This window comes from Aricia agestis, chromosome Z (genome assembly GCF_905147365.1).
Source record: "Aricia agestis chromosome Z, ilAriAges1.1, whole genome shotgun sequence".
In the NCBI taxonomy this organism is placed as follows: domain Eukaryota; kingdom Metazoa; phylum Arthropoda; class Insecta; order Lepidoptera; family Lycaenidae; genus Aricia; species Aricia agestis.
This window is the reverse complement of record NC_056428.1, coordinates 31,016,366-31,088,454: the sequence shown is the minus strand read 5'-3', so window position 1 is coordinate 31,088,454 and position 72,089 is coordinate 31,016,366. Positions and strand designations below refer to the sequence as shown.

At 34.9% G+C, this 72,089-nt stretch overlaps 3 protein-coding genes and 2 long non-coding RNA genes across 7 annotated transcripts; 3 read left to right on the top strand and 2 right to left on the bottom strand.

The window, feature by feature from the left end:
* The first annotated feature begins 13,764 nt into the window (after nt 1–13,764).
* On the top strand, nt 13,765–26,325 carry LOC121738953. The gene is made up of 3 exons (XR_006037370.1): nt 13,765–13,903; nt 17,727–17,730; nt 26,314–26,325. It is a non-coding gene; the product is annotated as an uncharacterized LOC121738953 (long non-coding RNA).
* LOC121738950 (UDP-sugar transporter UST74c) lies at nt 21,363–22,964 on the bottom strand. Its single transcript, XM_042131235.1, has one exon. The coding sequence runs from the start codon at nt 22,508–22,510 to the stop codon at nt 21,518–21,520; it is 993 nt and encodes a 330-aa protein (XP_041987169.1). The 5' UTR covers nt 22,511–22,964; the 3' UTR covers nt 21,363–21,517.
* Nucleotides 26,326–30,996: 4,671 nt separating the features above from the next.
* LOC121738949 (protein tramtrack, beta isoform-like) lies at nt 30,997–43,974 on the top strand. Of its 3 annotated transcripts, none has more exons than XM_042131233.1 (9): nt 30,997–31,221; nt 31,334–31,525; nt 32,487–32,660; nt 34,371–34,558; nt 35,017–35,130; nt 36,176–36,249; nt 36,854–37,088; nt 38,693–38,758; nt 40,585–43,974. In XM_042131233.1, exons 2-9 carry the CDS (start codon nt 31,340–31,342, stop codon nt 40,694–40,696), a joined length of 1,149 nt encoding a protein of 382 aa, XP_041987167.1. In that variant the 5' UTR covers nt 30,997–31,221; nt 31,334–31,339; the 3' UTR covers nt 40,697–43,974. The 3 variants fall into 3 exon arrangements, with proteins under 3 accessions (XP_041987167.1, XP_041987166.1, XP_041987168.1); XM_042131232.1 differs by having other exon boundaries at nt 36,854–37,094; XM_042131234.1 differs by lacking the exon at nt 38,693–38,758 and having other exon boundaries at nt 36,854–37,094.
* A 10,505-nt stretch (nt 43,975–54,479) lies between these two features.
* LOC121738889 lies at nt 54,480–59,270 on the bottom strand. The gene is made up of 3 exons (XR_006037355.1): nt 59,259–59,270; nt 57,740–57,746; nt 54,480–54,571 (listed from the first exon to the last, which is right to left on the bottom strand). It is a non-coding gene; the product is annotated as an uncharacterized LOC121738889 (long non-coding RNA).
* On the top strand, nt 54,902–56,328 carry LOC121738888 (cytochrome b-c1 complex subunit 1, mitochondrial-like). Its single transcript, XM_042131153.1, has one exon. It carries the CDS (start codon nt 54,943–54,945, stop codon nt 56,326–56,328), a length of 1,386 nt encoding a protein of 461 aa, XP_041987087.1. The 5' UTR covers nt 54,902–54,942.
* Nucleotides 59,271–72,089: the final 12,819 nt, after the last annotated feature.

The following is a 72,089-nucleotide window of genomic DNA, read 5'->3' as shown; positions in this document are numbered from 1 at the left end:
TTTTTTTTTTTTTTTTTTTTTTTTATGAAATAAGGGGGCAAACGAGCAAACGGGTCACCTGATGGAAAGCAACTTCCGTCGCCCATGGACACTCGCAGCATCAGAAGAGCTGCAAGTGCGTTGCCGACCTTTTAAGAGGGAATAGGGTAATAGGGGAGGGTAGGGAGGGGAAGGGAAGGGAATAGTTGAGGATAGGGAAGGGAATAGGGTAGGGGTTAGGGGATTGGGCCTCCGGTAAACTCACTCACTCGGCGAAACACAGCGCAAGCGCTGTTTCACGCCGGTTTTCTGTGAGAACGTGGTATTTATCCGGTCGAGCCGGCCCATTTGTGCCGAAGCATGGCTCTCCCACGTATAAAAGCTTTTGACACCAATTTTGTTGACATCGCGCGCTATAAACTGAAGTCCACGCGGACGAAGTCGCGGGCAACAGCTAGTAATATTATAAATCGGAGTTTGATTGTTTGTTTGAACGCGCTAATCCCAGGAACTACTGGTCCGATTTAAAAAATTCTTTCAGTGTTAGATAGCCTATTTATCGAGGAAGGCTATATTTTATCACGCTAAGACTAATAGGAGCGAAGAAAAAATATGTGGCCGCCGGTGCGAACGCTATGACCATCATTTTCCTTTTTGCCTTTACGTAATTAACCCTTGAAGAACTCTGGTACTAATGACCAAGAAGAGTGTGTCACCATCTCTCGGTCTATTATCTCTTTATCTTTGCATCCATCAAATATATAGTTAGCCGTTAGCGGCTTAAGTTTAAAGAAGAATATAATAGGTATGCATAAAGTTAATATACCTGCTAGGTATATTAACTTTGTTAAGTAGGTATGTGATCGAGATTTTTATGTAGTGCAGAATGTTTATCTAGGTATTAAAATACTTATCTACCGTATAATGTTTTGTATATATTGACTGACTTTAAATGCATTTTTTTTAAATGCGCTTTGGGTGTATTTGTGTCACCTAGAAGCTGCTAAGCAAAGTTCAGTGTAAAAATAGCAGCGCAGAAAGAGTTACTTTTGACTTCGTTTAAATGAAAAAATATGCCCCTTCTTTCTTCATTTATATTACTTATCACATAATTTGACCTTTTTTATAAGAAAGTTCACCCAGATTTTCAAAACGTATGTATGTGCATTTTCTTCAAAGTTCAAAAATGGAAGGCGTAAAATTCATCCCCTTGTGAGGGTGCCCCCACGTGTAAAGTGGAACTGTTTTTTTGCTCGACTATGGAGTAGGCCGAAGGGTGTTGCTCGGTTGTGAAAAAAGGAATTTGTGACATCGTTCGAGTTTCAAGTCTCGAATATAGTACCGTAGGTACTATCATAGAAGTTGATTCATAGGCAGTTGACGGACCTTTGGACGGATCTATCTAATTTGGTCGTGTTCTGTCAAAGCCAGCCGACGCGGGACGCCCGACAGATCATGAATCACGATTCACGATCATAATTCATTGCATTGACATAATTCGACCAACTGACGTAGGTCCGTCAACATACATACTGTAGAGTGTAGAGTGCAGTGTAGAAATATAAATCTATACTATCTATACTTATAATATTATAATTGGAAAGAGTTTGTTTGTTTGTGTGTTTGTTTGAACGCGCTAATCTCAGGAACTACTGGTCCGATTTGAAAAATTATTTCAGTGTTAGATAGCCTATTTATCGAGGAAGGCTATAGGCTATACATATTTTATCACGCTAATACTAATAGGAGCGAAGAAATAGAGGAAAGTGTGGAAAAAACGGGCGGAAATTATTTGAAAGGGCTTATTTGAACGCGCTAATCTTAGGAACAGCTAATGGTCCGATTTGAAAAAATATTTCAGTGTTAGATAGCCTAATTATTGACGAAGGTTATAGGCTATACTTTATCGCGCTAAGAATAATAGGAGCGAAGAAATATAGGAAAGTGCGGAAAAAACGGGAGAAATTATTTGAAATGGCTTATTTAAACGCGCTAATCTCAGGAACTACTCGTCCGATTTAAAAAAAATATTTCAGTGTTAGATAGCCCATTTATCCAGAAAGGCTAAAGGCTATATTTTATCACGCTAAGACTAATGGGAGCGAAGAAATAGAGGAAAATGTGGAAAAAACGGGGGAAATTATTTGAAAGGGTTTATCTCACGAACTACTGGAGCAATTTTTCTGTTATTTGGCACAGATAAGAAGTAGAGCCCGTGAAGGATCATAGGCTTTTTTTTGTGGACTAATTTGTCTGTGAAATATCTAATTTACGCGGGCAAAAGCTACGCGAAACGTTATAATATTTGGCCTGGTCACGACATCACGCGTAAACGGCTGGACCTATTTTGCTAAAATTTGGTATAAAGATACTTTGAGTCCCGAAAAAGAACATAGGATACATTTTGTCCCGGAAAAATGTACGGTTACTGCACAATATACTTTTATGATTTGCGCGTAAACTATTCAATCTGTTTTGATGGAATTTGGTATGGAGATACTTTGAGTCTCGGGAACGGACAAGGAATACTAATTTTGTCCCGGAAAATGTACAGTTCCCGCACAAACAATATATGATTATCGCCTAAACTATTCAATCTATTTTGATGAAATTTGGTATGGCAATACTTTCAGTCTCGGGAAAGCCCAAGGGGTACTTTTTATCCCGGAAAATATACGGTTCCCGCACAATAAACTTTTATGATTCTCGCCTAAACTACATATTTAAGTAATTTTTTTTGATGAAATTTGGCATGGAGATTAAATATTATTATTAATTATTAAAGTACCTACACCTGATACACATACTTATAGTGCTTACCTGTTGCCATTATTGATATCGAGCAAAAAAGGCCAAAAAATCACGTTTGTTGTAACTTGTATGGGTACCCTTAAATATTAAGTAATATTATTTTGTTTTTATTATTTGATGTTATAGCGGCAACAGATATAAGTACACAATCCGTGAAAATTTCAGAAGTCTAGCTATAGCGGTTCTTGACTTACAGCCTGGCGACAGACAGACGGACAGACAAGATAGTCTTAGTAATGGGGTACCGTTCTTACCCTTTCGGTACGGAATCTAAAGTCAATATTTCGACAATAGAATTTGAATTGAAATTTTAAACTTACTTATAAGTAATTTAATTTTTTATTTGAAGTCGAATTTCGACCATTGGGCGATATCTAGTTATAAAGAAAGACACCTACAGGCGACAAAAATCTGAATATAAAATTAATTATACATGGTTATTATACGTGGGAGAGCCATGCTTCGGCACGAATGGGCCGGCTCGACCGGATAAATACCACGTTCTCACAGAAAACCGGCGTGAAACAGCGCTTGCGCTGTGTTTCGCCGAGTGAGTGAGTTTACCGGAGGCCCAATCCCCTAACCCCTACCCTATTTCCTTCCCTACCCTCAACTATTCCCTTCCCTTCTCTTCCCTACCCTCCCCTATTACCCTATTCCCTTTTAAAAGGCCGGCAACGCACTTGTAGCTCTTCTGATGCTGCGGGTGTCCATGGGCGACGGAAGTTGCTTTCCATCAGGTGACCCGTTTGCTCGTTTGCCCCCTTATTTCATAAAAAAAAATCTCCCAACACACAGATGTCTTTTATTTCGTAGAAAGAACTGTCGATAAATTTAATCATCCACAGGATATGAGTCACAAAATGTAATGTCCTTTAGAGGACGGTACCTGGGTGTCGTTTCGCCCAAGTAATTTACGAGTTATCTTGAAGCAATAATTTATGATTTCATGTTTAGGTATTCGTTAATCTGGGCATATCGAATTTAATAACATAATTACATACAAACAGGCAGACTTACGAAAAGAGGTCTCAATAGTTTTTTTTTGTAAAAAATTCATTTGCTCAATAATACTTCAATTAAAAATTTTGTACGTGTATCAATAATAATAATAAGTTATACTTACTATTACTTACTAGATGACGCCCGCTACTCCGCTGCGCCAAAATTAGTTTATCGCCGGAAACTGAAAATTTTCCCGGGATAAAAAGTACGGTACTTATCCTATGTCCTTTCCCGGGACTCAAAGTATCTCCATACTATTGCAAAAAACGGATTTTTAAACAAAATCCGGATTTTCGGTTTTTTTCATCCTCAAATCCGGATTATCCGGATTTTTTGTAATTTTTAGAATATTTTTGATAAACAGCTTTAAATGTGAGTTATTTTCTTATTATTTCTTTACTTAACATTCATTTTAAAAGTGCAAAATAAAAAACGTCTTAAAAAATTATCATTTTTCATAATTTAGCGATTTTCACATGGGTGTTAAAAAGGAAGAGAAACAGTATCTGGTACTTAAAATATTATTACCAACTTAATTAAATACCTTGATTTTTTTAACTATGTATTTAAAAATGTTAAATTTTAGTTAACAAGAAAATCCTAAGCAACCTCCGCTTTATCCATGACTTCGTAATTTTTGCGCCTACATCCGTCAGCCGCACATCATCAAATTATGCTCCAAGATCTGCAAGCCTAGAGGTGGAACTTACAAAAAATAGGTCAAAGACACAAACAATGATCTACAGTACGAGACGTAGGGTCGAGGTAGACGAGCAAGGAATTCACTATGTCAACGAGTACCTGTACTTGGGCCAATTATAGCTCTACGAGGATCTGATAGCAAAAAGTGAGAATTGGAATTGACTCTAGTAATTGGAATAAAACATTTTGATCCTTTTTTTAACCCCCGACAAAAAAGAGGGGTGTTATAAGTTTGACGTGTCTGTCTGTCGGTCTGTCTGTCTGTCTGTCGTAGCATCCAAACGGGTGGACCGATTTTGATCTAGTTTTTTTTGTTTGAAAGCTGACTTAATTGAGAGTGTTCTTAGCTATAGTTCATCATGATCAGCCTGCTCCGTGCTGAAAAATCGCGGTTCATCTGGTTCGTGAAGGGCCGATTAGCAACTTGCAGTCGTTTGGTGGGCTTTATTGCATTCTGGTTCGTGACGTTTATGAATATTTACACATTAATGGAAAGTTGACCTGGTGCTGCAGCATCACCTGGTAATCAATAGGATACCCAACTCCTCACCAACTTAGAGCAATGATTTCGTGTTTGGGCTCATTTTAATTGCGACAACTAGTAAGACGTAGATAACCAATAAATTTTTGCATGCTGCTGCTGCAGCATCACCGGAGGTTTCATGTTTGGACTCATATTAACGGCCTCATCCAAAAGGACATTCCTAGATGGTATTCATTGGGATATAATATGATCCTGTTGATAGGAATTATTCTGCACTATAACCAACACAAGTTTAAAAAGCATGAAATAAAATAAAATTAAGAAATTAAAAAAACCCCCGCCAAACAACTTTAAAAGTAATGAATTAATTTATTTTACTGGCTTTAAGTTTAAATAATTCCTGAGTGTAAAGTGATATTTTAGTCCATAATTGTTGTCAAGGTGTGTCGGGGGACCGCTAATGTTTGATTTCACATAACATTATAGTTTAAGGGTCAGTTTTCAGCAAACCAAATCGAGACAATCAGTGACATGGCGATACGAAAGGCAGAAGACACTGTTGGCGGTCCCTCGACACACCGTGGACCGCCAACAGTGTCTTCTGCCTTTCGTATCGCTGGCATACGAAAGGTAGAAGACACGAATCAACATTTCGTTATATTATAAACTTACTATATTCCTTTATTTAATTAGACATAATCACAAATCAGCATTGGTTACGTAAACAATGATAATTTATAATATGTCCTTATTTCTTTTAAATAAAATGAAAAACGTAAAGAAATGTAATTACAACCACACAATGGAATATTAGACATACGAAATTCCGACTTTAGTAGGTACGTGTAGACAACGCAAAGTTGTGATAGCGCCTTTAAACAAATGTGAATTTGTATGTCAGATATTACACGACACATTTAATTTAATTTTATATTAAGTAAAAGCTTCTATTTCATAATTTTATCTACTATTCGAAAAAACCGAAAATCAGGATTGTGAAATCGAATCCGAATTAAAAATTCGGATTTTGCAAAGACCCAAAAAATCCGGATATTCCGGATTTCAAAGTATCCGGATTGCAATCCCTACGCCATACCCAGCAAAATCATGGTGTCGGCAAAAAAAATTTAATTATTTTTTCAATTTTTTTTTTACGTACTTCCGGCTTTGCAAATCCACGCAAACCGAGCGTTTCGTGTAGCTATAGTTCTAAACTATCTATTTTCATCAAAAAATTTCATCCACACTATGAAGGCACTTTTGAGATTGACAGCTCCCGGGCCAATAGAGCTATATGCGGTATCTATCTTGATCTATGTCTGTGTTATCTACCAAAAATCGTTATTGTGCGTTTGTTTGTATTAAGTAATACTAGCTATTCGACCGAGCTTTGCTCGGTATTCGATGAAAATGACATTTTCTAAGAATGATTCCTAGCTAGATCGATCTATCGCCCCCGAAACCCCCTATATACTAAATTTCATGAAAATCGTTGGAGCCGATTCCGAGATTAGTATATAGGGGGTTTAGTATATATATATATTTATATATATATATATATATATATATATATATATATATATATATATATATATATATATATATATATATATATATATATATATATATATATATATATATATATATATATATATATATATATATATATTATATATATATATATATATATATATAATGCGAAAGTATCTCTGTCTGTCTGTCTGTCTGTCTGTCTGTCTGTCTGTCTCGCTTTCACGCCAAAACTACTGAACCGATTGCAATGAAATTTTGTACACAGTTATTCTAGAGTCTGAGAAAGGACATAGGCTACATTTTGATGTGGGAAAATATCTTATTTCCATGAAAATATCGATGAAAATTACTTCGCATTGCGCGTGGCCAGCGCTCATCCCGGGGGTCCTGGGTTCGAGTCCCGCAGGCGGAACAAAAAGTTTTCAATGTTCCTGGGTCTTGGATGTGTATTAAAATAATATTTCAAAAATCTTAAATATATTTTATGTATAATATTATAAAAAATCCAGAAATATATCGACGCGATGCAATGAACATTTTAGTTCTAATACGATTCAACAGATGGCGCTTTTTTTTTACTTCGTTGTAACATAGAACTAATCATACTTATTAGTTATTATGTTTTTGTTTATAGTTTTTAATACGTTAGAATATTATGTTTAATAATATTATCACTTGCTATAATAATAATCAATCTATCTTATCTTATAGAAATCCTACTGCATTTCTAAGGAGTTCGAGTGTGTTGTGTTGGCCTATATTCCATCCAGAAAATATTTTTACATTTTAATTCTAATATATGAAAACAGATGGCGCTTTATTTTTTACTTCATTATTATAACAGAACTAATCATACCTACTTTATTATATATTATTGTTTTTATTCATAACTAGCTGTTGCCCGCGACTTCGTCCGCGTGGACTTTAGTTTATAGCGCGCGGTGTCAACAAAATGTGTGTCAAATTTAAAAACTTTTAAAAACCCTGGTAAGTGGTACCCCTCTTAGGGCCGCGCTACACCGGAATGGCAGCGCTGAAAGTGCTCGCCTCGCCGCTGCCATTCCGGTGTAGCGCGGCCCTTAATTAATCAAAATACCCAAAAACAGCTGTGCAGTGTGCACATAATCTGTACTAATATTATGAATGCGAAAGTATCTCTGTCTGTCTGTCTGTCTGTCAGTCTCGCTTTCACGCCAAACGCCAAAACTACCGAACCGATTGTAATGAAATTTTGTATACTGATAGTCTAAAGCCTGAGAAAGGACATAGGCTACTTTTTTACTGGAAAAAAGGGTTGTAAGGGTCGTAAATTTGTTCAAAAAATTCATAATAGATGGCGCCGTGCGTCTTCTACATCGCGCTGACGCTTGCTCAAAAGTCTTTCTATAAGAGGTGGTATCATCTTACAAGTCTCGATTTTTTTCGATTGTTATATCTATTCTACGGTATTAAATAACTCAGTACTTTATCTGTGCAGGCAGTGACGTAACCTTAAGACCAAATTTCACCAACGACTGTTAAAGTTAATGCTCGAATTAGTATCACGTTAGCTGTTTCGTTTTTCATATGAATGAAAGAGAAGACAGGATATTTTAACAAGCTGTTAACACTAACAGACGTTGGTGAAATTGGGGCTAAACCTATCAATGATAAATAGTTTATGGGTAAAGTTGTGTAATTGGGGGGCTAAATAAGCTTTAAAATTTGGCATAATATATAAAGTTTAACATACAAAAATGAAGTACTTATTGTTTGCACACTGCACAGCTGTATTGATTTAAGGGGTACCAGGGTTTTTTTATAAAAGCTTTTGACACCAATTTTGTTGACATCGCGCGCTATAAACTGAAGTCCACGCGGACGAAGTCGCGGGCAACAGCTAGTATATATATCTTAATATATATATTTCTTGTGTGCGTGTGTATGTGACTGAACTCCTCCTAAACGACTGGACCAATTTTGATGAAATTTTTTGTGTGTGTTCGTGGAGATTCGAGAATGGTTTAGATTTACAGTTTGGTCTACTGGAAAATGTTTTTTCAATTAATTTCTTATTTATAAGGAGTTGTTGATTTTGGAATGTTTTACATTAGATCCGGCGGACGGCGCTATCATCGCATTCAATATTATTCTATTTCAATTTTAGTTTGTCCTGACAGATGGTGCTACGATTAATTTGAAAAAAATTTTGTTAGTCAATTCATGTGCTGATTAAAATATTAAATAAATAACACATAGGCTACAATTTTAACCGACTTTCAAAATGGGGGAGGTGTTATGTTCGTTTTCTTATATTCAACGATTACTCCGCCGTTTGTTAACCGATTTTCAAAAATTTTCTTTTGGTATATAGGGTATCATCCCAATTTGGTATTATATTCAGAAAAGTGGTGATCTGATGAAGGATCCATAAGTAATCGAGGGAACTCCTCAAAACTTATAGGGAAACATATGGTGACTTCGGTTTCGTGAGAAGTATTCTAAGCATATGCTACCAACAAGTAAGATTTTGCACCGAGATATACCTGGTATACCGTGGTTCGGAAGGTGCTGAGAGAATTCCTGATTCTTTATAGATACAAGTTTGGGAGTTTCGGCGTTGTTTTAAGAACAGAAAGCATATGCTACTATGCAAATTACATTCTTCATCATCATCATCATCATCATCATCACTACCATATTATACCATTTCATAGTCTTTTAGATCGAGACTCGAGTTTGTCAAGCGATAATTAAAAAAAATCTATATCTACCTAATATTATAAACCTGAAGAGTATGTTTGCTTGAACGCGTCAATCTCAGAAACTACAGGTCCGATTTAAAAACTTATCTCAGTGTTAGATAGATCATTTATCGAGTAAGACTCATCATTTATCGAGAAGGTTATATTATATTATTACTCTAAGACTAATACGACAGAAGAAACTCAGGAAAATGTGGGAAAAACGGGGGAAATATTTTTTATGGGAAAATGTAGCTACGGATTCTGTAAAATTTCTAATTTACGCGGGCGAAGCCGCGCGGGACATCTAGTATATATATATATATATATATATATATATATATATATATATATATATATATATATATATATATATATATATATATATATATATATATATATATATATATATATATATATATATATATATATATATATATATATATATTTTTTTTTTTTTTTATTTGCATCGTAGTACCATGCAAATAAAAATAAAAATATATAGTCCACAGCTTACAACCACGCTTACAACACTCTCACAAGTCACATGTATCAAAGGATGCGCTGTCAATGGAACCCAGCTACGAATTAAACAAAAATAATTACTGGATTCGGGTGAAGCCCAATTAGTTTACTGAGAGACTCTCACCCATTAGGGAGATCGCAGACGACATACTTTTTGTGCGATCGAGTCTGCGGCGCCCATACAATCGGCATGGCCGCGCCCGGCCCGCGCCATGCCGATTGTATGGGCGCCGCAGACTCGATCGCACAAAAAGTATGTCGTCTGCGATCTTCCTTAACCATGGGGTAGGAGGTTTTACTGAACTAGACATTTAATTCGCAATATTTACGCAACTTAAACTAGTATTACATGTCATATTGTGATACCAGTTTAAAAGTAAAAACCATGAACAGACAACGTGTGTTCATGGTTTTTTTGGCATTTTCAATTAAAATATTAGTTGCCTATTTTAAAGTTTAATATTTTGGGTCTCACTCTCAAGTAGTTTGGGAAAATAGTCCACTTAAAAAAGACGGTGTAGAGTGCGTGAGCTGCAACCTAAGCAATTTCTTTAGAAATGTGTTCAGGATGGCCAGAAGGTATGTTTATACTAAAAGTCCCCGCTCCTAGGGGTGGAGCCGGAGTGGGGGGAGGGGGTTAAAGTTCCCATTTTTTTGGTTTTTGCTCATATTTTTAAAACGGTGCGTTGTAGAGAATTATTATTTTTAACAAAAAATTAAAACCGACTTCCAAGGTAAAAACAATAATAATATGAACTAAAAGGTATTAAATAACTCTTACTCTATAATAGTGCCTTTTTCAGAATACGTCTAAATCTCAACTATTTCTGTACATACTACAGTCTTCATTACTTTGAAGTCGGTACCAGCTAATTTTATCGTGAGTTAGTCAATGTCAGAATATCTGAAGCTTTTGGGACTGGTACCGACTTCAAAGTAATGAAGACTTTAGTATGTACTTAAGTACAGAAATAGTTGAGATTTAGACGAATTCTGAAAAAGGCACTATTATAGATATATTTCACTCTTTTTATTTAGTTATTTACAAGATAAGGCTTTATGCGTAAATAACCACTACGAATGTTAACTTCACATTCACATTATGTTACTGTAAGCGAAATTGTGGTAAATGTTTGCAGTTATCTTAGCGATGCTGCAATTTAAAAACTTTTATCTTTAACGGTTCAGGAGTTCTGTTCAGTGCCTTTGGACCAAGAGACACCTTCGTATGAACTATCTCTTATTCGTAACATATGTTTAAGTTACTAGAAACAACATTTTAACCACTATGAGTCTTTTGATAAATTTCAAGGATTTCCCTCGATTGCTCATAGATCCCATCGTCAGCTCACCACTTTCGTAATTATTATACAAAATCAAGATTATACCCTATACAACAACACAAGAATTTTGAAAATCGGTCCACAAACAGCGAAATAATCAACAAAAACATCTGCTTCGATGCAAAATATCACGAAAAGCATCAATAATTGGGTTATAATATGATGACCCATGGCATAATTATGATTTTGATAATGATGATCAAATAAATTTATGTGTTGGCTTATGCTTTCAGAGGTTTAAACAACGCCGAAATCCCCGAACCTGTATCTATAAGGATTCAAAAGTTCTGTTGGGTACCTTCGGATCCAGGGTCTAACCTGGTGCGAAATCTTACTTTTTGGTAGCATTTACCTTGAATGCTTCAGAAAAAATTGAAATCACTATATGGTTCCATACAAATTTCAAGGAGTCCCCTCGATTCCTCCAGGATCCTATCATCAGATCACCACTTTTGTGAACATGGTACCAAATTCGAGTTAAACCCTATACAATACAAAAGAATTTTGAAAATCGGATCACAAAAGGCTGAGTTATCGTTGAACATACAAAAAAAAAAGATACATACAGCCGAACGTATAACCTCCTCCTTTTTGGAAGTCGGTAAAAAGTGTCTTCTACACAATAAAAGCTGATAAAATTTCCTACAACTTTTGTTTTAAATACTTTTTTGAAATTCTTATAGGTTTCCGAGTATCGCGCATGAAATTGAGAAAATGAACGGTTTTCGGCATAACCCGTAATATGAAGTTGAAAACTATAAATTACATATTTTATTGATAGCATAAGCTCGGAGTACCTCCAAGTGGTAAAGGCGGTAACAGTGTGAGATCGCGTTTTCGGCCAAAAGCGGGTAATGGAGCGAAGGTGGCTCATCACTTTTCTTTCCATATCGCCGATGCCCAAAGTCACAGAAAACGCGATCTTGCTGGCTGAAACTCCCATTCTCACTATCATCTATGCCTTCGGGATGATGTTATCATCGTCTCTTATCTCATTTTAAACTTTGGAAGAAGCCTACCCGGTAACACAGGGGAGCAGCCAACAGGTCGAAACGAATACGAATTGCAATGAGTTATAATAAGTGTCCTATGTGTGAGGAAGACGTCGTTATAGGGAGTTTGAAATCCCTATTGATTCACACAAATTGTCCTAAAAATTACACCCGACTCCCGAGCTTAAACAATAATTTATAGGGATGTAAGGAATGCACATTGCACCCACACCTTGAGAAGAAGCAGGGCCGTCTCAGCTTAGGTCTTCAGCTCCCTAATTCGATTTCAAGAGTAATTGTTTTTTATGTGCGCAATATATAATACAAGAGGAAACCAAAATACCTTGTAGCAAAATGAGAATAGTACATAAAGCAGAAACCCTTACTCTTCAATATAGTATCAGGCGTGTTCTATGAGGAAGGATTCCTGGGGTGACGCTGTCCTTTGTCGCTTGTCTTCGATTAACGATCTTGTGGACGAAGGAACAGTATACCATAAAGACTTCTACTATACCTTTGTAAGGCCTAACAATTTCCCAAGATCAAAAGCTGAGAACCCTAGAAACAGCCATATCACAGAGGCTATGGAAGAGATTTTTGACTACATTGAAAGTAGCATCGATTGTCAGTTCTCTCAAGACGAGATATTGGGTATTGTAATAAGCGTTAAGCCTCAATGGCGATAACCATCAAGGCTGAGTTGGAAAGGAAATATGGGGATGGAGTATTATTCACTCCGGGTCAACAGATTTAAATCAGCCGTGATTTGTTTTAGAGGTATCGGGTATAGGCTGGTTTTATAGTTAAGCGTTTCGACAGCGCCGTTGGAGCGCCGCGCGTTCGAAGATGTATGGGGGTAGTAGTTGCGTTTCTAAGTCGCGCGCTTGAGCAGCGCCGTTCGCCCGTATGTTCGTTACATCTTAGAACGCGCGCGCTCCAACGGCGCTGCCGAAACGCTTAACTATAAAACCAGCCTTAGAATTATCCATGCATCCATAACCAAGCATGGTATGAAAACAAGGCCAAAAAGGAAGATGAGGAGAGGATGAGGATTAGTGCCAAAGCTTTGAAAATTATACGGTGGTTATGGTAAAAATATTGTTAGAAAACGACTAATTTAGTATTTTGTATTTATTTTTTAAAGATAAAAAAATAGGCGAAACAATAATGGCGCTAAAAACAAAAAATAATTTATTCTCAAAGTGGGCAGTAGATAAAATAAGTTTGGGAACCCCTGTTTGAGATAATAGTATACCTGAACTTCAGCCGCTATTGGCAGAATATATTCGAGAGCGCGGTTCGAGAATCGAGACATGTTCATTTTATGATACATCCATTAATTATGGTAACGATGAATGGATGTATGGATGCAAAGGTAAATCAGATTCTGAATTAACCAAGCAGGCGATTTTTATCCCAAAATAACACGATTGAAGTAGCAGGCAATAGGTAATGTTTGATAAGTCGGTATTTTTCGAAAACCCCACTTTTCCGGAATCTGTTCTTCAAAAATAGTAAAGAATTCGAAAAGGTGTATTAGACAAAAAATGTAGGTAGCATCTTTTATTATGTAGATTGTAGAACACACTTTTTGTCTACGACGCACCGTTTTAAAAATATGAGCAAAAAACTCAAAACTGGGAACTTTGAACCCCTCCCCCCACTCCGGCTCCACCTCTAGGAGCGGAGACTTTTAGTATGTTTACCTTCTGGTCATCCTGAACACATTTCTGAAGAAATTGCTTAGGTTGCAGCTCACGCACTCTACACCTTCATTTTGACTATTCTTTGGGCGGACTAAAAATAGTAACACAATGTAAGTGAACACTTTTAATTATAAATATTATTATATAACTACATTCTTAATAGGTATTCACAAAGAATTAAATACATTCGCAACTTATAATAAATCGAATATTATTGCAAATTTTATACAGCATAACCTCTCGTGCGAGTTGCGACGTAATATGGCATCTCTTTAATTATAATGACATTTTACTTTATACATAAATTAGTATTGAACTAGTTTTGAAGGTCAGCCAGCTAAAAACTTCATAGAACCGAATTTTGGAAATACATTTTATATAAACAAAACACCTCTTTTGTTCAGCGACATTTAAAGTTATGGTACTTGTACTACCGTACTTAGCCCCAATTTCACCAACGACTGTTAAAGTTAACGCCGGAATTAGTATGACGTTACCTCTTTCGATTTTCATATGAATGAAAGAGAAGACATTACATTTAACAAGCTGTTAACACTAACAGACGTTGGTGAAATTGGGGCTTAATCTATGTATTCTGTGGTTATGGGCAAAAGCTGGGGCTGCCAACTCAAACTCAAAATTTTTTATTCAGTATAAATTTTTTCAAATATTCTCTGAACGTCGGGGCTACACATCTGCCTACCACCAGTTCGGGAACTAACTCTCGAAAGGACCAACCCGGGAGAATTGTAGGGGGTGGGGGTGGTGGGGGGGGGGGGGGGGGGATATGTACTAGATTGATATACGTTGTTTTAGATTTATTTATGAAAGCCAGCGATAAAAGCTATGGAATAGCTTAAAAATATTATAATAATTCTGTTTTAGGGTTCTGTAATCAACAAAACTTGGTTGACTACTGCACCCTAAAACGGAACATTAACCAGCAGATTTTTTGGATATTTGTAAGTTAATAGTTATTTAAATTTAAGAGTAACATTGTCCTACAAATAGAACATCCATATTTTAGGACCATCAAATCAAAGTATGAAATCCTTTCTATCTCTGTTAGCTACCACTTTCAAGATTTTTCGCAAATAAAAAGTTGTTTGTCTTATCAAAATGAAGCTACTCACAAAAAATTTGCTTGTTAGTAATAAAATAAAATTATTCTAGATTTCCTTCGAACAGATAATATTTAGTATCATCAGTCTTCATCTTACAATTTTTCATTAAGTCAATATAATATTATGCAATCATTATTAGTTTTCGAAAAACCGGAGAAATTATCGCTCTCCGGGTGGACGGGAGGTTAAGCATTATTACCGGAGTCTCCCGGGCAATCCGGGAGGGTTGGGAACCCTAGCAAAAGCCCACGAGCTCTTGGTTAGCCCATATAAAAGCCCATTATTAGTACATATTTCTTCAAAAAACAACTAAGTTCTTCCTTTCAGGATTAATTTGCCTCGACCTTTATGCCAACAACATAACAACAATAACTCTAAACGTGATGTATTTGGTTGTTTTCCAGTTCATTTTCTTTGAACAAAGCTATTCAGTTTCACGAGGTTTGGGTTAGGTACTTATTATCTGGCTTCTGTAACATTATACACGTTATCGCGTATGAATAATGTACTGAAGTTATATAAAACTTAGTTATTAGAGTTTAGACTTTACAGTTTATTAAAACTATAATTTCTCACAATTGGTACATGTTTTGAAATATCTTTATTGTAGGCTGTAATTTACAGGATTTTTAATGTAGGTATGTAGTTCAAAACAATGCATTAAAATGATTTTTATTATATAAAAGCACAATGTGATTTTTGTGTTAAAATGCGTAAAGTTCTTAGAGCAATAAAGTTATTTTCAGAAAGTAGAGATAAACAGAGTAATTTTTTTATTATTAATTTTATATTAAGAGGAGTCCACACCGCCGTTTTTCCATACAAACGTTGTCCCCTGTTTCCTCCTTGGATAATGCCGGTAGAGTTATGATTTTTTTCCTAAATATCAATGGCCACTATTAAATTGAATTCTTTGACTATTAGCATGTCCCTATGTTTTCTTTTTTTTCATAATTTTATTATTAAAAAAGATAAGAACGTTCAAAAACCAAAAAAATGGCCAGATTTTCCTCTGTGTTCAAACACCCAGAAAACAAAACTGGCTAGAATATACAAAAAAAAAAAAAAAACATAGGAACACAGCTCAATCCTTGCTTTAATTCTTAATGAAAAAAGTACTTAAATCGGTTAAGTTTTGGAGAAGGAATCAGCGGACAACGAATCGAAGATTTTCTGTTCTTTTATTAGAACTTTTGTCGTGTTGTCTCTATCGCGCTCTGCGGTGGGAGATTTGAGATTGGTGAGGCAGCAATACATTTTCAAATACCTATTTTCAATTTCTCTCGCCCCTGGTGTATCCTCTTAATAAATAATTTCTAACAGACCGTACATAAGGCTGCGTTTCCACTGAAGCGGAGCTTAGCGGTGCCCGAATTGACCAATCGTGCTATTCCAGCGGAATGACAGCGAAGATTTCGAGCATGGTGATTGGTCAATTCGCCAACGCTAAGCTCCGCTCCGCTTCAGTGGAAACGCAGCCTTAAGCATCAATAGACAATATATAGAAATTGTGAGTAAAGTCACAGAATATATGTATACAAGGTGTAACAAAAATAAGTGATAATACTTTAGGGTGTGTATGTGTTCCTTGTAGAGAGTTCACTGTGAAAGTAGCAGCACTGAGAGATGAATTTTTTTTTCACTTTTGTGTGACGCTCGGGCCGAGCATCACGAGCTTCCCCATACAAAAGTAAAAAAAAAATTTGGTCTTTCAGCGCTGCTACTTTCACAGTGAACTCTCTACAAGGAACCCTAAAGTATTATCACTTATTTTTGTTATACACTGTATATTAGTGGGTAAAGTGCTATAAGCTGGGCAGGAACTATTGCCGACTACATTTTCGTAGCGTTATAAAAAAAGATTATGCACAAGAAAATTAACTGACTACACTAAAGACACTTTCTTGAAAACCTTAAGAGGATACACCAGGGGCTAGAGAAATGAAAAAAAGCACGTGTAATATCTATAGCTGTCTCCCTTGCCTTAAGTCTTTACCGCAGAACGCGATAGAGACAATTGCAGAAAATCCAGAAAATCAACGATTCGTTGTCCCCTGAGTCCTTCTCCAATACTTAACCGATTTAAGTACTTTTTTCATTAAAGATTAAAAAAAGGCTTGAGCTGTGTTATTCGTTGTCCCCTGAGTCCTTCTCCAATACTTAACCGATTTAAGTACTTTTTTCATTAAAGATTAAAAAAAGGCTTGAGCTGTGTTCCTATGTTTTGCTTTTTTTGTATAATCTAGCCAAATCTGTTTTCTGGACGTTTGAGCACAGCGGAAAATCTGGCCATTTTTTTGGGTTTTTGAACGTTCATATCTTATTTAATAATTAAATTATGAAAAAAAAGAAAACATAGGGACATCGTATTAGTGGTCGTAGATATTCAGGAAAAAAATTATAACTCTACTAGCATTATCCAGGGAGGAAACAACGTTTGTATGGAAAAAGGGCGGTGTGGACTCCTCTTAACGCACACATAACTCGGAAAGGGATCGGCACCGTATCGCCTCGAGCCGTTCAACATTATTTGTATGAAACTCTACTGTACTGTAACGCTCACTAAGCGAAACCGTAACGTAATTGCCTTGCCTCGGAACAGGCTCCGAACCGAGATGCGACGCGTGGTTAACTAGCAGTCCCCCCGCTTACGGCTCGTCGGCCACCCGCCTACGGCTCTCTGTACTGAAGCTTACGTTTCTTCGTCCAGCCTTGCGCCTTTCCCCTTCCCCGAGCCGTAAGCGAGGCGTCGCCTAGCCGTAGCTGAGTTGACGTACAGGTACTACTGATATGCTTTAGTTACGTGAATCATACGTTAGGTTGACGCCTGGTTGACGGCGAGGCGAAAGGCGATACGGTGACGATCCCTTTCCGAGTTGATATGTGTACTGTGACACATTAAAACGAACCTGTGGACGGCGTTTATGGTTTGACTTTTTTGTAGAAAATATTTTTTCTGTACCAATAGTTTTGAAAGATTTGGTTCGGGTGGACCAATCTCAGTTCGTTAATGCTTTTACAGTTACGTATTACGCGACTAGGATTAGCTCACGTATTATAAAATATATTAGTTATTATTAAAGTAAATAGTCTTTCTGTCAGTACCTTAGCCGTAAGGGCTCCCACACCAAAATGCCAGGCCACAACACTACGCTGCGGCGTCGTATCGCTAAAACAATATCGCACATAAATGAGATGCGATGTCGCAACGCAAAAATTTCTTATTATATAATAAGTATATAATATTATAAATAGCATAGCACTCTTTACATGGGAAATATTCACGATGCGTTCTGTGGCGTCGTAGATTTATTTATACGATGCGACGCCGCAACGCAGTGTTGTGGCCTGGCCCAAACTGAGAATGCACATCGCATCGCAAATATCTGCGACAAAGCTCATACTAAATTAAAAAAATATATCCACAGCCGAACATATAACCTCCTCGTTTTTTAGAAGTCGGTTAAAAATAGCATTGCGATGCGAATTCGCAGTTATGTGTTGGAGCCCTAACTCGCAAGCTCAACTAAATAAAATCATGGACAGACTTCAGTGAAACCAATTTTTTATGTGTGAGTCCAACTGTGCTGTTCTAGTTGAACAAGCACATACAAAAGATAACGAGAAGTAGCGTAGTTTGATGCATGTGTGTTTAAATATTTTTATAAAGGCCGTGCGATGTTTTGACTCGTGTTATTTTATTCAATCTGAACTTGCAATTTGTTTAATGTTGTAGGTAAGTATGACAATTTCAGGACATAAAGAAAAATGATTAAAATTTAGAACTCATTTCTTAAGAAAATATAAGAGCTTCAAATGTAACAAACACTATTTATAGCTTATTTAAAAGCTTTACTGCCGCACTCAAGAGACATTTAATTATGATTAACCTCAAATTAAAGAAGAGTTTGACAGAATTTAATGTAAGGGGCTTATGTCAAAAATTTTATTTAACTACATCTAAGTAATTAAAGTTCCACTTTGAGTATGGCTGTTAGTCATTTTTGTTTATTTTTTAAAATAAAAGCAAATCTTATCCCAAAACCAGCAAATATCACACCAATATGAAATTATAGGACATTGATGTAATAATTGCATGAACTAGAATCACATATAAAATTAAATGGCAGACAACAATATATCTCGAACATTACCATACAGATATTAATTTTAAAAAGTATTTAAATACTTTACTAGCGTTCTATTCAACCTACAATTTTTTATCAAAATAGTAGTAAGTAATCATTATCACAATTTCAACACATACCTACTATACACATTTTTTTAGCTCAATTAAAAATCGATTTACATTTTAGACATTTTTTTACATTTACAGTATAATTGATTGTATTGCCTACATGGTAAAAAAAGAACAAGGGGCATTTTTGTATGGAACCCGTACCCAAGCTGTAGCACATCCAGACATAATTTTATATCAAATGAAAGGGCTTAAAAGGCTGTACATTTACTTGTATGACATAAAATCTCTAAACAATGGGAGAAAATGTTAACGTAGGTAGAAGGTTACAAAAAAAACACCCTGTATTATTGCACCACTCGCTAGTATTGCTTATTATATAAAACAATTTCTCCAAGATAGCAATATACGGTAAAATCCAGAAAAGGTTAGTTTAAAAACTTATTTTTTAAGTTCTGATGTATCATTTCTTAAAAATATGAAACAATAATATTATACTAAAATACAACACTTTCCTCAAGTTTGCCATATATAATTACTTTCCAGAAATTATTCTTTACCAGCAACATTATAAAGTGATGCAATAATATAGGGTGTTTTTTTGTGATTTTTTCTTAACTTCTACCCTCATCAACTTTTTCTCACATGGTTTAGAGACTTTTCGTCATACAATAAAATGTTCAAATTTTCAAGCCCTTTTATTTGGTTATATGTCTCAAAGGGCTACATTAGTGGATACAATATGCCCCTCCTTTACAAATTGTAACTTCACTAGAAGTTGATCAACAAACACTAATAATTACATTACTACAATACATCAAAATTGTATTAAAAAGACTCATATATTTTTATAGAGGTAAGTATTAAAGGAATATAATAAACTTAATGATAAACTAAAAATATTTTAGCCAAATAAAACTATACTTAACAATGATTAATAGTCAAAAATCCTTGATTTGATCTTTTGTCCTATCATTTAATTGGTATTGCTTGTATATTATAATCTAGAAGACTATCATAATCAGTATATCAACAATAAAATAGAAGGATCAATTTGGCAAGATTATAAACTGAAAGACTGACACAAAATATCAAAAGCTCAGATTACCTGCTTTGTTTCACCATTGAAAAAACATAATTACTTATCATTTTTAAATTCAAAGAAAATAATATAAAGGTAATTATTGTTGCCTTTACACTTACAACTATCACTTAGTAAACAAACTGTTTATACCATATTTTGTGACATTAATAATATGAATATAGTTTCAAATTAGATTAAATAATTCTTTGATTCTTCTATATTTAGGACTTTCGTCATTATTCTACCCTCAGAACAGTTCTACCAGAGAATCTAATTCCAAAGCAGCTTGATGAATATTATAATTTGTTATATGTGGTATAAATATTAATACCACATTTTTACTACAATTTGTGAGAGATTAACACATATTGTGACAAGAAAATTTTATGTAATTCATAAGATGATAATAAGCTGACTTGTCAATTGACATTTACTGTCATAATAAAATGAATAAAATATGAGAACACCTACAAATAATACAAACTAAGGAAGAGTAACTGTGTCAAAAAATTTGTTCCACGAGTCTACGAAATGAGATCATGCATAAAGTAATGCATGTATTCGTTAATTCATCAAGCCCCATATGGTCACCGGTGACCGAGACACAATAGAAAATCTATTGTGTCTCGTTTTTCCACGATTGACAGGTTAAGTACACAATTTTGTGTATTTATATTAGTAACAATGACTTGATTTCAATAATTTGAGTATTAGTGTTATAAAAAAGGAACGAAATTCAATACGGTTGAAGTATGGTACTTACATTTCCTCAGTTTTTATTCTTTGTAGGAGAACACTTAATCTGAATTCTGCATAATATTATAATTACATAGATTCCCTGATAGTACTAACTTTTTTGAGCTACTTAGGTTTCAATCAATAACATTTAATTAACTAAATATTCTATTAATCTTTTCAAAACATATACTTACTCTTCAACTTCATCTTAATACTGCAAATAAATGCTACAACGATTCATATTACTATAATGAATGACAAAAGATATAAATTACGTATACGAATTATAAACTTATATGAAAATAGTAATATTAAACTTCAAGTGTTTTATATTATAATATTATTTTAAATAAACTATTAATGCAACATTTTTGCTCATTTGAAATATGGATTATAGAATATTATACCCTTAAACTATTAATATAATAATATTATGTCTATGTCTAATGGCTAATACAATACACAATTACACATAGTTATAAAAGCAGATAATTCAATAAAAATTATCTTTGGGTGATAAGGTTTTGTGTAGTAAAAACACTGAGACAGATGTTATATAAACATAGAATACTACACAGTATCTACTTTACTGTTTGCTTGATTTAGGAGCATATATTGGTTTGGTTTCCTTTTAAATGTAACATACGTATAAATTAAGCTAGCAAACACACTAATGTTCAATCCAACAAAATTGAGCCACGAAAATATGTAGTCTCCCCCAATGATCATACCCAAATATGTAACTAAAATATTCTTGAGACATCCTATAATAGTTGTAGTTAAGGCACTATTAAATTGTGTACATAACATTACACTGTAGGAGAGTATGAAGCCCATTACACATGACATCAAGAACAATGTTACAAAAAGCATGTCGGACCAGTGGGCATAGGCCGCAGAATTTTCCAGATCACCAGTACACCAGGCAACTACTGTTGCTGGTAATATCATAAATAGTGCATTGTAGAACATCAGACCATACTTGCCGAGCTCCTTGGAATCTAATTTCTTTTTCATGTAGACACCATTGGCAGCAGTGAATCCATCATTGAGGAGCACTAGTGTGTATCCAGGCCAGGAAAATGTCACATCATCTGCAGCCGCTAGTAAGGCACCAGCTACCATTGCCATTACACTGGTTTGCACAGACCACGATGCTTTTACTCCGAGAACTAATCTCTCAAGAATCATTGTCATCAGGATACTAAATCTTCTCAAAGCAGTGAACATGGGCAAACTTAACTCCTTAGTTCCACCAAGCCCAGTAGCCATGTTTCCCAAATAAATTAATGGTAGTGGCCAAATCCGACGCGCGACACCACTGTCTAAATGGGGGAACTGGACTAATTTTACGGACCGGCCAAACCATAGAACTGTTATTGTCGCTAACATTTGTCCAAGACCCAGCACTTGATACGAGGGGAAGGCATATGAGGTGAGCACATATTTATTTACAACTGTTATCATAAACGAAGCCAAAGCATAAAACGCGGCACTCAATATCTTCTTCAGTAATAATGCTTTATCTGCATCAGCTTGATCTTGTGCACTATGGCCCGACATTATGTTAACTTAATGGTAGCTACAATGTTTTAACTATTTACCATAAAAACATTTTCCACTGCACGCATCACGTTTCTTCGTCGACGATGAGTTCAAAACTGTCGCAGAGGGTCGTATTCATCACGATCACGAACCAATTATAATCATGGTCACTGGTTATCAAATATTATAATAATTAAATATTAGCTAGCGGACCTTGTGATAGCGAAATAACATTTGTCTTCAAAAATTAAATAATGACCTGAGATCACTGCCAACGTTGTATTATCACCTCCAATGACAGTTTATTTTTCTCACAGGTTTGAAAACTTGTTTAATATAATTATTTTGGTATGAGAGACCACCGAGTTAATTATTAAACATCTCCTGCATTTTTATCACAGAATTTTTATACATTTACTGTAAAAATCAACGACCTTATTCGGCAGAAATACGACAGAAATAATTTGTTGTGAGCTTGCCAGTTCCCAAAATACGGTACCGTATTTTATTTGCCAGATTTTTGGAATGATTTGTCAGCTGTCAGTCTGTCACTGTCAATCATTATTCATTACCATTTTCTTTTTTGGCTTTTGGCACTGACACTGGGGGTGTACTTTGCCACATGCAAGGGTATTAATAATAATAATAATAATCATTTATTTCAAGTATCCCAGACTCATATACGTACAAGATCAAAAAAAAACACAAACAAAAGTCACATAAGCATACTTACATAATATTTAAATAATAATTATTTTGGTCTGTATTCTGCATGCATGCGACAGCAGTGACTGATATACGGGTTATCAGGGCGTTCACAGAGCGCGGCCAGCATGCCGTTGGAGCCCCCCCGCATGCGCCGCATCAGTGACGACGTTCGCTTGCGCATTGTGGCAAAGAAACAGTCCACTCGTGCGCACGCGAACATCGCCGAAGCGCTCCACCCTTTTTTCTTAGATTGATTTGAAAGGGATGACACTACGATGCTGCCACTTTTTAACCGATTCATTGCGCGGATGACACGGGATCCGTGTTATACATGTTTTTAACGTGTGGCGTATGGCACGTGAGCCGTGTCATTCAAAAAACGCTTGTATCTCCCTCAAATTACACATAAGAAGGTTCTACTCTGAACAAAATCATCTTAATTTTCCAGGTAGAACAAGCCTGTAGGCTTCGCCTCTGAATATTTTGTGAATTGAAAAAAAGTAGGGGCCGACAACCTTTTTTAAAAGATGCATTCATTGCGGATTACACGGCAGCCGCGTCTTATGGTTTTTAACGTGTGGCGTATGACACGTGAGCCGTGTCATTTAGAAAGCGATTGTATCTCCCTCAAATTACACTTTAGAAGGTTCTACTCCGAACAAAACCGTCTTAATTTTCCACGTAAAACAAGCTTATAGGCTTCGTTTCTGAATATTCTGTGAATTGAAAAAAGTAGGGGTTGTCTTCTTTTTTAGCAGTAAACTTTTAACAAATTAAGAAGTCATATTGGGAGCCCATATTATTTTATTTTACACTTTCAAGTTCAAGTTCTCGCAATTTTTTTTCAAACAATGATGTAGAAAAAATACTTGAGTTGACATCAAAGTATTACTAATCCACTAACGATATTTGTTTAATCTAAGTTGTTTTTTTTTTCGAAAATATCTCTAACTAGCTGTTTCCGCAAACTTCCTTATCCATAGGAATAAAACGTTTCCCTGCGGTTATAGCCCGTCAAAAAAGTCACAGCATTAATAGAATCGCCAATTTAGTACCTGGATGACCGAGCTTTGCTCGGTATAGCAAACACTCATTGACTTCGTGTTACTTAATAACGCCATCTGCTGGTCGTTAAAACAATTAGTTGCCCACATAATAGTATTATTATTCGCCAATAGATGTCAGGAAGAGTCATATTTTTCAGTTTATCGATTATCGATAAAACACGAATAAAAAGACATTTTCTGAGAATGATTCCTAGCTAGATCGATTTATCGCCCCCGAAACCCCCTATATACTAAATTTCAAATAATTATGATGTAGTTATATTGTGTGTTTAATTTACGACATTACAAGAAACAATCTAATCTATGTAAAGTACCTACCTATTATAATCTTTGTATATGTCATAGTCTGTCTCTGTCAAGAAAGTGAAGAAATTAAAAAGTTTGCCACTTTCAAACAATCAATCGTAGTGACGTCCCTTTCAAATCAATCTAAGAAATAATCGTTCAAGTGCGAGACGGACTTGCGCACGAAGGGTTCCGTACCGTTATAGAGCAAAAATCAGCCAAAATTGTGTTTTTGTATGGGAGCCCTCCTTAAATTTTTATTTTATTTAAATATTATTAAATAACACATATTATAATTATGGCCTTTGTGAAAATTTCAAGTGCCTACTTGTTGTCATCATTGTTACCGAGCAAAAAATGTTTGAAAAATTATGTTTGTTGTATCGGAGCCCCCCTTAAATATTTAATTTATTTTGTTTTTAGTATTTGTTGTTATAGCGGCAACAGATATACATAGTCTGTGAAAATTTCAACTCTCTAGCTATTACCGTTCTTGAGTTACATCTTGGAGACAGACGGACAGACGGACAGAAATCGAAGTCTCAGTAATAGGGTTCCGTTTTTACCCTTTGGGTACGGAAGCCTGAAAAGAAATGACACTACGATGTTGCCACTTTTTAACTTCTTCACTTTCTTGACGGACTATATAAAAATGCAATAACTCGATTAAACTGATGTGGCTATTTTTAGTCTTTAAATATTCCTGGAAGTCCAGGGAAGGTTTATAAGTGACACGAAGTTCACTGAGACATCAGCTAGTCACTAGTGCTACCTATTATTATGAATTTATAACACCTGTTATTTAAGTACCCTCTCCCTGAGAGCTGCAAAGCTACTTTGATGACCAGTGAGAGCTGAGAGAAGCTCCTTCCTTTTTTATTACTACTTATTTAAGAAAATACAAAAAATAATTAAGTGAAAAACAGGGTTTTGTTATTTTAATAAAATATGATCATCCAAATAATATTTTACAATGCAACCGGAAACAGAATCATCGCCACTTTCTAGGTCCATGTAGTTACAGCAGTGGTGTCACAGTGAAGAGGCACTTTCATCTTCAATAATCGGTTCTTCAATATTGAATTTAGGATATCCTTATAAAGGGTTAATTCCCACTCCTTGTATTTATTTTGCAGTGTTTCAAAAAATTTATTTAAAACACTACGTATTAATTATCTGCTCTGTGGTCACAGTTTCTTCCATTTTTGTTTACATAATATTACTTGTATCTCTAGCTTCACCAAAATAGACCTTTTGCTGGTAGAAATATGGGTACAATTTGTTTGTCTATTATATAAGTATTGTTTTCATTTGGGAATAAAAATGCGTTCAAGATTTTGATTTTGTTCAATTCGATGAGTTCAGCTGTTCATCTGCGAAATATATTCGATATTTATTTTACCGATGATCGCGATTCGCGTGACAACTCGACAAGTCGAAAAGTTGCCAAAAAGTTGCCATTTGAGCTCGGTTGCCATTTGGTTGCCACGAAGGGTCAAATGTTGTCAAAATGGCAACCAAAGTTGACAAATGGCAACGCTGGATACAACAAAGGGACAAAAATGTCAAAAGAGTGTTGCTATTGCTTAAAAAAAGTTTCGCCTCCTAGACATTCTTGCCTAGTATATAAAGTACTATAAAAGTAGTCTTGTACCTATAAGCTTTATTACTGGAACCCAATTATCGTGTTTATAAAATTTATCGAAAATCGATAAAATATTACATCGAGAAAACTTAGTTTTTATGTATGGAATTGGCTAGTTCATATATTTTTTTATTTCCCAATAGTTCCCATCATCAGACGCCACTTTTGTGAACATTGTACCAACTCGGAACCGGATCAATCGGAGCAAATACCCCATACAACAAAAGAAAAATTGTGAAAATCGTTTCACAAAAGGCGTTGAACTCACATAAAAAGATATCCACAGCCGAACGTATAACCTCCTCCTTTTTGGAAGTCGGTTAAAAACTTAACAACGAACTTCTTTAAATTTATCTACGAACGTATAATTTACATCGGAAACCCAGATCTATTTAATATACTCATTTTTCGAACTTTGAAACCTACAAAAGGTTTGCAACATCTGAATAAAAAAACTACTCGAAATCAACTCAAAACAACGTAGCCTTCCGTTAACATCAATGGTTTGGGTTCAATTAAATAAATTAAGTTAATAAACGCGTAAAAAAACCAAGAAAAACAATAAACCTTTTTGAACGTGGCGGGTGACACGGTAGCCGTGTCATCTTCTTCTATGGCGTATGACACGGCTCACGTGTCACGAGAAAATTGTATGCCGCCACGACTGAAAGTATTCAAAAAGGTGCGCCGCAGTGAATCGGTTTCTTTACTTTCTTGACAGACTGTAGGTATATTATCATCATCGTTTAATGCCCGGGCCCGGCCCCGAGCCGCACCTGCGTATATTCGTTACCATTGGATGATCAGCGTGTCTCGTCCAATGGTATTGTAGGCTCATGCCACTCTGCAAAATAACAAATCATAAAGTCAAAGTGAAAGTAAAAAAAAATATTCAGAATAGGTTTTTTTTCAAACACTTTCCGAACGTAGATGCTACTGGGGCCTACCACCGGTTCGGGAACTAACCCGGCGAGAAGAACCGGCTAAGAAACTCGCACAGGGCCATCTTCTATCAAAAGGATGGAAAATTACAATGTCATTATTCTACTAATATTATAAAGTCGAAAGTATGTGAGTTTGTGAGTTTGTATGTTTGTTACTTCTTCGCGCTTAAACGGCTAGACCGATTTCGACAAAATTTTACAAGGAGGTAGTTGACATCCTGGATTAATACATAGGCTACATTTTTAACCGACTTTCAAAGTGGAGGAGATGTTATGTTCGTTTTCATGTGATTTTTTTGTTCAACGATTACTCCGATGTTTGAGAGCCGATTTCGACAAAATTTTACAAGCTGTTAACTGATATCCTGGACTAACAAATGGTTAACATTTTTAACCGACTTCAGAAATAGAGGAGGTGTTATTATTATTTTTTTAATTGATTAATACGCTTTCGCCCTGTCTACTGCTTGGGGGCAAGCAGTAGACAGGGACCCCCCCACCCCTCCTGAATCTGTTGCCCCCCCACCCCTCCTGAATCTGTTGCTTTTAACGATATGGTATCGTGTCGTGCTGAGTTGAAATTATCCTTTTTACAAAGTACAAACAAACTTAGTAATTAATTATAAAAATGAATTTATTGGAAACTCTTGATGCACTCTAATATAGCCTTCCTGGTTAATTGGTTATTTTCTTTTTATTGGATCAGTAGTTAATGAGATTAGCGCGTTCAAACAAACAAACTCTTCAGCTTTATAATATTAGTATAGATGTGCCCTCCGTCCGTCCCGTCCTCCGTCTCACAGTCCTTTACACTGCGAAAAGTTGGAAATCGTTTCAGAAACAGCAAAGTTAATCATAAATCATAAAAAAATCACATATATTATCTATTATATCTCCTTAGTTTTGGAAGTCGGTTAAAAACAATAACGTATGACAGGATAATCAACTTCCATCTCTCAGTTATCAAAAATTGATATTTCCGATGATCAAACTCAATTCATTTTGTCTCTAATTACATATAACTAATTGACCTATTATAACACAATTTAGTTTACCTAATAAATCGCGGGTAACACCGTGGGGCACAGCTAGTGATTAAATAAAAGAAAATACAACAAGTGTACAATATTACAATAAAATAATATACAGAAACAGCTCTACAGGGGCGACCTTATTCCCACGGTGTACTATAATTCATTAAATCTGTAACTTTATAGTATGCTTTGGTACACAAACGTGCTTTGTCAACTTTTTTAAATTTATTAATTGAAAGATTTTGAACGTTTTCTGGGATCTTATTATAAAGGCGTATACCACACGTATACATTGACCTTTAAAAGAATTTTTGACTTTAGTAAGTCTAGTCACCGGAATTTCAAGCTTAAGTTTATTACGAGTATTTCTCCCATGGGTATCACATTTTTTCTTGAATTCATACATAATTAGGTCATAATTAGGTTTACAGGTCTTTGGATAATATAGTGGCAACTAATGTTTTGTTCTCACTTCTTGCGAGCTCTCATATTTTATAGTTCAAAAAATTTAGAGGTGATGTGAACGAATACAGAAAGCAATCAGTTGCGCCATCTGTTATTTTATTTGGAAAACATAGTTTTTTGTTGGTTGTTGGCCCATTCAGATCATAGATAAAGTATTACAGTATAAATGTAGTCTTAGCCCGTAATCACGTGGCCATTTTGTGCTTATTTTCATACAAGTAGTGTGCGTTTATTTTCTGGAATATTTCTATTTGTCGATTATTTCGAAGCACATTATGATACAGGAAAGAAAGTCAATTACTTCATGATATCGATTAACTATAGTTCAAGTGAGTTATAGTTCAATGAGAGTCCGTAAACATACGTAAAAAGCTATGCAATTTTTATAGCCAAATTATTAATTGATGTGACAATTTTAGCACTAATGCCTTATAAAGCACGAATAAGGGATTAATAAACTTATAAATTATCTTTTTAGCTTACAAAAATACCGATCGAAAAGCCCAAAAAACGTTGTTCAAAACTTACGTATTTAATGTTAAATCCACTTGTTTGAAGCATTCTTTGACCATTCTTATGGTTTATTATTTAGCGGAACCACAAAACTCATCAATGTCTAGCATTAAATGTTCACTAAAAACCTTTATTAACACTTTTATTACATGAAATATGCAGACCGACTCCTTTGTTATGTCCTAGTAAGTAGGACATAACATTACACGCTTTTGACGCTTATACACCGATAAAAGGCTCTCTCCAGTCTATAGTACCTCAATGATTCAAATACTATTTATGTCGGCTGTACACTCTCGCTGAGAGCTCTCGGGCAAGAGTCTCGTGCGAGAGCTACTTGCCCGGAGTGCGATCATGTACATCCTCGCTTAGTTCAATCCAGTTATGAACTCAGAGAAGATGGACCATTATTTTTCTCTATGCATCAAAAGATATCATTGTAATCAATGATGAAATACTCAAACCAGATATTATGTTACTACCGCGCGCATTGTGAAGCTTCAAATACGGCCCAATTGGGCCATCTGTTGTTTAGTCTGCATCGAGCGCAGTCACGAATGTGCCGCGTCTTGTCTTACTTAAATAAATTGAAAATGACGTCGTACGTGTATCGAAAATGTACCAATTATGACTCGAAAGTAAACAAAACACATGGAATCTCTTACCACATGTCTTGATTGCAATAAATACCTCGATTATTTACATTTTCAATCATTTTTTCGAACAATCTGGAAAAAATCGAATTTTCGTCATAGCTCAGGCGAAAAAAGAGACAGCGATACAATTCGACGTTTAAAAATAGAACTGTCTCTTTTACGTAAATGGTTTTTCGTATCTTTTGTTTCACTCATAATTTGTGAATAATTTGTCAATGTCTGCAATTTTGAATTTGAAAATTGCAGACATTGACAATTAGAAAAAAGAGATTTAAGCCGGAAAATAGTATGGACGTAACATATCTGTATAAGTACAATAATATCATTGATTGTAATCCAAAGATCTATAATCATAATATTATTTAATTTTATTTCTCACAGATAATGACTGATAAAGACGTTTATTATTGTTATTTTTCTGTTCTGCACTGTCTAGCGGCGCGACTAGTAGTGAAAAACGCGAGAGTGTACAGTAATGCGCTCGCGTTCCTCGCGAGACCTCTGGCGCAAAATACCGACACCGGACCGAGAGGTTCCGAGACAGGCGAGACGAGGCGAGCGCACCCATTGCGATATACATCATCTACAAGTTTGTCAAACAATAATTAGCTACAATCGGTTTGAGATAATATTGAGATCTCATTAAACAAATACAGCGGAACACGTTCAAACACGTTTGTCAAACGCCAATCCAAATTTTCTTCTAACAGTTCAAACACGTAGATTGTTTGACAAACGCTTCAAACAAAGCTGTTTAGTCCGTCAAGAAAGAGAAGAAATTAAAAATGGCAACATCGTAGTGTCATCCCTTTCAAATCAATTTAAGAAAAAAGGGATGACACTACGATGTTGCCACTTTTTAATTTCTTCACTTTCTTGACGGACTTATACACTATCAAGTTGTTTGACAAACACGTAAAGTTTGACAAACAATTTGATCGTTTACAGGGTACAGTTTATTACTACTGGTCTACTGCTCAAATTATACTGTAAAACTGTTTTTTTTTGACAGAATACTAGCTCGTCTGTCAAGCTAGCAATACTAGATCAAAAGTATTTTCGAAAATATTTTTCTCAAAATTGTTTTTTAGGCAATGCAACTCTCAAGCAAAAATCAATACAGATAATATTCAGAAATAGGTACCGTACCGACCACAGTGTACCGACCACCGACGTTTCTGATTTCAGACAATGAACCGTTCGTTTATGTTCGTGTAAGAGCGAGTGAGAAGAGAAGCGACATTTTGATACTTTTCCTTGTATTGATTGCCATGCCAGTCAACATTATTTATTTCATAATTTAATAGCGTTCAACTGAGATGTACGTGCGTTAACATGTACATTTGTAATATTATATTTCATTCTATGGTGCAGTGATAAACAAACGAGGTGTGCTACGAGTGCTAATTTCAGTAAGTGCAATTTCATTGTGTGGACGCGTAGTTCAACTGAAAATTGGGTGTACAGTTAGTCGCATATTTAAGGGCGTCACTGATGCTGATATTCTGTGGATGACATTTTCAGACGGCGATGGCGATGCCTGAGCAGTTTTCGTTGCGTTGGAATGATTTCCACTCGAATCTGTCTCAGTCTTTCCAAGCTTTGTTGGATGGGGAGGATCTGGTGGATGTTACATTGGCGGCTGGTGGGCAGTATGTCCATGCACATAAGCTGATACTGTCTGTGTGCAGCCCTTACTTCAAGGAGCTATTTAAGGTATGACTCATTGGAATTCGTCTTTGTTATACTCCTATTTTCCTCCTTGAAACGTGCAACTTTGTGTAAACAAGTATTGTGAAATTGTATAAATATACCTGTTGTGATTGGAGAATGTTTTTCTTATGTATTCATCACGTTAATCTGTTTATTGCGAAAACGTCTTGATTGTTTCTTTTTGTTCTAAAATTATTATCCTTTTAAATTAACCTTTTATTTTTAGCTTAATCCTACTTTTGATTCTGTTGACTTGACAACAACTTGACATAATTTTAATCATTATTAATACTTATTATTGCTGGTATTTTTGTACTGCAATAAATCATTGTCATATCATAATACTTATTATCTTTTATTCAACTTGCATCTCTAACAATAATACTTAATTATAACTAAAGGAAAACTACGAAACAATTTCTATTCAATATATTCAAGAGGGTTCCTAATTTATTCATATTGTAATAAAAATACCTCAATCATGGAAAAACCAGACAATAGCTTATCTATTGTTATCACGGCTGCATGTGGCCATTTGGGAGTTGAAGCATTTAATATAAAATACTTATATTATTATAACATACTATAATAATTATAACAATTTTAATACCCAAACAGTAGTGACAATAGCTTAAGTAACTAATTAGATTCCTAACAGTTCAATATTTTACATTCATCTTTACAACTTGCAAAGAAATTAAAACAAAAAGTAAAACTCCTATACAAAAACTAATATATAATCACCTTAGACTTTAGAAGCACACAACATTATGTGCTAAATTTTTTTACAGTGGAAAGTGGTAAAAATTACAAAATTGTACCTATCCTTTCTTGTAGAAGTCATACAAATTAATTTCCTACCATTATGTAGAGTTTGTTTTTGCAAAAACAAATAATATAAAGTTGTGCCTCTGAGACACAGTAATAAAGTAATGTTTTCCTGACTCCAACTTGTTTTACGCAGATGAATCCCTGTGATCATCCGATAGTCATCTTGAAGGATGTGAACCATCAAGAGCTGAGACAGCTCCTGCAGTTCATGTACCGCGGAGAGGTGCATGTAAGACAGCAGGAGCTGTCTGGATTCCTTCACACTGCAGAACTTCTGCAAGTGAAGGGTTTGACAGGCGGACGAGAGGTAAGTTTTTTAGATAAAATATATTATTGAATACTCTATTTTTTCTATACTTAAGTAATTAACTAGCTATTTGACCGAGCTTTGCTCAGTATGCGATAAAACACGAATAAAATGACATTTTCTAAAAATGATTCCTAGCTAGATCGATTTATCGCCCCCGAAACCCCCTATATACTAAATTTCATGAAAATCGTTGGAGCCGATTCCGAGATTCCAATTATACATATACAAGAATTGCTCGTTTAAAGATATAAGATATTTTTTAGTCTATCGTTAAAAATTAATCATTATAAACATTCTTTGGTGTTCTACTGCTGGAAAGAGGCTTTCTTTCCATAATATGTCTACTAGCTATTTGACCAAGCTTTGCTCGGTATTCGATAAAATACGAATTTTAGGGTTTCATTTTAGGGTTCCATAGTCAACCAAGTTTTGTTGATTACAGAACCCTAAAATGAAACAATAACCAGCAGATTTTTGTACATTGATAGGTTGGTTATATAATTTAAGAGTAACATTGTCCTACAAATATAACAATCCATATTTTAGGATCATTAAATCAAAGTATGAAATCCTTTCTATCTCTGTTAGCTACCACTTTCGAGATTTTTTGCAAATAAAATTGTTTTTTGATGTATCAAAATGAAGCTACTCACAAAAAATTAAGTTGATAGTAATAAAACAAATATTTCTAGGGAACCTGGACCATAACTTACATCATAGTTAATGGACATTTCCAAAAGTATGTCTGGAATACTTCGGGGGCGATAAATCGATCTAGCTAGGAATCATTTTAAGAAAATGTCATTTTAATCGAATACCGAGCAAAGCTCGGTCAAATAACTAGTTATAATCAAAAGAGTCTGCATCTATTCATCAACATAAACCTACTGTTTATAGTTGGGGAGGGGAAGAGGGGATCTCGGGATTAGCTCAAGCGTGACAGATTAATTTTGTATAGACTTCCGACATGTGTCTAGTTATCATGTTATAGAAATCAGATTTCGCACATGGTGGGTTAATTTTAATTTTTATTTTTTTATATTGAAATGTCATTGGAACTGTCAGATGAAGATAAAATATGTTTAGTATACCCCAAAGAAGCTACCATATAAAGCACTGACAATTCAAAGGTCAGGTAAGCCTGTAGGGACATTTTAAGAGATAAAAAAATAAAGCTTCATATTTTCCGAACTAAGCTTTGCAGATATTTTATTTTGCACTAAACTAAATGATTTAGTCCTTGTTGTCTTAAATATATAATTTATAATTTACCTAAATAAGCAATTTTGTGAATATATTTTCTTTTTCAAAACTTTAAAATGGCTGCAGTTTCTGAACCCACCGCTTAAATAAAAAAAACGCTCTTATTGTTTTAAAATCAGTTTTACTCAATGTAAAAAACCTACTAGATCTCCATGATGCTCGAGTGACTACAAAAATAGCACCTTCCCCTCCTCTACTACTAGCAATGATGGGGGTTATTGAAATTTTGTACTGTTGTCATAGCATAATTATTAATTAGTAATCTTTCTACTTATACTATTAAGTATAAAGATTGTGTTAGCTTTAAATAAACTGGTGTGCTGAATGTTTAAAGACCACTTTAGATTATGTTTAGTACAGTTATAAAATGACCTTTTGGACATTTTCTTAATACTAAATAAAAAAAAAACAAATTAATACCTTATGCATATGTTTTAACTGTAGCAAAGCAAATCTCCTTCGCCTGTCAACGATGACCTGCCGACCTTTGAACCACTAGCACCGGATAATTTAGCTGATAGTTTGCCCGAATGGGTGCCACCTGGGGACGAGCCGATAATGCCAGAAACTTCCCCAGAGTCGGCGAATGCTGCTACCGTCAAGGATGAAACTAACCGCAGCCCTCTAAAACGGTTAGTTTTTTTTACGTCTTAAGTAATGGATTAAAAAGAAGAAGTCGATTAAAAAGAAGCTGATAATAATATGTTTATATTATCAGCTTCTTTTTAACCTAGTAAGGAGGGTTCTGTTTTATGTAACATGTATATGTAATTCTTGTCAATGAAATTTGATATAATCAGTTAAACCTATAGCTAGGATATGGGATAGATATCATAAAAAAAAAAAATCCACAGCTGAATATATATAACCTCCTCGTTTTTTGGAAGTCGGTTAAAAATGGCAGCTCTCAGTTACTGTCACAATTATTTCCGTGAAATTCAGTATGTATGGGTCAAAACTCATTGACCCATGTTTTAACCTCAAATGGTTAAAACATCATACCAATTTCACAACATTAAGTTATGTTTTTACTTCTTTTGTACTCCTAGGTATTTCTGTGATTATATTACAATAAGTAATATTTGTTCAGGCTTTTGAAGAACGCTCCGAACAAGCCTGGAATGAATGTTAAGAAGAAGTCTCGTCCAGTCAACATCTCGAACAGCCCAATCCATGCCGAGAACACCGAATATGCATCTGATGGGTGAGTTATTTTGAACCTTATGTTCCTTATTATACAGGTCTGTAAATTACACATTGTAGAAAATAGACATGCTAGTAGTGTAGACCTACACCACTTTTTAATTTTTTTTTCTTTGTTTTGTTTAGACTCGTAAATTATTGTGTAATTTATAACAATGGAACCGACAAACTTGAGCTGCCCTTTATATTATATAAAGTACTTTGTGTGTACTGATGAATTATCAAATTATCGGAACTTGGAATCAGAATAAATCAATTAGTAACTTCATTAAACATACTTTTCTAGTTGTTCTGTGTCTACTTCATTGGGCAACAAACATTTTTGTATTTATAACGCAAAATCATTCAAAATGGAAAAATAAGAAGTGAGTTTCTCTAAGGGGGATATTAGATTATCATATATATTGGATCCGAGATCATTGAGTCAATGATATTGGATAATGTAATATAGACATATGATTCATTTCTTCCTTGATCATAGATTTTTGACATTTGCTGAGAGATTGGATCCAATACGGTCATAGAAATAGGTGTTGCCAGTTATTTAATATAAAAAAGAGTTTTTAATTTCTTGTTCGTTAATATGTTTCAAATAATGTAATGTAATTATTTTTCTAATTATATACTTGGATAATCTTGCTGAAATAACAAAAAACAAGCCATATTAAAAATGACGATGTCTTTTGACAAATCGAATTCTCTGAGATCTAGTAACCCTGACGTCAATACCTGTCAGCGTTAGCGCTCTCCATTGGCTATTGAAACCACATATGACGTAAAATAGGATCAATGAAATATGATAATGTAATAAGCACATATGATCAAATGATCATATATATTGGATCCTATATATGATCATAGAAATGATCATATATAAATGATAATGTAATACCCCCCTAAGTGATGACCTGAAAAGTTAAAAAAGTTAGTGATATTGTTTTCAGTCTTTGACTACTTTATTTTTAATTTATTAACATTAGTTTGTATAATATTTTTTTAGTTATGTGCACATTTTCTTTTATTTTCTTTTTTTTTTATATGCCCAGTGAGCCTATGATCGACTTCGACAGCGACATGTATAATAACGTGATGGTGCTGCCCGACTCAGCGAAAGAATCAGGTACGTCATTGTATGATTCGCGAAGGGGAGATATTCTGTAAGCCAATTTACAAGGCGAATATTTTTTCCATTTTGTGACTTTGAAGAGACTTCGAATTCGTGATTTTTAACTTATGAGTATCTCACAATAGTACTGAAGGTGAGGTAAAAATTAAAAACAAAATATTAGCGGGCGAATGCGATTGAATGCCTCCCCTCTCACCCCGCAACTCTCTCCGCTCCACGTTTAGGTATGAAACTCGTAAGCATTAGCGACCGATCGCTCTTGTAGGGAGGGGGGGGTGTTAGGTTAGGTTAGGGGGGCTACGCCCATGTACATCTGAATATGAACAACATTTGTTTGGCAGAAACTTTTCTACTTGAAAAAATTCTTTTCATACAAAGTGTAAAGGCACTGAGTAGTATAAAACTGCAGACTTTTTAGCTGCAGACTTAATAACAAATACAACTACAAATTTTTTTGCAACTATAAATTAGATAACTATAAATTAGATAAGTCGAACGCAAGAATAGAGTTGCTTAATGAGTGTGTTCATTCTACAAAATTAATAAAAGTCACAAAACGGAACAAATACTCACCGTGTCTTTCTATGTATCTCTAAAGGGTGGAACTGCAAATCGGGAGGAGTAAAATGTCCGTCATGTCACCGGTTCTTCGCGAATCGATACAATCTAAAGGTTCATATACGCGACAAGCACGACACGAGGGAAGGGACGCTACAATGTGAGATATGCCAGAAACGTATGCGGAACCCGTCGTGTCTCCGGGTCCATATGTACCACCATCGGAAGCAGGCAGCGTATTTAGCACAGATTAGCGCGCAAGGAGATCAGATGAGGCATGTGTGAGTTTATTTATTTGCTTTCTTTTTTTTTTTTTTGGGCGCGCTTATTCTAATATTTTTATCATTATGTTGGTAACATTTTTGCTATTATGTTGTCTAACCGTAGAGGCGTAGAGTGCCAGTGGTAAGTGGATATTTTAAAATATACAGTTTGAAATAATATGTATTAATAAATATTTAAAAAGGTAATGGCACTAACATACTAACAACTTTTTTACAAGACTGTCGCACAGTTTTCGCCTAAAAAATTAATCTTGGAAAAGGTTCTTAGTAAATGGTGATATTTTACAAAAATAATAATTATGGATACTCGTAAAAGCATATTTTCTGTCTAAGGGCCTGTTTCACCACCTCTTCATAATTGCCGGATAGGCTATCCACAACTTATCTGACAGATGGTGAATCTGGCAGATAAGTTGTGAATAGCCTATCCGGCACTTATCAGGAAGTGGTGAAACAGCCCCTAAATGTTATAAACAGCACCACAACACGCTCAGATTGCTCTAAATTGGTTTTACAATTTTTTTACTGACACGGACAACGCTGAAAACAGTTTTTTTTTTATTTTGAGAAGTAACTATTGGCCTTTTGGTCTATGTCTAATTCCAATGTCGACAAAAAATGCGACCCTAATGCAGAAGCGTCGCTCTGGTATCCGTTTACGTGTCGTTATGGTTGGAAATGTTGTAACGGGCACGTGCGTAGAGATGTAGCAATTACGCAAAGGAAACAAATCACCGAAATTCGAGTGGGAGGTACACGTGCTGGTTATTTTCTCCCCTTCATTGCAAAGGGTTACCTTTTAGGGTTCGATACCTTAATATCGACAGTTAATTATTATATGTATTAGAAAGGGTTCAGTCGATCGGATTATAAAATATTCTTGTATCAATAGGCTAGATAAGGGACCAAGTGTGACATGGTGTGACAAGGTGGGGGGGAGTGGTCCTAAGTTTTGTGATATGACAGTATATCACATTTTTAAATTTAATAAAGTTGATAAACCCTAAATTTTACATGTAAAATTGTGACTTCACATTAGGTAGCCCCCCCTCCCCCCCCCTAATGTGACGTAACAAAAACGTGAAGTATGGGAGTTACGTTTCTTTAGTTTTTATTATTCGTAGAAAAATCATGAAAATAGTGTGACGTACTTTATGGATGAAAATAGGATAGTTTTTATCCCGGAAAAAAACGTACGGTTCTCTTAATAAACGGATTTATGCTATAAAATTATTATTTCTATTAATTAATACTTTTATATTATTTTTGCACATGAACTCTAAAGACCTCCTGAGGTATTTTTATATTAAAAATAAAATTATTTGAAAATTAAAATGTTTTTGTACAATATATTTTTGTACAAAAACGTTAAAAAAAACATTTTACACTAATGTCTAAGCAATGAGTTAATCGAATAATCATATATTTTTTATAAAGAAATAACTATATTATTTATTTTATAAGTTTATGTATATTTAATTCAATTAAAACCGGGAAAGTCCACGACTAACTTTACTAGGTAATAATTATTAACAACCGACTCATCAAAATTCAAATTTCGAATTCAATTCTATCTATGCCTAATTTTTTTATAGTGTTCAGAACATGGTGGGCAACAAATGGCGTTCGGATGCCAACGCGGAATTCCAGGATAATGATAAGTAAGTTGATGAATAAAATTCTGGCTTTCCTAATTGACTATTAACTAATAACATATTAAGTTAGGTGTTTCCAATTATTAATTAGTAATTACTTGATGACTTGATGGAACATCTTAACTTACATTTTATTTTATGGAATCCCATTGGCAAATCTTCTTCATAAAACTCGAAGTAGCAAAAGTACGTTGTATATAGTATGTGTTGAGCGAGTTAAATAAAAAAACATGGCTAAGTTTCATCTACTGTATCTGGTATGGATCATGTATGACATTTATACTGTTCAATTGGTCGCCCTATAAGTGGGTTTGCTACCATATTCCCGATATGTATTATAAAATTACTAACAAATAAACTATGACTTTAGTAAGTAGACTTAGTAGTCATAGTTTATTTTTATAGTATTTGTAACCATTGTATTATTTAAATTAAAAACAATACCAGTCTTAGTAATCGAGTAACTTACAAATAATTATGGGGCAATCCTAATGACTATAATACAAAACACACTTTGGGAATACCTGAATTACATAACTGTGCTATGCGAAATTTATTATATTATGTGTCTGTCTGTTACCTCTTTACGCCCAAACCGCTGAACCGATTTTTCTGAAATTTGGTATGGAGATACTTTGAGTCCCGGTCTAGGTACCTCGTTCTAAGAAAAGTCTATAAAAATAATTTTTATGTGTTGGAAAATCTTTTCCTCTAAAGTGGCCTAGAAACTTATTGTTGTAAGTAAGTTGATCCTGTAAATAATGTATTCATAAACTTATTTTGATAAAGCGCTTGAATTATATCAATTATTATTTTGGAATCAAATCTAAATCATAAGTTTTTAGTATATCTGCTGAGCGTGTTGTTATTTTTTGTAAATTTGGCATTGCCTACTGAAATTAATTCAAAGTTACATGCTTGCGTTTAGTTTTTTATCAGATTCACTCTATTACGTTAACTTGAAATCCATTCCATAAGAAATAAAGACCGCTGTGCTATTGTATTTGCAATAATATTTTCATAACGTAACTTGAATTCTTAATGAGGCGGGTAACGCTACATGTCGCATATAGGAATTATGATGCCCCTCTTATATGGTTGATGAGAAAAAAAGATAAAAAGTGCCAGACTGCTTTGAGCTAGACGAGACATGTGATACATAAGCGTGGGGAGGTAAATACATTACATCAGACATGTACAGTCGATATGAGCTACCTATGAACCGTATTACATAGAAATAAGAGCGAATAGGAATGTACACTGTACAGTAAGCTTCTGCGTGCCCCCCACTCATTTACCTGTTTATGTACCTGAGCTGCAACCTGTATTAGTCGATCATTGTACTGACATGTAATTGTGTGCGAGACAGCGACCTTTATCTATTACATTGCATGTGTGCATTATTGATCAGCGCAGAGCCGTTGCGCTCTAGTCTGGGACTGCATGTATCGATTTGTTGACTGAGCGACTTTGATACTTATTATGATTGTTAGAAGTCACGTTATCGGGCGGGGCTCCACCCCCATGTTACCTTTAGGTTCACCTAGCGGATATCAAGTTGCCGATGCATTTATCGATCCGCGCGGCTCGCGTGCGCTCTGTTTGTCTGGACCCGTCTCGGATCTTAATTATAAACAGCATTCAGCTCCTAGCGTCAAACATCATTGTGCAAACGCGAATTTGTAACCATGCGGTGTGATTTTATGGAAACGGATGTGCTGTATGTGCTTGACGGTTTTAAATCGTATTTTAAATATTCGAATCTTGTTCGGAGGTCATTTTCGCACTGTCTGTAATTACTGTATCCCTAACGATGGACGTGGTGTTTTCAGTTTCGGGGCAACGCCGCCGGCTGAGACCAACAAGTTTCAGCAGGCGGGCGAGTCGAAGCACCCGGCGGCAGCGGAGCCCCTGCCCTCGGACCGGAGCGCCGAGACCGTATGATTAAGACCCCCTACGGAGGTCTGCGACGACGACTTGATAGATCCCATAAAGCTGGCAACGATGTTCACTCAACACTTCCGCTGGAACACCAAACTGATCTTCGGATATGTCGGCCCCAAACGCAAGTAAACACAGACCAAAGTAGGACTCAATCCAATCTACAAAACGGCCTCACTTGGAAACACTTAATGATGATTTTTTATAATTTAATGATTTCTTAAGAATTTAATGAATACTTTGACAGATGTAATAACTTAAGTAATGATTTATGCTGCGTTACTGAGTTTTTTAAAAAGGTGTTTATGTATATGAAGGCGAGCGTGGTTGATTGGTCAATGTGTTGATATTAGCCAATCAAAGCACTGTGAATAGATAAACTCCCATAAAAAACTCAGCAACCAGCCATTTGAAACATTTACTAGCTAGTTGAAATATCACTAATTTAATAAGACTCTGTTCTCCTGTTAAAACCTTCACTAAGTAACACCTTAATTAATCATTAAATGTCATATAGTGTGGCTGTATCTTCTTGTATTCCCCCAATTAACGGGCCATAGATACACTTTTATGACCGATGACCAATCAGAATTATATATACATCAACCGGAATTTAATAATCTAATCTACACAAATGAAATTAAAATAAAAACTTTACTGGTGTGTCAGATCTACATAAATAAAAACACATTTTTAAATCTGTTTGGTCGTCGTCAATAGAATAAGTACATTTTGTCTCTCTGTTAAGCGAAGTTTGAGTTTATATAGACATTCCACCACGTAATTTCCAAAGACTGATACATGAAAATATTGCAAAAATCTGTATGCTTTTACAGGGTGTGTACTGTTGCGTCTTTTATGTTTTACGTATTTATTAATCTTCATAGACATACAAAGTCTTTTTTGTCTGACAAAGAGATTTAAATGAAATTTTACCAATTGACGTGAGATTATACTTCTTTTGACATAAAAGTTTGAAAGCGCACACTCTGTTAATCAAATAGTTTTTAAGACACGGTTTATGCCGCCTTGAACAAGAGTCATTCGTTTATTTGTGTACTGTTCATAGATGTATTATAATTACACACCCGATTTTTTTCACTTAATGGGATGTTTTTTAAATGGAGACAATATTTTATTGATTGCATTTAAGTCAATTTTATCATTCACCTGTGTATTTTGTCGAATTTATGTCAATGTACAATTTACCCGTCGGGGTTTATGTTGCCATTTCAGTGAATGTACAAAATTTACACCACTCAAATTATTAGATTATGCTGAACTGTCTAGGTGCTATATAGCACACAATTTTAGAAGCATAACCTCACAGTACAAAATATTATATTGTGTATAATATTCATTTATAAAAACATATGCTTTACTTAGTGTTTGTAAGAGTTTATTTTAAGATCATATTAGTAACATTTTAAAGAGTTTTTTTAATACGTACAATTATTTAGTCCGAGGAGTGGCATACACCTTCTGTGTTTGAAATATTCGGAAACAGAGTAGGTTATTTTATTGATTTGGTACCTCAGGTTTGACGACGGTAAAGTCGAGGAAACTATAAGTATATATTGTTTAATACTCAATAATTGATATGATTTAAGTGTAAGTTTGTTCAAAAACTTATTTTTAGGTTTTCAATAGACACAGCGGAACAAATGATATTATTTATTATCTGAAAACGGCGAGTTTAGACTAGTTTTTTTTACGTTAGCAGCTCAAATATACATTCCAGATTTGTACACTCTGTATTTAATATTATTATTCTAAGTCTACAAAAATTGATGTGAAGCTTGTTTTTAAGTTTTTTTTTATTATTTATTATAAAATTATTTCCGTATTTAATGCTAGATTGTTATTTCAAATGCTTTGCGTATGCACTAAGAAACGTATGACTGACTCATCCGAGTTTTTGAAATGATATTTTAAGGAAAATTATTGACAAAAACCGTCTCCGAAACAGGTTCTGATCAATAACAACATGTAAAATCATAATGAACTTTATTTTAGGTTCACTTAGATTCCACACAGAAGAAAGATTATTCTAGTATCTATGGCATACGCAATTAGGCATTTGAATATATCTTGATTTTCCAGCGTCAAACGTAGCTTTAATTGAAATTTCATCCCATCGTTCTTAAGAGGATTCGTTTTATAACCCTTGACAAAATATAATATAAAAGAAATTAAGCATTCCAATTTTCATTTCCTCTATTGCCTATTTCTATTTCGTTATGTTCTTCTATTGCTACTATTCGATGTTAAAACTTAGGATTTACTGTCTAGGCTTATACGATCCTCAAAATATATTGTCATTATCTATCTCTTGGTTTTTGAAAATTTAACACTGGGAGCTCAATATAAAGTTGTGACTGTATAGTACCTCCAAATAGTTGTAAGATTTCGGATATGTAATGTCTGACGATTTTATACATCTGTAACGCGTTTTGTTTTAAGAATTATTTTATCGAGGTTTGGGTATTTCTAACCATTATTGTAAGGGTTAATAGAACTAACATTCCACTAGGTGTAAGCTTGCATAATCATCTAATGGGACACCGCTAGTCAAGATATGTTTTGTGACGAACAAATTGACATAAACATTTCGCTACATTGACTTTATCTATGTGAAAGGAAGAAGGCGTTCCAATTCTTATCACGATGACGGTAACATTGAGGATTAAAATATGGTTTATGTTTATTAAATGTCTGTGTTGTTAAAACATAATTATCTTGGCTAACGGGTTCCTTATGAAGTACTTTTAATTATTATTTTATAATATTAACGTAAGCTCTTGTCATAACATTATTTGATGATATTCTATGAGATTATTGCGATGTTTACATTCCATATTTTTGGTAGCTATTAGTGATAGATTTTAGCGTTTATTAAATTTTTTACCAAATTTTTTTATACCAATGCTCTTGTACCAATGTCATGTGCCGGTGGTAGTCATCGCCGTAAAATGGTTCATTTGCAGCTCATTTATGTTTAAGTTGTGGGTTTTTCGGTCTTATTAATACTCAGTATTTTTGGCCAAATAGTCGTGCTTGTTGTAATATTGTTGTGTCAACTATACGCATGATTTTGTAATGTTTTTTGTAATTCAGAATGGTTTTAACGATTCTGATTCAATTACTTTTATCTTTTTATACTGTCGCCTCTTTACTAATAAAGTTATTTACGTAGCGCATTACTATTCGAGCTCCTCTGTCTTTTTGTTGGGTTATTATCTGCGGAAATATATATTTTATTAGTAGGGGGGCATAATTTTTTCGATATTTTTTTAATTTATTAACCCTTTATATTTTAATAAGTAATGTAACAATGTCAGTAATGTAATTGTATGCTTTTTTCCGCGTTGTGCCAACGATATATTTTAATCAATTCTATGTAGTTGGTGACACCGGTTGTAAGAATATATTCTTCTTGGAATGCATTTTGCTGATTGTCTAGAATAGACTGTTATAAATGTAATTGATACTTTATATCTCTAATCGTACTAATCAATTATGCATTTTAATATAACATATTAATTTTAAGAACTATGCCATGTATGGATTATAATCTCTAATGCAGGGTTTCCCAACCTTTTTACGGAGCTCGGGTTATAAACATTTTTTTTGTTGCCTGCAAATAAAATAGCATTTATCTATGAGTCTACAATATATTTCTATATTCATTGGATATCTAAGATGAAAATATTATTATTATTGTGCCCCACTGGTTGAGAAATCCTGCTCTAATCTATTGTGATACTATTCTATTTCACATTCTGGATTGCAACTAATATTAACTGTACACGAATTTAAAAGAACAAAAATAGTTTTGTAATTATGTTTACATTCCCAAACGTAGGTTTAAAAGTGTACCTCGATTCTACCGTTTTATGCGACATTAATGCAGCTGCTTTGTCCGATTCAGTCTGTTACCTATCAAACACCTATACTCTACAGCAGGGGTGGCCCACTTGATCTAAGATCTAATGTTTACTAACGAAACTTGTGCGATCTACCAAGTACTACTTGAAATCTTAAATGAAACATCGTAGTTTAGCTCACAATCATGTAGGTATTTTTTATTGACCAGTCTAAGTAGTCAGTCTGGTCTAATCTAATTATTTATATTTTGGCCTGGCCACGATCGACTGGACTAACAGTCGCATTCGACCGGTTGGCCACCCCTGCTCTATGGTATATTCTCATACCGCTCGTTGGTTTGACATTTAATTATAAAGAACTAGAGATCGCCCAATGGTCGAAATTCGACCTTCAATTTAATTATCTTTTTTGGCGCCCCGTTTGAAGTATTGACTATTTCAGATTTAATAAAAAAACAACAATCCATTTTTAATTTGACAACATACTTCAACCATAAACAAAAGAGTATAATATATATAATATGTATAGGCTTGTCATTAAAAATATAGGAGTGTTCACATTGTAGTGTGTGTAATGTTTTATTTGTTAGAAAAATGTATGATGAAAGCATAATTTAAAAATAATATTAGCTCGATGCACTTCTTCACCATATAAACTATGACTGTGCATAATTTCATTCACCTACGTTTCCGCATTTTTCGTCAAAAGGTATCCAACGTTTTTCGCTCGCGTAAAGAATTGTAGTTTGATAGGTCCAAATGATTCTAAATAGATCGAAAAAGGAGTGAAGCTGAATTAATTTCGCATAATTTAGTAGAATAGAAGATACACAGTAGGTTGTATTTAGGTGTCCATATTATGATGCACCGTGGTGACAATTCAAACATATTAGATGTAGCAATCTAAAGGCCTCTCGTCTTGTATCTATTCTAAACGTGCTCAAATATTTATGTTCTGGTCATATACCATGACAATTTTAGGTATTTATTCCATAGTATGTAAGATGAAATTTACCTTCATAGAATTTCATACATCCAACGTTCTATGTAGGGTTATCATAATATATAATGTATATCTTTGTGTATTGTCTCGCCATATATACGGTATGTGTGTAGTCTAGATGTTAAAGTATGTTTAGTACTTATCCGTAAACGGCCAAGAATGATATTGCAATCGTTGCTACAGTAGTGAAATAATTTTAGCGCAATATAAATTATATAAAGTAGAACACCTTCGCACGACACTGCTCAAAACGTGTGCATTCAGAAAATATGTAAAAATTCACGCGCGTACAAATTTTACATTTTCCGCCTGTAATATGATTGAATAACATTTATTGTTGTTCATTTTAATGAATTATTATTGATTGTTTTTAATTTTTATTGAAATTGATTAAATAAAATTATTCTATTTCCAAACTACTTAAAGTGCACAGTTGAAATATCAATCTTGGCTGATCTGATGTAACTTAGCTCTCCTTTCGCTGTCTTATATTTTCAAATATCTACGATTTTATTTTTTACACTACATTATAATGAACTTAGGAGAATAGATCTGATATTGAACAATGTTTGTGATGATTCCATACGTATTTGCTGTTTATCTACGTTATAACGGCTAGATCGTGCAAGTAAATTTTAATAAGCGTTAGTATCGAGCCTTTAACCAAGCTATTTTCGATTATTACAATGAAGTAAACAGGTGGGATTGACAGCAGAGTGTCACTGTCGTCGAATTTGACATTAGATGTGTATGAAAAAACGATTTTGATTGGTTAACCACAAACGTGTTATTTTATAGGTATCTAATGTCTTAAATACCTCTGAAACCTTGCCTTAGCGCATTGTCAATCCCGTAAATATGTTTCTGAAAGCTGAACTTTGTCATCGAAATTAGCGTTATCCTGGCTAAAGGTTTTGATGTAGAAAAGCCTACACATCGAATGCTCATTTTGTAACCTGGAATCAAATTCTCAATCCTCGATGGTTAGGTTAGGTTATGGGGCAACCATTCGCCTGCGAAGTGAGACAGCCTGCGATCGAAGCGGCTTTAGATACACAAGAATCGGCACCACTTAGCTCTTTATAACGTTAAGATAAACCATTAGTAATATATTCCAATTAAATTCGTGTTTTAATATTAAGTATTTCTTGATTGGCCAGTACTTGGATGGTGGGGCTTTCGCGAGATGTGCAGTGATTATATTTCGTCCGAGAAGAGATCGAATCTCACGTAAACTAAAGGCTGCTGTTGTGTCAAATGTGATAGGGTACGGCGTCACGCAGCGAATAAAAGGCGTGTTTTCCGAAATGTAACTCAGTGCACCGACCAGTGCTTGTGATTAAATTCCGAAATATATTGGCCAGTGCATTGACGTATAATATGACTTTGTTGCGAATTGCGATATCATTGCAAATCACACTCGTCTCATGATAAATTGAATAAATAAATAAATTATTATTACCAGTGCAACATAGTGGCACAACAGGCGTCGGAATCGTGACGTCATGAGCACTGACCCAGTATACTAGGTCATATTTCGGAACACACCCAAGGTTTTACAAATTTTATAGTGTGTCATTCAGTTAAGAATCGGGAAGCGATCTGTTTGAGAATATACGTAGATCTTGGCCCAAGGCCGCTATGAAGGCCGAATATGAGATTGCAATCGTTTAACGAATAGCGATAGTCTTCGATCGTCACACCAACTCAACTAAACTCAAAAGGCATTGAATGGATAGGTATGTCGAAGTCAATTGTCAAAAACTGTCCGAGTGCTATTAATTGACAAATTCACTCCCAAGGAGTAAGCTGAGTTGGAGTTGAGTTGGAGTAAAGTCGGTGTAATAAGAGCTTGTACCATCAATAAATACTCTTAAACTTATTCGGTTCTATTGATCCTCGTAAAGGACTCTCTTCACGTTGAATGACTCCTCTGCATTTGCGTATCCGTAAGGGACCACCCATACGTACGTCACACGATTTTCATTATTTTTAGACCCATGCCACAATATGTTGTCACATTTTTTGAGACTCCCCCACCCCCTCCCTATTGTGACGTCACACATTTCGAGTTTTACATTTAAAAATGAAAACGACCTCAATATTTAAAATTTCACGATTCTTTTTTTTTAAACATTTGTCACAAATCTTTGGACCCCCCTCACCCTTTGTCATACCATACTTCATGGTAACCGTGAGGAGATCGTTTATGATTGCAATTTATATTCGGCCCTGGATAGTAAGTATTTTATAGTAGGCTGCTAACGTGTAGGGATAGTTCCAATGGCTCTAGCCTTCGGACGCATTCAGGTTGTATACTTATCAGGTTGGACATCGGATGTACTGTATGTACTATCAGAGAAGTCGATTCATAGCCAGATGGAGGACCTACGTAATTTGGTCGCGTTTTATATCATGACTAGCATCGCATAAACCGCCTAAATGACGTAGTCCGCCATCTGCCTAAAAATCTTCGAAGGTATTTGAGATTTTCCAGAATTGTTGGTTTGCCATAAAGAAAAGACTTCTCAAGTTTTAATTTTATTAATATTTATTCTTCTCAAATCTAACACTGAACGTAACTAAATGTTAGAATAGTATAGGTTAGGAGACATTATATAATCATAGACGTGTTAAGAAGTACAAATTTTCGTTTTAGTATTTCTGTGACGAAAGTATCGAAATTACAGTTATGTTAAGGCCTTTTTTTATGAATTAATCAAATGGGTTATATTAACATTTATTTTTTATATTTTAATATTTCATTAGTATTTTATGTAACAACGAAATATATCTCTGAAGTTTATTTACTTTAAACTTGTCTACATGCTCTCTATGTTGTATTTTAGACATAATATTGTATAAGTACGTTTATTTTTGCGTCCAATACAAATTTCTGTGATTTTTGTCGACCTCAACAATATAAAATGAAACTATGTTCTCTAGTTTCTCGATGAAGCAAGCTATATGCCTACCTAGCATACGCCAACGAGATATCTCACTCTCGAGATAATTAAATTTTGACATTATGAGACGAGTAGTTACTCGTCTCATAATGTCAAAATCTCGACATTATCTCGACCAAACTCTATAAAAATGTGTTATTTTGATGATAGATCTACGCGAGACAAAATGTTTGTTATGCTAGGGTGAATAGAGATGAAGAGACAAACCATCAAACATCGAGAAAACATGTAGAGTGAGATATCTCGTTGGCGTATGCTAGGCAGGCAGCTCAGATTGTAATGTCGACAAAGTCTTTACATTCCAGGATCCACGTGTGTTTTGTATATTTTGTTCGAAATCGTGTTCTTAAAGTATCGTTTATACTCGATTATACTCAAAAATTAGTTTTTTTTATATTGATTGTAGCTCTATTCGAATAAATTATAATTTTCTATGTATACTTTTCACTGTTTCAGTACCCTATCCCGTTTTTTCCTTTGTTAACATAGTTGTAGAGCTAAAAATTTAAAAGCCTAAGGGCGGATTCAACCAAAATGTTTTGCTTAAATGGAAGCTGGTTTGGCATTTTACCAACTTTTAACCTAAGAGTAAAGTAATGATTATTATACTACACAGTACACGTACACGGTAAAAAATATTTACACGGGCTTACAGAGTCAAATATTACACTGAGAATAGTTGCACAGCAGGGTTTCAACTCTTACTTCCGTTTGCATTGAAGAGTTGAAAGTCGGTTTACAATAATTGGACGCTGTTAAGCATTCGTGTACGTACTAAACCACAAAAAATACGTAATAAGTTATGAATGCAGTTATGTTCTTTAGATGATTTAGAACAAGACTGCATTCAAAATTTAACAACAAAAAAATTGTGGGTTAGGACACTAATGCTTAACAGCGACCAATTATTCCGGACAATAGAAAGCCTAGGTTACTGCTACTATATTATAATAATAATAATAACTAGCTACTATATTACTGAAATGTTTTCACGCTAGAATGCAGCACCAGCAAGCAAGGGCGTCGCCAGCCGATGGCGCAGGGAGGGGGGGGGGGGGGGGGGGCAATTTGACTTTACCTACTACAATTCATACTTTTCTCATTCTCTATGAATGAGAAAAGTAGGTATGAATTGTAGGTAAAGTCGACAGCACATGAAGCTTTGCACTTGTACTACGAGCCTTACATCTACAGCGATTGTAAAAACAGTATTTTAGTACTACATATTATATACAATATATTATATTCTGTGACAGTACAGAGTCCAATGTGTAAAGCTACACGAGCACGAGCTCTTGACTATGCAATAAAAAACTTGTAAATAAGTTATAATAACATTGTATTAGATTTTAATTTAAAGTGGCCGTTGTTTGCAATAAATTACATATTTGGCAACTTTTTTTTAATCTCTAGGGGGGGGGGGGGGGCAGCTGCCCCCCTTTGCCCCCCCTTGGCGACGCCCTTGCCAGCGCAGCAAGGCAAGTACACAAAGGTTCGACGATTGACAACGTTTCTATCAATATTCTGATACGACGTGCGCAATATATTTGATTTTGGTCGGATTATTAGCTGTATTTACTAGTAGCGCCCTCTGCTGTGAGCTTGGCCTAAATTTCCATATCATAATATAATATTATCACCCTTTATTCGCAACTTGGCAACCACTTTTTTGTTGGTTCCATCCTGAGAATTGGAATCGGAGTCCAGAGCTAGGCTCTGTAAAGATGCAACATGTTTTAGCTAGATGTCACTAGTCTACAGTAATTTTTGATATATATATATGAAACTTCCAAATAAGTTTGTTGTATTATAATATTATGAGCCCCCGCAGACTGCAGACTTTCAACCGGCCGATAGTTTGGTCGGGTTGGACTAGACAACAGTCGGCCGTTCGTTCCCAAACTTATTTTGTCTACTGCCCACATTGAGAACAAATTATTATTTAGCGCCCTCATTGTTTCACACAGGCCCGGATCTAGGGGGGGGGGGGGGGGGGGGAGAGGGTGCACGTTCCCCGGGCGGCAAAGATTGGGGGATTCGTAAAGTAATTGTTTTCAAACAATATTTTTATCATTACTACCGTTTTAATTTGCATTCCCGAATTTGTGTTATCCAGATTAAATAAAATTACAAATCACCCCCAAACCAAACCACACCCCCTTTAGGCCTTCAGCGCCCACAAGGGGGCGTTATCGCCCACTTTGGGAAAGGCTAGACTATAACCCATCAAACTTAATCATCGGCCGACTCGGTATCGTTGTAATAAGCGCACTTCCATACAGCTTAATGCTGATCAAGAGCCAAACCAACCTATCGGCTGATAGAAAGCCTGCAGTCTGCGGGGGCTTTAACTGCCTGCCAGGGCCCCCGCTACCATATGTGCAATGTGTGCAATGCACACGGGTGCTATCTTCTAGGGGCGCCAAATCGCCATCTTTAGGGGCGCCAAAACCTAAAAATTTGCCTAAAGGGGCGCCAAAATCTTTTTTTTTGCATACAGGCGCCAGCTGTAGCCCATACTGCCTGCTGCCTATATTCAGCAGCAATAGAGGAATGCTGCTTATTAAAACTGAAAATGATAGATTTTATAGGATCATGACGTCTGTAGGCTGCAAACTTTTTCTCCACCTTGTGATTTGTACAATTTTTACTTTACATTAGAAGTCCCGTCAAAATCGGTCCAGCCATTTCGGAGATTAGCCGGAACAAACAGACAGACATACAGACAGACAAAAATTCTTAAAATTGTTATTTTGGTGTTTTGTTGTTTGGTTCCGTCTAAATATTCATATGCATGTGGTAAAAACGATTATTTTAATATTACAAACAGACACTGCAATTTTATTTATATGTATAGATTTCCTAGCGATTTTTAGCTCTGTCTCTTCCAACTATAACAGTCGCCGGGCAAGACCAAAAATTGATGTAGGTATGTTAAATTATGTTTTGCGAGACTCCTTGATTGATGACGCAAGAGGATTTGGTTGACTAGCTGACCTTACTGTTTTGCCATTTATAAATTATTTCTAGTATCAATATAAAAAGTACATATAAACCTATTCTCAGGCCTTACGAATGTACCTGCAAAATTTAATCAAAATAGATTGAGCCGTTTGGGAGGAGCTCGCGCAAAAACACTGAACAAATCGTAATAATATTATGGAGGTGCTATTTTCCACGATATTCTCAAGCGCTAAGTATACAACAATAATAGAAGTTTCGACTCTCTAAGCTTTCACCGCCGGCAAAATGTTTACGAGTTATGACGCGGATGTTAGTGTGTATTTTGGCACAACTAAAGATTTACCACTTATTTTATATAGATCAAGTATAGCGTTGTTTTCGTTAGTATTTTTTAATTAATTATAGCATTAGTTATACTCGTGATTATTTATTTATTTTATTTTATATTTTAATGATTTATTGTGCACAAGAAACATTTATAAAATAATAGATCCGCTTATTTCTAATAGAAATCTCTTCCAGCTGCCCTACGGAGAGATTGGATAAGGAGATATATCTGATAAGATAGGACGTGCACAATCATGAATGAAACGTAATATTAATCATATATTAATCATAAACTTATAATATACTGATGATATTAATATATCATTATGTACTTTTTTTTCTTTATTAGACTCGCGAACACCAAAACACAGAAATACATTTAAATATACTTAAACTAAAACATGCACTTATGTGTAAGCCAATTATAGGCGTGTACAGCATTCATTAAGGACAGTAGATATTATTTCTTAAATATCTAATAACGATTACTTGTTACAATAGAACTGATAAAATAATAGTACATAATAATAGTAATAGACAAATAAGACAATATGATAATACAAATAAATTATTATGAATATACCTACTAAATGCTATAGTTACAACATACAATAAAAATAATAACACAGTATAACTATAATAAAAAAAGACTATATGTACTTATATAAAATAATGGTATTTAAATGGATGGAGATTCGATGTAGTGCTCTTTCAAGCGTCTTTTAAAAACAGCAATGGTGGGACTGTCACGGATGGTGTGAGGGAGCGAGTTCCACAAAAAACAAAGACAGCATGAACAGTAAACGAGTAGGAATAGAAGTTGGAATGATGGGAATTAGGAGGGGAGGGAGAGATTAGATCGGACATTGGACCTACAAGGGAGATCAGGAGATCGAAAGATGTTAAATCTGTCGAGGAGGTATGGAGGAGAGAGGGGGTTGTACAAGATGTTATAAAGTGGGCAGAGGATGTGGGAGTTACGACGAAGACGGATAGGTAGCCATTTAAGTTTTGTACCGCCTACGGTAGGCCAAGATATGGTCGAACTTTCTCAAGCTAAACACGAAACGTATACACAGATTCTGTAGACGTTCGAGTCTATTTAACTGCTCCTCAGTGGTGTCTAGGTAGTAGGAATCGGCGTAGTCGAGGATGGGAAAGATGAGTGTCTGGACAAGGAAAATTTTGGTATGTAGGTAGGAAGTTTTGGAGGCGCCTCAACGTGTGTAGTGAATAGTGGACTTTCCTGCTTACTTCGGTCACTTGCGGTTTCCATGACAGGTTACGATCAATAATAAACGATCAATAATAATCATCGTGATAATGAATAGGTATTTTTGTTATCTTTAACCGTCTTAAAAACGGACGTTATCTTTTCGACCCGTATGTATCTACTACTCGTAGATATACCTTTATGTAATATTTCCATTTTTAACTTTTAATCTTTTTGTTTGCTTATCTCCAGAACCATAAGTCCGTAATTCTTTTTTGTTGTAATAGGTATTGTTCAACTACGGGAATATTGCAACTTGCATCAAAATCTTTTAAGTAGTTTTTGAGATGGGGAATTTTAATCTATATCTATACTTATTATAAAGCTGAAGAGTTTGTTTGTTTGTTTGAACGCACCATGGAGCTAGCACTAATCTCAGGAACTACTGGTCCGATTAGAAAAAATCTTTCAGTGTTAGATAGCCCATTTATTGAGGAAGGCTATATAACACCACGCTGTGACTTTCAGGAGCGAAGAAACAGAGGAAAATGTTTAAAAAAGTGGGAAAAATAATTCATCTTATTTATTAGTTACTTATTATTATCTTCGAGAGATTCCGTTGCGTGCGCTGCAAAAACGGTCCAAGATACCCGAAAAATATTTATTATTCCTCTTTAAATGCTCTTAAAAATGTCTTTCTTTTAAGATTAACTCACAATAATCGTTTTAATATGGTCTAAGAATAAAATTTCGGTCGAAATGAATGCATTAATGAAATAGACGCAGACGAAGTCGTGGGTAAAAGCTATAATTTATAAAGCTGAGGAAGTTGTTCGCCAAAATAAATATGATGTCCGTAATAACTGCAGCTATTCCACACAAACGAAGTCGCGGGCACAGCTAGTTCTTATATTACATACCTACAATTTTGAAGTCGGTTTCATCTTTTTAAAATACTACTTATTATGTTACTAATTATTAAAGTGCACATAATATTATTTAGGATGTGGTGAAAATTACACGTCTGACTGTTGCCATTATGGATATCGAGCAAAAAAAGCCAAAAATATCACATATTTGTTGTATGAGATTCCTTAATTATTAATTTTATTTTACTTAATACTTACTAGCTGTTTGACCGAGCTTTGCTCGGTATCCGATGAAAATGTCATTTTCTAGAAATGATTCCTAGCTAGATCGATTTATCGCCCCCGAAACCCCCTATATACTCATGAAAATCGTTGGAGCCGATTCCGAGATTCCAAATTTATATATATATATATATATATATATATATATATATATATATATATATATATATATATATATATATATATATATATATATATATATATATATATATTGCTCGTTATAAGATTAAGTTGCCGCCCTATATCTTATTAAAGATATAAGATATAGGGCGGCAACAGAAATACACAATCTGCGAAAATTTCAAAAGTCTAGCTAGAGCGGATCTTGGGATACAGCCTTGAGACAGACAGAGTACCTAAATACAGACTACAGACCAAAGGTGCAGACGGACGGACATCAAAGTCTAAGTAATAGGGTCCCCTTTTTACCCTTTGGGTACGGAAAACTAAAACTATAAAATAAAAATTTGAAGGGCGTCTACAATACAAAGCACTCTACAGCAAGTAGCATAGTTTCTTATGTCAATGAGCATCACCAACAAAGAGTAGCTTAATATATTTCATTGGCAATATTATAATATTTGCATTAAAATTGAAAAACAATTCGATTGTCATACTTATCAAAAAGTGTTTGTTTTGTCTGTGTACTGTTAATGTCATTTTCATAGTGTAAAAAATATATCCAAGCGTTGGGATATATTTTTATTTGGCACGTAAACGTGAAATAATATTGAAGTTATGTTCAAACGTTTTTGTAAGCCCCGTATTCTACTGCTAGAACAATGTAGAAACTTTTGGGGTGGACGAAAGGAACCTAAAGCTCCTCAAATACAATTATTGGAATTGCCAAACGGTGTGAGGGTGGCCTTAGAAGAATCTTGCTCGCCGGTGGTTTGTGCATCGCTTTACGCTCTAGCGGGATCAAGATTTGAAGACGAGTGCAACAACGGTGTATCGTATTTTATCGAACACATGGCTTACAAGGGATTTAGCGATGCGGACGAGGATTCTATAATCGGATTTCTGAATAGTATTGGAGCAAAAATGACAGCGCATACAACCAGAGAATACCAGAGTTTCGCAGGCGTAGCGCTCGCCGAGTACGCGCCAGAAATCATTTGTCTTCTTTCAAGAATAGTCAAGGATTTACAGTTTCCTTCCAAAGAAAGTTCAGTAGAAAAAGTAAAAATTCGAAAAGAATTAATAGAAAATGATAGTAATCAAAGGCAACTAGTCTTCGACTATTTACACCAAACCGCTTTCCAAGGAACCAGTTTGGCGTATCCGGTGACACCTTCGAGTAGAAATTTAAAGAGTTTCGACAGTAAAACCGCAGCTACGTTTATGAAAAGAAATTTCACTCCTAAGCGAGTAGTTTTAGCAGTGTCTGGCGGGATTTGCTATGACCAAATAAGACAGATCGCCGAAAAGAGCTTCGATTTTAGTGACTGCAGTGATGTGTGCGTGCTGCCAAATGCGTGCAAACGTTACACTGGGTCGCAAATTATATACAGAGACGATACGATGCCTCTGTTACATGCCGCCATAGCTGTGGAAGCACCAGGGTATACGAGTGACGATTATCTGCCGATGCTCGTCGCCAGTTGTCTCACAGACTCCTGGGATAAGACGCAATCAGCAGACATAAGACACGGGTCCCCGCTGGCGCGAGCCGCAGCCACCACCCAAATCTGCGAAAGGTTCGAATCTTTTTACACCGCCTACAGCGACGTCGGTCTTTGGGGAGTCTACTTCGTCTGTAAAATGCAGGACGCTGACGACATGGTCTTCAACATCCAAGACTGTTGGATGAATTTATGTACGACTACGACAAAAAAGGAGTTGGAGAGGGCTGTCAATACGGCGAAACTGAAGTTAGCCAAGAACGTGAATGGAGTCGTGAATTCTTGCCACGATATCGGTAGACAAATTATCCTCACCTCTCGTAGAACACCACTGGAGATGTATCATCACGAATTGGACTCTCTATCAGCTGGGAAACTGAAGAAAGTCGGATACAAGTACATCTACGACAAATGCCCAGTGGTGGCAGCGGTGGGACCGTCCGAAGTTCTGCCAGACTACTTGCGCATCCGATCTGGCATGTATTGGTTGAGATTTTAATAAATCATATACAGATCATTCATATGATTTTTTTTTAAGTTTTCATCTTTAATTTAATCGATTCCTTCAGACACGATGTGGACAATTTATTGGGTAAATTAGAAATAATGATACTCCCAATTCCTATCTTTATTATTATTTTTTGGGACTGTACTGTGGATACTTTTTGATAAAATAATCAAATACAGGTATGGCTTTATAAATCATCAGATAAGACGAAGCGATTTAAGGTTTTTGTGCGCAGATGTGACTCGAGTGCCATTTGTTATGAATTTTATTAATCAACTTGAAAACAGAAACAAGTCGCATTAGCGAACGGATTTCAATTTCAATTCGAAAAAGTAAAATATTTTACTTTGAAATAAGTTCAGCGTCTAACTTTTTGAAAGTATAAAAATCTTTTGAAAATTGTTTTATTACTGCAACGTGTTTTTTTATTCTTTGTATGGGCCCTATATTCAATACTTAATATGAATACTAAACATTAGAAGTTGAACTTCAAGCGAAAAGTGAGAAAACGTAATCTCAAATCAATCAAATCAGATATTAACACACCGAAGAAGTCTTAGGTATTCATAGTTTAGAATCGTTCGACGAAATATAAACCCAATACTTTAAAACTAAACTTAAAGCTTTTAATACACTGCCGTGTAAACGAAAGCTTCGAACACTTTGGAAATAAATTAGTCTTTAATATACAAACTTTTTGGATTCGACGCCAAATTATAAACCGAAATTCGTTTTCCCTTTCCCGAGAATACCCTTTTTAATTCCATTATACTTAGGTATGCCTTAAGGTTATAATATTTCGCCTGGAGCAAAAGTTTTATCAATTTGAGTTAGGTAATTATTCGGATTTTGATTTATTCATAGAATGTAAAGATTTGTAATGATAATTATGTCTATATTTAAATGATAATAATATTATACTGTACCTAATTTTGTCTATAATAATTATTGTCACTAGAGGTTTTGTCCGAATTTTACTTTATAGGCGTCTACCTTCAAGAAGGGCGCATATTCACTCACCTAAAGGCCGGCAACGACCACAATTAAAGTAACAGTGAGGATGAATAATTCATACCATTATAGAGCCAAAATAAGCAAAAATTGAGATTTTTGTACAGAATATCTAACTTAATTGTTTATTTTAATTTTATTATTAATTATTATAGTATAAAATATACGACTTACTATTTTGTGAACATTTTATATGCCTACCTGTAGCAATTTCGAATAGAGAGTCCCGTTTTTACCGTTTGGGTACGGAACGCTAAAAATATGCTGATGTTTTTTTATGAAACATGTGATTAGGTTACTTAAAATTACATTTAAGTGATTAAATATCTCATTTAATTTACTTTTCATTAACAGTCAAGAAAAGTCAAGCTATTATTCAATTCGCTACAACGAACGATCTATAACGAATTTAGTTTCAATAGAATATTGGCATGGGAGAGAGAGCAGCTGCTATTTAGATGTGCTCTTCCGTCGTTGCATTTTTAATAGGTGGTTTAACATTCTGTTGGCTGCCTCCATAACTCACCTGTCTGGTGTGGAAAGGGGTCTCTTACACCAAGGTACTATGGAATGCGTTCCTGCTGCAAATGTATTGAAAATAAAATAAGTAGCACACTATAAACAAGAAATTAAGGTAGATTAATATTTATTACTAAATGAAATTCGTTTTTCGCAACGTTCTTTTCTCTCTATTATCTCCATACCCATCGGCTCAGCCGTTTAATCTTGAAGAGGAAACCAACATAACAGACACACTTTCGTATTTATGTATTATTAAGGATAATAATGTACTTTATCCTTCGATCGGAGATTCTTGGAAATCTATTGCTGTCGTGGTCACCGTTATCCTTATGGGGCTTGATGGGAATCCTTCGATCGTGGAAAAACCAGACACAATATCTGATCTAGTACTGTGATCGCGGCCGCATGAAGCCGCTTGGGAGCAATATTTAGTGCTGATGATCTCCAGTGATAATGATAATGACACATCCAAAAACCAAAGGTGTGCTAAGTACAAAATTTAGGTAACAAGAAGGATTCATCGCGGGAATTCCGAACTAGTTTGTCTCCGGCGTAGAGGCGGGCAAGTGGGGAGTGGGCAAAGTGAGGAAGTGGGGAGTGGGGAAGTGGGGAAACAGACGGACACTAACTTAGTTCTACAACAAATTGTGTTAACCGAATTAGATCCGCGGAGTTTGGAATTGCATTGAACAAACATTCAAATTAAATCTATGCGGGATAATTAAGATGTCTATAAAACTTTGGAGTAACAAATTCTTCTGTCTTTTTAGGTTCAGAACGATTAAAAATCTTCAGCTTCAGATTCCGACGATACCAGATCCTTAAGAAGTACAATGTCGTCGATTAAACTAGTTTAAAACAATTTACTTGACGTTTAGTACTATTCTTTTGCGATAAGAACAATTATTATTCTTTAGTTTCAATTATACTATAGGCATGGCATATTATATAAGTGGATGAAGTGGGTAACTAAAATTTTACAACATAAGAGTAATTATTCATTTTTTCTCTCATAATTAGACCAAACATAGTTACTTACCCACTTTACAATTTACATGGAATTTTCATTTTTTCGATTTCAAATCATTCTCGGCCCTTAAACCTTCGACATTTATGCAAAAAAAAACGAGAGTTTTCAAATTGTTAATTCCCCGCTTCATCCACTCATATTGTCTTCATTTATTTTATAAACTAATCAATAAATGCAATCTATAATGCAACTGAATGAATTTAATTACATTTACGTGAATAAGTTAAAGCTCACTTACTGACGCACTAAAATAATCAATGCTAAACTTTCATTTTATGAAGATGTTGACATAAACTTAATTATGTTAAAATTAAATGTTGTTTGTCTTCATGAAATTAAAGCTAAGTAATATTTAAACGTCTTAATAATAATTTTAGTATTGTTTGAACTATCACACAATCTTCTCATCTCACAAACAATTTCAAGAACCGCAGTATAGCACTAGCTTAAAGGCTACGCCAACGCCGAATTAATATTTTTATGGGAATACTAGATGTCCCGCGCGGCTTCGCCCGCGTAATTTAGAAATTTTACAGAATCCGTAGGTACATTTTCCCATAAAAAATATTTCCCCCGTTTTTCCCACATTTTCCTGAGTTTCTTCTGTCGTATTAGTCTTAGAGTAATAATATAATATAACCTTCTCGATAAATGATGAGTCTTACTCGATAAATGATCTATCTAACACTGAGATAAGTTTTTAAATCGGACCTGTAGTTTCTGAGATTGACGCGTTCAAGCAAACATACTCTTCAGGTTTATAATATTAGGTAGATATAGATTTTTTTTAATTATCGCTTGACAAACTCGAGTCTCTATCTAAAAGACTATGAAATGGTATAATATGGTAGTGATGATGATGATGATGATGATGATGATGATGAAGAATGTAATTTGCATAGTAGCATATGCTTTCTGTTCTTAAAACAACGCCGAAACTCCCAAACTTGTATCTATAAAGAATCAGGAATTCTCTCAGCACCTTCCGAACCACGGTATACCAGGTATATCTCGGTGCAAAATCTTACTTGTTGGTAGCATATGCTTAGAATACTTCTCACGAAACCGAAGTCACCATATGTTTCCCTATAAGTTTTGAGGAGTTCCCTCGATTACTTATGGATCCTTCATCAGATCACCACTTTTCTGAATATAATACCAAATTGGGATGATACCCTATATACCAAAAGAAAAATTTTGAAAATCGGTTAACAAACGGCGGAGTAATCGTTGAATATAAGAAAACGAACATAACACCTCCCCCATTTTGAAAGTCGGTTAAAATTGTAGCCTATGTGTTATTTATTTAATATTTTAATCAGCACATGAATTGAATAACAAAATTTTTTTCAAATTAATCGTAGCACCATCTGTCAGGACAAACTAAAATTGAAATAGAATAATATTGAATGCGATGATAGCGCCGTCCGCCGGATCTAATGTAAAACATTCCAAAATCAACAACTCCTTATAAATAAGAAATTAATTGAAAAAACATTTTCCAGTAGACCAAACTGTAAATCTAAACCATTCTCGAATCTCCACGAACACACACAAAAAATTTCATCAAAATTGGTCCAGTCGTTTAGGAAGAGTTCAGTCACATACACACGCACACAAGAAATATATATATTAAGATAATAGGCCACTTTATTTCCACCACCTTATAGTATGTAAGCAATCTGTAGGGCCTCTATGGAAGCTACTACGCTGACGCTGGACGCCCTAGGACACTGCTACCCCTAGGTCGTGGGTTATGACTGCCTATTTATGAATCCAGGTCTGGGCTAGGCTCTCTATTAATAGCGAACACTCAGAATTTCCATTTCTAAAAACATGGATATGTCGGTCATTCGCTAGTGTGCTAATCCAAGAACATGTTCACTGTAAATGGATGTTTACAACTAACAACACAATACAAACAATATATACAGTAGTCCATTATCATACACGACTCACGAGCGCCCCAATCGGGTGTATGCGTGATTTCAGCTAAAATTGTATAGTGCCAAATCATTGCACGTAACCTCACGTCACACATGAATATATAACAGAGTAGACCTCAGAAGAGAGTAGAGAGAACGGAGTACCTCGATTTACGATATGACATACTACGTCAAACGTATAAATTTCGAGATCTCAATATCTGAGTCGACCTGTGGAGTCGGCCTAATTAGTTCTGTTTACTCTGAAAATAATAAGAGCTGGTACACACTGGGCGTTTTTAAGCGCGCGTTAGGCACGCGCTTTGCTAACGCGCGTTTTGAGAACCGCGGATTCTATTGAAGCGTATACACGCAAGCGCGCGTTTAAAACGCGCGTTTTGAGAACCTCGGATTCTATTGAAGCGTAAGCGTATATATATATATATATATATATATATATATATATATATATATATATATATATATATATATATATATATATATATATAATTGGAATCTCGGAATCAGCTCCAACGATTTTCATGAAATTTAGTATGTAGGGGGTTTCGGGGGCGATAAATCGATCTAGCTAGGAATCATTTCTAGAAAATGTCATTTTCATCGGATACCGAGCAAAGCTCGGTCAAACAGCTAGTAATATTGATACAGTAAATATGTAACGAAAAATTGAGTGCTCTTCGAATAAAGACCGACCGTTATTTGACGTGATGAATCGTTAGGGGGGCATGTCAAGAGGTCACAGAAAAATTTAAAAGGTCGCGCTAATTGCTGTTTTTCGCCACAGACTGGGTACCTGATGATGGACGACGCCGCCGCGTCGATGAATGGAAGGACTTGGGGGAGGCCTTTGCCCAGCAGTGGGACTGCATAGGCTCTTAAAAAAAATTGCTGTTTTTGAGAAATCCAAAAAATGAATTTTGAAATGCTTTTTTCTCGGAAACTATAGGTTTTAGGAAAAAGTTTTTTAATAAAAAATGTAGAGGGCATTGCGAACTACATTTTTTGTCATTGGAGTGACGTCATCCGACTTAAAATACAAAAAGTAGAGGGCGCTAATGGATCAAAAAAAGGTTACAACGGTATTTTCGATAGAAAAAAATGTTTTTTTCATAATAATATAAACGAGAAAGTTGTCCGTCACAAAATTAGCTACAACTTTTTTTTGAGCGCCATAAACACTAGAAAGACCGGACTTTGCGTATACCTAGAAAGACTGACCACACAAATTAAGTTTATTAAATTTTAAATTATTGTTGTATTTGTTTCTACTAACATTTAATAACATTTTAATTTTTTTATTTTTTTTTTATTTTATTTACTCTAGTAAATAAATAAAAAAAATTAAAAGTTGAAACACGAAATGAACAAATAAGAAAGAAATTACCGAATACCCTCTACTTTTTGTATTTTAAGTCGGATGACGTCACTCCAATGACAAAAAATGTAGTTCTCAATGTCCTCTACATTTTTTATTAAAAAACTTTTTCCTAAAACCAATAATTTCCGAGAAAAAAGCATTTCAAAAATTTTTTTTTTGGATTTCTCAAAAACAGCAATTAGTGCGACCTTTTTAATTTTTTTGTGACCTCTTGACATGCCCCCCTAACGATTCATCACGTCAAATAACGGTAGGTCTTTATTCGAAGAGCAAATTACATATTTATTGTACTATATGCTTTTTGTAAGTTTCGTCGCGTATTACTTAGCCGTTTGTGAACCGATTTTGATTAGTTCGTAAGAAGAATAAATGGTCCCATGACAAGGAAAAACTATTTAATGTCGTAAATATTTGTTAAAATTATACAAATAAAAAGCAATAATATGTGAAGAGCTTTGGAACAAGACTGCGCGAACGAATTTTCGAGAAACATCAGCTAGATTCAGTCTAGTCAATATTATAATCTATTTATAACTTTTTATGAAACTAGCACGAGAACACTTTAAAACCATCTAGAATTAAATGAAATTATACGAGAATAATATGAAAGCACGTTTAAAATTAGAAGCTCAAGCTATAAGTTTAATACATTGAACCCGCTTTGTCCAGAATAGCGTATTAACGTGAGTAGAGCCACAAGCCAAATTTTATAAAAAGACTTATGTTAAAAAGTTTACCAAGCCCGGTCTATAAAACATCCTGAACTAAATGAACAATAAAAGAAACTGATGAAGTTGAAAAAAGTGTGATTTAGGATTCCGAAAACTATAATATTATAATACGAGTATACAGAGTGTAATAAAACTGGGTCATAATACTTCAGGTTGAGTGTGGGTCCCCGGGGATCGCCCGCTTCAGGGGATTACATACACACCCTAAAGTATAAACACTTAGTTTTGTTACACCTTGTAACTATATAATGTATCTTCAACTAAACTAAAAATCTGTAAAAGCTTTTAGGCAGAAAAACGGGGACTAAACTATTGCATGCTCTTTGTTCTTAATAAATTGAGGTGATTGACCTCAGCTGATTTCTATTTTTGCTTTAGAATATAATAAACTAGATGACGCCCGCAACTCCGTTGCGTCAAAAATCGTTAATAGCGTGGGAACCGTAAATTTTTCCGGGATAAAAAGTATCCTATGTCCTTTCCCAGACACAAATTATCTCCATGCTCAGCAAAATCGGTTTAGCGGTTAGGACCTGAAGAGGTGACAGACAGACATGCAGACAGACAGACTTTCACATTTAAAATATTAGTATGGATCTGCGAAGGCGCCATGCTAGACGATGTATCAAAATTCAATGACGTACAGCGAGGGCTTATCAAAATCTATTCCGGAGCTGTTGTGTACTGCAAATTCTCATACATGAGATGAAGCGTTAGATGTAGTCATAGCTTAGTATAGATATAACAAAACATAGTGATAATAATTTAGGGTGTGTACGAGTCCCCTGTATAGACTTCACTGTGTGTGTGTGTGTAGCAGCGCTGAAAGAACGTTTTTTTGTGATTTGTATGGGCAAGCTTCACAGCGTATGCCAATACAAAAGTTAAAAAAAAAACTTGAGAGGTGTCAAAGGACACCCGAATGGAACGAAGTTATTCATTTACGGTCAAAAAACCTGTATACATATACACTCAAAAAAAATATTACAAAAACGTCATCTATTGACGCCCAGGAATACTAACAACGCGTCGCTGTTTATTTTAAAAAAACGCCATCTAATTGACGCACAGGAATACTTACTATCAGCGCCATCTGCCCCTAACATGCAGGTACCAATAAAAAAGTGTCGAGGTCAAATCAATGTCAAATGTCGTTCTGTCTAGCCTTCAGATTTACGCCGAACGCGGGAAAAGGAACTTCGTTCCAAAAATTAGCTCTTTCAGCGTTGCTACTTTCACAGAGAAGTCTGTACAGGGGAGTTTTATGCACCCTAAAGTATTACAATATGTTCTGTTGCACCTTGTACTAAGTAATACGAAGCTTGATAACGATAATCGTTACTAATATTATAAAAGTAAAGAGTTTTTAGTTAGTTTTTGTTTAAACGCCCTAATCTTAGGAACTACTGGTTCGAATTGAAAATTTCTTTTTGTGTTAGATAGTCGATTTAATCTAGAAAGGCTTTATGTTAAACACAACATCACGTTGCGACCGACAGGAGCGAAGGATCAATAGAAAATGTTAAAAAACAGGGAAAAGTTATTATTCATCCCTTACCTGTGTTATACGCAGATGAAGTCACGGACGCGGAACAGCTAGTAACTACATTTCGACGCCCCCACCGAATAATCGGACAATCGTAAAAATGAAAATGTTCAGGAGAGCCGAAAAACTGAATTTGTTAATAACTCTGTCAAAAAAAGCATCAAAGACTTTTTATATCTCAAATGAAAGCTAATTTTTTTGCCTATCTTGCTATCTTAACAATATTTAATTACCACCGAAGGTTTTTTTAAATAAAGCAAAACGCCACTTATCGTCCTGGAGTAGGTCAAGCTCTGATCATTATTGTCTATTGCATGATTATTCGGGTAATTTTTCGTTTCGACTTGGTTTTTACTTTACTATTCGGTGATTACAAAATATTGTACACTTTATAATTATAGTCATTGTCGTTTTTTCCAATGATTTTCTACTATAGGTAAATTAAAAATAATATGTACTTTTGTTTTAATACATTCATTATCTGATGACATAAATGACATTCTTGCAATTGAAATAGCTGTTAGTTCAAAAAACACACAGAGAGTGGCTCTATCATTTAAATAGTACTTATTATAATTACAGTTAATTAAAATGTTAATCATAACCCTCATCGCCACCGGAGTACCAGAGTTGGTGTCACAATAATCAATATCATATTATGTCCTAATAAAAATATGAATGATAATGGCAGAAAATTGCTTTAGAAATTCTACCGAGAGCATCATAGGCCTTTCTTATATGACGGTGCTTTAATCGTCGACTTCTGTCTACATCGTAATACAGTTCCATGTAATCAGGATCAAAACTATGTTAAAAACTTCTCAAGTTACAATACAAATATTCACACAACAACCTATAACAGCACATCTTATAGTAGCTAGCAATCGCATTCCTAAGTAAATACTGAATTGGGTCCCATTAGAACCTGCAGGACAACTTCTACGAATAATGTTTGACTGTCTGACAGCTGCTGTCGTGACAGTTTTAAGCACTTCTTAGGAGTCTTTGCGAAAGAAGAAGATATCTAAATACGTTATCGTTAATTTGTAACAGATCTCGCTGCTTATCGGTCACGACTAGTTTATTTTGTAGCAAGTATTGCCCATACATCTTTGTTTGTAAGAAAACCCGCATGTGGATTACAAAAATCGAAACATAATATTATGATTATAGATCCTGAAAATTTAAGAAGACGGATTCCTACAATAGCCGTAAAGTATAAAATAAAAATATGAGCAATGTACATAATTTAACAAATATTAGGAAGGACTTTACCACTTGATGTCTTCCAAAACGACCGCTGGTCGTTCTTACGTCTATGACGACTTAAGACATCCAAAAAAGCTAGCCAGGGACAGTCAGATATTCTTATTTTTTTAATGAAGAAAGTCTGACAATTCCTTACTCTTGGGTTCTGTCCTCTGCGATGACTGATCTGGTGCTGGTCTGAGACTGGAGGCTAGAGGTGAGTGGACTGAGATGATCACCGCGATATGATGGTCGTCCGACTCAGATTCTACAAGTTGTCCATAATATAACCCATCCTACACACTCTCTATAGGCTATTGAACCACATCAGAGAGAAGATAGAGAAGGAGAAAATTTCTGTTGTTGTAACGCTGGACACAGAGGGGGCCTTCGACAATGCTTGGTGGCCAGCTGTTAAGGTTCGGTTAGCTGAAGTTAGGTGTCTGGGGAACCTGAGGCGGGTGATCAGCGCCTACCTGAGTGGAAGGTGTGTGAAAGTGAGATGCGCAGGAGTGGAAGTGTGCAGTAGGCAGCAATTTATTTACCCAAATAGTCATGCAATAGTCGTTTATCGTCAATTCGTTTTGACATATTTTTTCGCAATAGCCTATTGCCCAGTTTTTGGTGTAAAATACAATTTTAAGTGTTGTTATGGAATAAACACATATTTTTTTATATCTTTGTAAATATCCACAGAAAAATTCTGAAAAAAAATCACATGATGTATTTTGACTTCTAGATGCCAAAAATCGCATAACAGCAAAAACCCCACAATAGCACATTGTCTGATTATTCGGTGGGGGCGTCGATTTATATTTTACAAATAATTCTTGGCCATAAATGTAGCCAAAAAATGGAGTTATAATGTACTGTAAGAGAAATTGACTCATGTGCAACTTATGGCAAATTTCCAGTGTCGTCATTCTCAGGTTAATATGTCATGTCAATGTTACCTTTGGACTGTGATCTGTCGGCTGGGCATTTGACCAAAAAGGTCTGCAAATAAATACATTTCTCATATAGTCCAAGCATAACTTAAATTGTATTTTTTATTATGTTTATTAACTTGAAAATTGTCTGAAAGTCCGTAAATACCTGAATGAATAAATAAAAACCTCTGAACCATATTTTGCTCTTGTTTAAAAGCATTTTTATGTTCGTGAAATAGGGACTTCCATAATACAGTCGTATAAAGGTGAGCATGTAGTACTTACATCAAGTATAATTGCTGCAGTCACATTCCTTACTGGCTGGCAGGGGCACGTGAGTCTACCGTTTAAAAGCAGGGCCGGATTTGGAGCTGGGCACTGAAAGTGCCGTTCTATCATTAAAATATCACTAAAAGTAATGCATTTTTGATATCTTACGAAGAAGAGAGACATGAATGAATTAAACTACGAATAATAAAAACTAAGTAAAAGTCACTCCGTCAAAAAACATGCTCTACAATACTTGTCAAAAATGTGTACCTAAGTACACATTTGCAATATTTAGGTGACTTTGAGCGATATTTGGTTGACGTAACACATGACAGACAGACGTTACGTGACAGGAACCAAAAAAAACGGTCGATTTGACACAATATATTGTATTAATTAAATTTTTAGAATTTTCTTTTAAAAATTTTTACATGATTAATTAAAATAATGAAAAGAAATCTAAATTAAGATGATACATTTTTTTCCAGTTTCCGAATTTCTCCGGCCTAGAAAATTTGCAGCCCTGGGCTAGTGCCCAGACTGCCCCTAGTGTAAATCTGCCACTGAAAAGAAAGACTGACACTGTAGTGAAAGAATGGCCGGTTAACAATATTCCAATACTAACATTTTAAAACATAAGGGCAATTACTTATTTTTACCCTTATAATTTGAACGAACCTTGTAACTTATCAGTTACCTACCTCATTATCTTAAAATCCACTTTTTTTTTCATTTCAATTTTAAATTTATTAAAGTCCGGGCCTAAAGCCTCCAATTAGGTATGCAACAAAACAAACATTTTATAAGTTACCCACTTCCGTCTTCAAATATGAAGAACGAGAGGGAAGCAGATATTTAATCCAGGATTAAGTATAACCCAGTTTCAGCCTAAACCGGTTTTACAGAACATAACTATTTCGCAGAGAATATTAACAAAAGTTTCACAGTAACAATGCCGCGCCAAGGTCGATGAATAATCAGAGAAACTGAGTCTTTGTTGTGGAGAAAATAAAAGAGTAATAACACTTTTGAAAAGGTAAGTCTTTAAATAGCCTGCATTTTCTGCTAGTAATTAAAAAGGTGTTGAATGTAAAAAGTTGATGGTGAATTTAACACAGAATTTGTTATTTTCCTTTTATGAGACACTGAAAAATGAATATCCAATTTATACAAAATGTTTCATTTTAATACTTACTGTATAATTTAAATAGCCTTAATAAAATTATTTCATTTAATTACTGCATATTAATCTGGGTTTATGAAATAATATAGGTAAGTATTTCAATAGAGTAATATAAATACAAATATCATAAAGTTAACATACCTAGCGGAATAGAGCAACAATCTCGAGCTGTCAAACGAAACCGAAATTGATTTACATCTGTGTGAAAATTTGTTTACACACAGACACAAGCATCTTTCTAAAATATTAAATTGTCAATGTGCCGATAAGTGCCGACTGGACGTCAAAAAGATGAATAAAATTGGTTCTGCTGTCATGTATCACACGTCTCTTTTTACCACGCAGTATTAATGATAGTGACATCTCCCTTGCTCAGGCCTTTGTTTTTCTATTCCGCTACATAGGCATATTAACTTTATGACAAAATATACATTGTATAAAATATTATTTAATCGGAAATTGTAATGTTACCACATAAGTCTAGAATCTAGATCCTAGTTAGCGGTAAATTAGTTATAAAAGCTATTGATCGAAGTACAATGTCGGGCACGTACATACGAGTACGAACTGAAGCATAAAACAATTATCCCGACCGCCTTCACACCGAACAGTAATATCATGATATAGTAATAGATGATAGTACAACGGTGTGCAAAATGCAGCATCGCAACGCATCGTCTTGTCACGTTTGACGTTGCAATGTAAATTGACTTTTAATCTATGGACCCCAATCTAGCTGAATACATAACGGGACAAAGTTCGTATGCAGAGAATGAGGCTGGAGCCTCACTGCTACACAAAAAACTGATAAATTAAAATTGTTTTATAGGATACTTCTTGATTTGTTATTTAGGTTTAAAGATATTTATTCTCATTAAGACTTACAATATTACGTCACTTACATGAGAACAAAAAATTATAAGAATAAAATATGTTGCGTTCGTCAGTTAGCAACTAAATAATATTCACTCAGTGTTTAATTTAATATTTATAATTGATAAAATAAGAGAGTTTAAATTTTCTACCCTTTCTTTTTTGGTAAAGGCAATTTCTTGCCTTTACCAAATAATTCAGTGTACTCGGATCTATATGATATTTTCAATTATATGAGATATTTTATTATACAACTGTGCTCCTTCAAATGTAATAAATTTTTTTCTATAATTTGTGCGTGTTTTACAGCGCACACGCAGACTGCGTGTGCGCTGTAAAACACGCACGGCACATGTTTAAAACAGCTCAACCGACGGCCACTTCTCGTAGCACTTTATGCTTAATGGTCAAATTCGAATAGCACTTATTAATTTATTTTAATTGTAAACTTGTACACGTCTGCTCTGAGCGACTGACGAACGACGAGTTTTTATTTCATTTGTGATTTTTTAAATTTGAGATAAAGATACCAGAAATTAAACTTTTAATCAAACAAAACACACGCTACAAAGCTATATTATGTCACAATGCACTAGATCCACTGGATTCTACACCCTTTCACACAATACTTAGAGATTACTCCGTATGCTGATACTTAACGTTTATAGTAATTTTACCTTAACAGATGAACTTTTAGCATTATTTGAAAGTCAGAACGATGAGTTTTAGATATATAGGACATAGTTATTCTAATTCTCAAGATAAAATATCTGCTAATGCTTTAAATATATAGATCACTTACTCAAATGCAGAAAATATTTACTTCGGCTGCTTTTACACCGACGCGTAATACGCGGAGATCAAATATGGCGAATCTAAAAAACCGTGAAGAATTCAAAATCTGTGTAAAGATATTTCAATTTGCTGTATGGATTCATCGGTGCAGTTTTTTTGTTAATTTTTTTGCAACTTTCTTACGAACGTGATTAAAATACTTGTTGTATTTTGAAAAGTGATTTTAAACGTAGATATTTTGCGTTGTGAATTATTCTCTTCTCCAAACATATTTGGCTTACCACAACAATTTTATTTCACAAAAGTTTGTGAATAAAAGTAAGGTGTAATATTATGATATTCTAATTGTTATTGTTATTATACTTATACTCATAGTTAGCAATGTGATGTTTTTAGTTTTGAAATGCGTATTTGTTTTGCTTTAGATAAAGCGTATCGAGTATCATATAATTATCCTTTTGTTAGGTGAGCTTTACATGTTGCCAAACTTTGAGATTACGACCGCTGAGTCGCTCTTAACGTATTAGTAGGAGACCGAGTTTTGCTCTGAGTTTTAGTACGACACAAAAATTTGTTCATGTAATGATTGAAATCTTTTTTACCCGATAGCGTGAGAAGAAGGGTTTTGTTATATGGACTCTGCACTTATAATAGCTCCCACACCGGTTTCGGTGACGGTGGCCGGTTTCATTGAAACCAGGCCAGCTACGCAGGAGTAATTTTTATAGTGCCCAAGTATGTGCGCAGTACACAAGAGCACTCTCTATTCCTTTACTCTCATAACCCAGTGGGACGGACGACCGGCGCAGGACCGACTTTTTACATGCCCATCCGACGCATGGATCATCTTACTTGTCAGACAATCAGGTGATCAGCCTGCATTGTCCTAACCAAACTTGGAAATAACATGTTTCCAACGCGGGAATCGAACCCACGACCTCCGAGTCAAGAGCCGCGCTCTATACCACTAGACCACGGAGGCGTCCAGTGCCTGCACTTATACTAGTATACCAACGTGAACGTTCAGTAATTAGCATGACACTAAACGTCTCATAGACGGACTAGGCTCTTCACAGACGGACTAGGCTCTCAGGTGGAAGTGGCAATTCAGCGGTGAGCACTGTAATTGGTCTGACGTCACAGATCACTGGAGCAATCTCCAACAGCCAATATTGTAATGGCTTACCACAGACTAAAGACTGACTCACAAAACATAACACGTTAAATACGTAGATAGCAAACTTAAAAAAATCAAGTTGGTTTAAAGAAAAAAAACGTATAATATAAATTACACATAGTCAAAAAACTTTTTGAAAAAAAGCTTTTATTTAAATACTCTAAAAATAAGTTAATGCTGTAAAATAACAATTCCCGTATCTTGGATAAGCCACCATATTGGATGTAGAATGACGATTGGCATTACATTTGTTTTTATATACTTAAATCATTAATAGTAATAATTAGCATTTCATATTCACTCGACCCTGTGCATTGTACAATAATTATCATTGCAATTCTTTAAATTATTTGAAGGTTCGTTATTTTCAGAAGGTATAAGGCGAATGAGATGTGCGTGAATTTAGAAGCAATTAATAGCGCACAAACTTCGCACAAGTTTAAGTGGTTGTCTAGTTCGTACCGAATTACACGCGTCATCTAGTCACGGGTAAAGTTTGGAATTTATTAACGTTCGCGATGATTTTCCGTAAGGGTAAATTCACATTACAGCGTGACTCGCTAATGTCGTGAGATGCATTGCTAAATAATGTATTTTTAAATAATGTACTTTAATTGACAGATGCAATGTACGAGATGTCACACAATAATTTACATTAAGAGGGCGACTAACCCAAAAAATCAAACATCGTCCTCTTTTCACACTCACGCCCGTCTTTCATATGCCAGGTGAAAAAGAACGACGCGGATTCATCGCCAAATTAGTTTTTTTCTCAATAACTCGATAAATATATAACATTTTAAAAATTCGCTAGGTCGATCTCTCAATGATAGAATTTTATACAATGTATTAAAATATTAACTTAGTTAAATGCACGGTTATGGCAATAAATGAAAAATTCGTGAAAATTAGATGCATCTTTGTGATTTTTTTCTATCGAGAAAATTTTAAGATATCGTGTTTTTGTTCAGATCGAATTCTCGCAAATATAATGTAGTATCTAATTTTAGAAAATGAAACAATTCGGGGCTTATTTTCAAGTATAAAAATGAATTATGAAATCGACACTTTAGGGCTAGCCGCCCCCTTAAGTTTGTCCAAATGTATGCAATT

Excerpts from the sequence above, each read along its gene's own strand:
- LOC121738950 (XM_042131235.1), bottom strand. The coding sequence starts at position 22,510 with ATGTCGGGCCATAGTGCACAAGATCAAGCTGATGCAGATAAAGCATTA.
- LOC121738949 (XM_042131232.1), top strand. The coding sequence starts at position 31,340 with ATGGCGATGCCTGAGCAGTTTTCGTTGCGTTGGAATGATTTCCACTCG. Across the intron at positions 37,095-38,692 it reads GGAGATCAGATGAGGCATGT|TGTTCAGAACATGGTGGGCA; the intron begins GTGAGTTTATTT and ends ATTTTTTTATAG. Across the intron at positions 38,759-40,584 it reads GAATTCCAGGATAATGATAA|TTTCGGGGCAACGCCGCCGG; the intron begins GTAAGTTGATGA and ends TGGTGTTTTCAG.
- LOC121738888 (XM_042131153.1), top strand. The coding sequence starts at position 54,943 with ATGTTCAAACGTTTTTGTAAGCCCCGTATTCTACTGCTAGAACAATGT.